Here is a 72,089-nt window from a genome sequence, read left to right on the forward strand (position 1 = left end):
CACAGCAGCAGCACCATGTTCAGTGTAGGGGTCCAGTGTGCTACTGCAAATACTGAACAGCATGTAGGAGGAGGAAAACATGAGTGGTACGAAGCCAGGCCAGAATTTTAGGATTGTTAATTAGGGCTTTGGAATAAGCAGTCTGGGTCAACCCAATCTAGGCACCTACTCTGACAGATGTGGGTTTGTCCCACACTGATACTAAATATAGAATTCAAAAGCTCAAAAATGAAATTTTGACCACAAGGTAAAATTTAATTTGAGTTATTAGCTTTGGATGGAAATTATTGCAGGTCCAGACAATTCATTCCCTATGTCCACAAGTGCTTGAATGGAGCACAAAGAATTAAAATAGGTAGAAATTAGGCCCTGTGCTTCCCACCAGGCTGGAAACCTCACTGAGGCAAAGTGGAGGGTCTGGTGCAGCTGCAGGGAGCTGCAGGCTCTTATTTGTGTTTTTCTGAACACCTGAAGTGGGATAGACAGGCATGTAAGGTTGCTTCTTAAGACAAATCAGACTTTGCCAGTTCAAAAAAAAAAAAAAAAAAAAAAGAAAAAAAAAAAGCAGCATCACAGCCCTTTTCCCACTGCTCCCACTGAGTCTGTATGATATAATTTGGCACAATGTTGTTATGTTTATGGTGCAACCATCAGCAGAGCCATCCTACAACACCAACAAGCCATGGAGTACTGGAGCACATAGTTGTGAATGTTATTATAGGTTATCACAGGTTACCCTGCAGAGTGCCCAGAGTGCACTTGTATGCAACCAGCTGCTCCCACACACCTCTGAGGATGCCCCATGACTAGAGGGGGGACACGGCCACGTTTTTAGGGATTTCAGCATTCTCATGCCCACACAAACGTGCACATCCTGCTACCACTGCCCCATGGTTTTACCCCTCCCTACTTCTTGCACCTACAGTCACTTCTGGTGACCTCCAACACAGAATGTCTCATGCTGTCAGATGCAACTGATCCCTCCTTATTAGCTTAAAATTGTAAGAAAGAGAAGATTTGCTTTTCAGGATTTTTGCTTCTGAACTGTGAATTTCAATGTACACGAATGTAAACAAATACTGCAATCTACTCGTCTCCTTTCTGGCGTGCTTTGGGACCGGCTACAACTCAGTAATAATTGTTTCTGAAGCAAAGCGTAGCCGGCAATAGAAACACCATTCCTTGCTTCAGACTGAAGCAAACCCGGCCGAAAACCCCAAACTTTGTCTCTGAGCGTAGGACACTTCGGCCCGCCACGGCGGCCGGCACCGCCCCGACGGGAAGGGACGGGACGGGACCCGCCCGTGCGGAACCTGCGCCCCGCGGAGCGCGGCCCGCGGGGAAAGGGAAGGGAAGGGAAGGGAAGGGAAGGGAAGGGAAGGGAAGGGAAGGGAAGGGAAGGGAAGGGAAGGGAAGGGAAGGGAAGGGAAGGGAAGGAGGGAGCCGCGCCCGCGAGCGGCAGGCCGGGGCGGGGGCAGAGCAGGGCCGGGCGCGGCTCCGCACGGCTCTGCGCGCAGCCGGCGCCGCGGCGGGCGGGGTGCCGAGGGGAGGGACGGCCGCGCCTCGCCGCGGAGGTGGGCGGCGAGCGGGCGGGGTGTTCAGCGCCGTGCCCGGGACGGGCATTACCCAAAAGGCGGAAAAAAAAAAAAAAGGCGCTAATTAAAGTCGCCGCTGCCGCGCGCGGTCCCACCCTCCCCACCGGCCGGCTCCCGTGGCAGACGGGAGGGGACAGCAGAGCCGCGCTCCGCGGAGTCACGCCGCCGCCTCCGCCGCCGCTCCGCACTCGCTCCCTCGCCCGCCGCGGCAGCACCGACGGCGGCGGCTCCCCCCTCCCGCCCGGCCCCGCGCACCATGGCCCCCACAGCCCCCCGCCTCGTCCTCGGCCTCCTGGTGAGTGAGCGAGGGAGGGAGGGAGGGAGCGGGATCGCTGGCATCGCTGGGGTGAGTGGGTGGGCGCCGGGGGCAGCGCAGGGAGCGCGGCCGCGCACCTGGCCGCCCCTTTCCTCCGCGCTGTTGGTGCTCAGGGAGAGCCGAGCTGTGATCGCTGCCTGCTCTCACTCCAGGCCGCGTTTGTGCTCGGCGGGGCCCTTGCGGGGGGCGCGGAGCAGCGCGGGGGTTCGGAGCGGGCAGGAATCCGGGGGATGCGCCTTGGGACGGGCGGTCGGGTGGCTCATGGAGCCTGCCCTGAGGTTGCACGACGGGCGCACCTCGGGTCGCTGATGCTGCTGCTGGTTATTCATAGAAAAAAAGTTAAAAATACCGCAGTTCATTTGATTTAAATCTCCCCTCTGCCTCTCCGCGCCTGGTTCTCCCTTTTCCGTGGGAAGGATTGTGCCACAGTGTGGAGCGTGTTGAGCTCCTCTGAAGGAGCTAGTTGTGCATGGAACACTTGTCAGCGATTACCTTTACCTTCAGTTTATTGTATTTGTACATAATTATCAGCTCCGGAAAGGTCTCTAGCGGGGAGAGTGGCGGAGTTCTCTCTCACTTTTAATTTTTTTAAATTTATAGTGAATGAGTAAACGTGATTTGTTTCCTAGCCCCTTTCCTCCCTATTAACGTTGCATTCACAAAAAGAGGGCAGATGATCATATGAGCCTGTGAAAGAAAAATAGTTGGTAGTGCTGAAGCACTGAATTTATTATTTTAATATTAATTATATATGCACATTTTAATGAAAATGTTACTATTTCAGACACTATATGCCTGCCTTTGCAAGGATATTAAAGTAAAACCCGAAGAAATGCAAGCAACTTTATTCATACATCTAATTAAAAAAAAAAAAAAAAAAAAAAAAAGGAAAAAAATTCTTCTGTCAAGCATAAAAACAAAACGCCACTCAAAGGAAAAAAAAATCCTGAGGTGTCTTGTTTGTGTAAAGTGAAAGGATATCACAACTTATTTTTTACCTGGTGTTTTCCTTATGTCTTCATATCCATGAATAACTACCACTTACTTTTGTTTAACTCCTCAATAGTTCTTTGTGCTGACATCAGACTGGGCTTGGCATTACTATTTAAAAATTAGATGTCATTAATTCTTAAAATATTTCAGAACAGTGTAAAAAGATGCTGTGATTTCAATAACTTAAAAATTAGTGTGGTGTCTTTCAGGAGAGAGTGTTTTATTAAGTGTCTGTTAATAAGGAAAGCCTACTAATACATAAGCAGGGATGTTTAAATTATTTGTGTATATGCAATTTTTATACCTGTATATATATATATTTAAGGAACTATATATATAAGGAGCTTATATGGTGTAGACTCAGCATTTTTTTTTTTCTAGGGTCCTACTGTCTTTCAGAATTTAAAGTATTTTCATTTAAATATTTTCTTAATAAGCATCACAAGTAGTTTTCAGGATTTCCATTACCTATTTACTTCTTTATACCTTTAATCCTAAAGGTATAAAGGCAAAATAAAAATGCTTTTCCTTTTTTGCTAGACTTTCATCCTGAAAGAGTAAATGCACATAAAAGGGTGGATAGATTTATTTACATTTTTTCTATGTCTTTGTTTAATTATCTGTGTGATTTTTGGATTACAGTTTTAAACATAGAGATAGAAACTAGGCAAAAACACACACATGTAATCTGAGATCAGGATTCACTTGCTCTTTTCCGAGGAAAATCTTTGTACCTCTGTGTGGTTCTTTTTAGTAAAAGGTCTGATATCTGCTACTCATTTGAATTTTTAGGAGGACCCTATTTTGTAACTGGTTATATGGGAGTGGACTGCTGTAATACACAACATTTTATTTATGTCATGTCTAATTGCTGAAGCTACGTTTAATTAGTTCGTTGAGAATGCACTTTAAAGATGCAAAGTGATCTATAAGTGCAAGTGTCGTCATGTGGTTTTAATGAGACACTTGTCCCTTTAATGTTCAGCATCACCACAATTCTACCAAACTGAGTGTTGATGAATTAAACCTTGATGCTTAGAGACCTTGGATCTAAATTGGCCAGGAATGCTGTTGGAGGGAGTGCACGGCAAAGCTGTGTTTTCTTTTCTCTACTGAAATAATAGTTTAGGCAAAATCTTCTAGTCAGTGGGAGCTCTGGCTGTTAATGTCAGTGGTGCAGTGATTTAAAAAAAAAAAACAAAAAACCGAAACACCAGCCGTGGAGAAATCCAGGAGCAGTAGTAGGAACTTGTTTCCAGTTTGAAACTTTGTATGCTGTGCTGCACAGTACCTGAATTTTTAGGGAGGAGTTCTTTCTGTGCTGTTTCACTTGCTTGTCGTAACAAATAAACCAACCAACCAAAGTCAGCATCAGTGTCTAGTTCAAAATACCATGTAATTATGTGGGGTTTTTTTTCCCTGATTTCTTCATTTGTTTTCTAGGTGCTGAGTTTGTGCTGTGAAGCTTGCAAGAAAGTAATTTTTCATGTTCCTTCAGAACTAGAGGCTGACACGTTAGTTGGCAGAGGTGAGAGAAACTATGAAATTCCCAGTTTAACACAGCATTGCACTTTTGCTGGAGATGCTGTTAACAGTGGAGGAGACTATTTTTAATGGAATGAATGGATGACTGGAGAGCCAGCTAAACAGCTGGATCAGCCTTTTTATGAAGGATACGCCCTGTGTTTGTTATGGATTTGAACATCAGCTCCATGCATCCATTTGACTTTTGCATAAAGAGTTATTGTCAGGTTACAGGATTTAATTTAAAACTAAAATGGCAGAATTTAATATTTTCAAAATTTGGAGTCTAAGGCTTATGATTTAAATAAATGCTTAATATTACAAACTGCACCCATAACTCCTGGTCATATGAAGAAGAGAATAAGTCATTTGGACAAAGGAAATGGTAAAAAAAGAAGACAAAACCCGCTCAACCAGGCACCAAGAGGCTGCTGCTGTGTGAAACATGGATGTGACTGCTCAGCAGTGCTGGGCATTCAGAGCACACCAGGGGATGTGTTGCAGAGGTTTCCTGCGTGCACATTCTGTTGGGAGAGTGCTCCTGTCTGACTGGACAGTCTGCCTCAGTTTAGGGCAGCTTGCAGGTGGCTGAGAGGAATAGAGCAGAGCACAAAACATCCCACTCCTATTTTTTTCCAGACCAGTCTTTCAAGGGCAGCTTTGAAAGGTGTGGCATAGGAGGTGCTGAAGGATTCTGTGCTGCCTGAGACTGAATTTGAGGATTCAGAAGTGCCCTTTGTGAGTCCTCTGACAACAGAGAAGTATGCTCCAAGTCTGCAGTCCTAATCCATATTTCTGTAGAAGGGAAAAAATAAAGTGAATTGGTAGTTCATCACAATTGCTCAGAAAATCTAGTTTTATAGTGAAAATTCCTTGATCTTTTAAATTTTAAAATGAAGAGGGCTGCTATGAAAATTCTCTGAGTTTTCATAGGCTAACATTTCTCTCTGAAAATAATTTATATTAAAATAAAACTTCATATTATTGCAGTGTTTGAAAGAAATTGCATAAAACGGAAATTAAATTTTTTCCCTAAAACTTTTAACAAAACCGTTAAAACTCAAATGACATTACTTAAGCATTTATGGAGGAATATTTTGCATTGATACAAGGACCATACCTTGACAGTGAAATTAATCAGGATTTTCCTGCTTATCATAAGCGTTTTTTGTATTGTACTAGAAGTTTTAAAGAAAAAAAGCCCCACAAAACTATAGTTAACAGACCATAGGGTTGACTCATATAACCATCAGAAACAATATATCCTGTCTGGTATTTTTGGAGATGCAATGCTGCAATAGGCAGCAGGATGAGGTACATTTAAGTGAGGCAGTGATATTCTTTCTAATATTCCATTTGCACTGTATAGATAAAAAAAGGAAAGGAGTCACTGCTGCAGTACCATAGAAAGTCTAGGAAATCTTAATTTGCCCATTTAAAGGACAGACTTAAGAGAAAGAAGAAATCACTATTTTTAAAGTTTTTAATGCAAAATGAAATTTAGTGTGTTGAAAATATCATTACTTATGCAGGATGAAATTCTGAATCTTTGTGAATTTTGCAGTCAGCTTTCATGCAGCAGTGTCCCACCCACTGTGATACCATTGAATGAATATTAAAAAGTCTTGATTTTGAAACCATGACACACTTCTAGTATTATGCAATGATCATTTGTTTGCAGTTTGAGTCTGACTTCCATCCTTTTCAGGGTGCCAAATGAGTCTTTCTTAGGGCTGTGGTCATATCCTGATTTTGTTTTTTTTTCCAGCTGTAATGCTAAACTACTTGCTGGTGAACTGAGTTTATTGAAGTTCCAGAAATCTCTTTTAGACACAAGTGATAGCAAATACAATGAAAAATACTGGGAAGTATGCTAAAATTACCTGTATGGGATTCTATCACATACATATTTAAAAATTGCTAATTGTTTGTTCCAGAGTTAATCTTTATCTCTCCCATCTGTCTGCCTCATAATTTAAAGGCCTTTGTCCTCCCAAGAGTATTAAATCACATAGTACCAGTCAGTGCTTTCCTCCTGAGGGCAGAACTTCCAGATGTAAAATCTCCATTGGGCATTTGCATTAATTAATCGTCCTCACCGATATTGTGGGGCATGAAGCACGAGGCAAATGTAATAGCTACTGGTCCAATAATGGGCATGTCTGCAATGGTTTTTTTGCATTTAAATGTGCATAATTTCATCTCTGGTGCTTCAATAATTTTAGCAGTGTAATAATGTTTTGTTGAGTGATATCTATAAAGCATCCACGTCGTTTTGGAAACACTAATAAACACAAGAGTGGAAATTAATGAAACCTTCATCAAATCTGAGTGCATAAGTGGGTTTTAAAATCAGTATTTGTGATGTTTAAATACTGAATGATAAGCTTTTGAAGACTCTACCTGTCAATTAATACAATTTTTAGTTGGGGCTTGGGTTTTTTTGTTTTATGAGGGATATTGGTTTTTGCTGTTTGAGTTAATATCTGAATATTTTTTTACAGTTGATTTGAATGAATGCCTTCAGTCTGCAGAGTTTATCAGTTCCAGTGATGAGAACTTCAAGGTTCTAGAGGATGGTTCTGTGTATACAACATCTGCTCTTTCTTTGTCTACTGGGAAAAAGACTTTTACCATATTACTTAAGGACATTCAAGAACAAGTTCAAAAGAAAATACACGTTAGCGTGGTGGAAGAAGCAAAAAAGGTTAGGTTCTAACTTCAAGATACCTTACTTATTTGAAATACTTTTTCAGAGTACAGCTTCATACTAAGTATCTGTAATTGAATTTTAGAATTCAAACAATCAGGCAAAATACTGGTGTAGAGTGTATTTTTACTTAGCAATTGTTGATTACTATGTTGCTTTAGTCAGCAAATTTCCTTTCACAAATGGGAGATGCTAGAAAGTAGCATAATCAGGAATGTCAAGAATCTTAAAAGCTATGTTTGAGAAATTAAAGCAGATCTTATTCATGCAAAGTATTACAAGAAATGAAAAAGCTTGGAATATTATCACAGATATAATCAGGAATGAAGACCTTGGAAAAACAAATTGTCAGTAGGAAGACTGGAATGGGGGGGAAAAGATGAAAATACAGGATGGCAGTTAAGCAAGAAATATATGCAGTTAAAAATATGTAGATGTATTCTCATCTGTCTTTCTATCTTCTCAACCCAGACACCGAAGACCAGGCATGCTAGAGATACAATTCTCAAGAGAACCAAAAGAAGATGGGGCCCTATTCCATCAGTCATGATAGAGAACTCACTGGGACCTTTCCCACTGCAAATACAGCAGGTACATTTTTTGTATGAGCCTTGATTGTATGACCCATTCTAGTTTTGTATGTGACTTTTATGATGAAGAAAATGAGCCGTCTTGTATTCTCTACCAATGACATTCCTACTCTTATTCTTCTGTCGTGTTCCATCCTGTTCATTGTGTATCTCATGATCTTGTACCTGAAATAACTTGTGATCTTAGTTGTTAGAATGAAATGGAATTGTGAAAAAAGTTGAAAAAAGGGAGACATACTATCAAAGAGAGCTCTTTGGTCTGGAAATCAGTGTGTGTAATTAAAAGAAAAGCAACAGCAAACAATCCTCCACTAAACATTGCATAGAAAAGGATTTTGTAAACACAGACTGGGGTAAATTTTGCCTGCTTGTCTACATCCTTTCTGGAGCTCGAGGTGTGTACCTTCAGCCTTGAAGACTGAGTATGGCCCATGTTCTTCAGAAAAGTACTTACTGGGAGAAAAACAAGTAGGCGTGAAAGAGAAATGCAAGAACTGAAGTTATCATAGATCCATCTAGCCTTCACTAGATTACAGAGTGGCTGGTAGCAGATGTGTGGAGACAAGTGTAATAACAGAGTCTGTGCAGAGCAATCATTCTTCTACTAATCTTACCCTCCTAACTTCTGGCATCCAGTAAATAAGGGAAGTATTTTGGGAGAAGAGTGTTTATAAATAGATAAGTCTAATGTTGCCTCCTTGGTGCTGGTAATGAGATGCAGATGCTATCTAAATTGTTATATCTCTGAACTGTACTCTATGCAGTCTTTCTTCTTTCCTTCCTTCACTTTTTCTTCTTTAGGTGCAAACCACATTCTTAGTGAATGCACTAAAACTAAAGTCTCTTGAACAGGTTCAGAAATAAGCTGTCTGTATCTGAGTATGCCTCATGTGTGAAGTGTTCTAGAGAGATTGGATTTCAAATTTTTTTTTCCTTATACTGTCATTTCTTTAACTTGATAGTTCTAAATATTTATGAGTTTGAGTTAACTCCCCTTTTCATGTACACACATTATAAAGGAAGGCAGTCACATGTCAGGCTGTTCTCCTATTCTGTGAACAGTAAATCAAGTTTGTTTTTTTGTTTTAGGAGTTTTTGTTTGTGCTAAATATGATCATGAAAAAGAGGAAATGTATTGAGATGCTGTTGCTGTTTTTCCTTGGGCTTAACAATATCTTCTTGTAGGTCCAGTCAGACACAGCTCAGAACTACACAATTTATTATTCTGCAAGTGGACCAGGAATTGATCAAGATCCAAAGGGATTGTTTTACATAGAAAGAGAAACTGGAAATATCTTTGCTACTCGTGCAGTAGACCGTGAACAGTATCCAAGTTTTCAGGTACAGGCCTATGTTGTGTAAATATAATTAAATATATATATTCATATATTTTAAATCTCTCATGCATATATTTGACAGTTGGATTGCAGGGGAAATGGCAGTGAACAAGATCTGGAATCACCTGTCTATTCTGAGTAATATCCTTGGTGTTGAAGAGATAAAATCAGGAGCAAATAAATAAATAGCTGGTCGTCTATATCTTGAGAGTAGTTTTGCTTTTCACTGCTTAATCTCTAATTGCAGCATAAATATAGTGAGCTACTGGATTTGCATCATTCCTAGGAATAATTTTTCAGGGAAGGTTGGAAAGGTCTTCAGAAAACCAAAATAATGGTAAACTCTAGACAACTGTGGTTTTCTGAGTCTCTCAAGCTGTTCAGTTCTGTTAACAAGGTACACTGCTCTCTCTACTGGCTGAGAAGTGTAAGAAGGCAATCAGTAGAAACAGCTGCTAAAATGTAATTTTCTTGCTGCATTTTATTAGGTTATGTTATAATGGACAAATAGTTTTGCCTCTCATTCTTGTTTTGTTCTAAATAACAACATATGCATCTAAATTTTGGTGGGTGTGCCTTGTAGACACGTGAAAAAATGTGTCAGGGAGCTTGGAAAAAGTGATAGAGTTGGAGGAGGAGTCTGGGAGAAAAGATTAAAGTACTTGTTGTGTGTGAGGAATGGAAGGGGGAAAGACTGGAAAACATTCAAAGGTTTTCTTCTGCTTTCACTCTAAGATACCAGTGATGTCCCCTTCCATGTGTCTGAAGACCCTGGTTTGAGAAGGATATGCTTTGCACACTGTATTTAATTTCATTTTATTGACTTCTCAATTGGACTAAAAGTGTAGTAATACTGCATGTTGCTTAAGCACTGAATTTTTCTTACAGATCATTTGCTTTGCAACCACTCCAGATGGTTATTCACCAGAAGTACCACTTGTGCATACAATCAGGATAGAGGATGACAATGATAATGCTCCATATTTTACACAGGACCTTTTTGAATTTTGTGTTCCTGAAAATTCCAGACCTGGTAAGAATTGTTTTAAATCACTGAACACACTTACCACTACTCAGCTCTGTTACATACCAGTATGGCTAGGTGTGATCCTGCCTTTTAAGACATTTCAGTGGGATTTCCTGTATTATGTTGCAGCAAAGGCTGAATTTGCAAAGAGCAGCAATAAATGATCAAGTAGCTCTTTAGCTCTTTTCACTTGTTTAAAACAGAAACACCTTTTCAAATAATATTTTACTATTTGCAGATATTTCTGGAACTAAAAATTGCTGTATTGTGTTCACAGGTGTTGTTGTTGGAAAAGTGATTGCAGAGGACAGAGATGAGCCTTATACTCTGCATACCACGTTGAAATACCGGATTGTGTCCCAGACCCCGCCGATCACCCCGGCGTTCTCTCTGCACGGTGACACCGGTGTCATCTCTGTGTTACTGCCACAGCTGGACAGAGAGGTGATCTTTCCTGAAGGATCCTCAGCTGTTTTTTAGTGCACACAAATAGCTTAACACTGCTCTGCTCTGCCCTTGTGAGACCTCACCTGCAGGGCTGTGTCCAGCTCTGGGCTCCTCACCCCAGGAGGGACGTGGACCTGCTAGAGCAGGTCCAGAGGAGGGATGTGAAGAAGTCCAAATCCAAAAGTTGGAACACTTCTTCTGTGAAGCCAGGCTGTGAGAGTTGGAGTTGTTCAGCCTAGGGAGTAGAATACTCATTACAGCCTTTTAATTCTTAAAGGGGGCTTATAAAAAAGGAGAGTGACTTTTATTTTCATGGGCAGATAGTGATAGGACAATGGGAAGTGATTTTAAACAAAAAGACGAGATACTTAGATTGAATGTTGGAAAGAAATTCTTTACTTACAGGGTGGTGAGGCACTGGAGCAAGAGAGGTTGTGGATGCCCCATCCCTGAAAATGTTCAGAGCCAGGTTGTACAATGCCCTGAGAAAATTATTTAGAGGGTGGAAGCTCATGGGGGTGAAATCCCATGGCATGAGTGGGTTGGAACTAGATGATCTTTAGAGTCCCTTCCAACCCAAGCCTTTCTATGAGCCTATGAAATGCTGGCATGGGAATCAACAGACAGCTTCTTTTTCATTTTTTGTTAATGTCTCTAAGTACCTTCTGAAGCCTTTCAGAGACCTGTAATTAGTCCAGAGAGTTTCTGCATAGATTATCATATTCTAGCCAACCTTGGCAGAGAGCTTTCTACTGCTTAGCTGTTCAACCTATGGATTTTTCACTTTTTTACTTCTTTACTGAACACTATCTGTGTTCAAGAATCCCATGAGCCACTGTTTCCTCCTAATTAAGCTTGATTTATGGTGCTTCTTGCTTCTTCATAGAGAAGATGAACCGGTTCCTCTGGAAGTATTCAGTCATCCTGTATTAACCAGAAATATCTCCTACAGTTGAAACCTAAACAGTAATATACTATTTCTTAAAATTAATGTGCCACCCATTTATTTTCATCAGCTAGCTTTCAAGCAAATAAGATACAGGATTTCTCTTTTTTTGGCAGAAAACAATCTCACATCTCGTGTGAGAGATGATTTACACTAGGAAAAAAATGACAGGTGTATGTAATTAAAAATAATAATTATAGCATGAGACAGTGACTCTAGGAAACATTGCAACAGGCATATCATTTCTGAAGATAAAAGGAGTTATGGCAGACTTGAGTTGTTTCATAGCTGAAAATCCATGTAAAACAGCACGTTGCAAAATTTTGCACTTGCAGATACAGTGCTCAGCTTTTTTAGCAAGAGAAAATTGCAGTGATTGTGAGCATCACTGTGACTACTAAGGAAGCTGTCACTGTGACTGCTTGAAGGAAGGAGGGGTTGAAGAACTAGAACACTGCCTGTCTTTTAAAGACAAACTTATAAAGTGGAACAGGAGATTTCATTCCTGCACTAGAGAAACTGAATGCTACTTCCAGGCATTCAGACCTAGAGTTATTGTCTTGATTTACAAACTTTCTTTTTTTGTGTTTAATCCATCTGTACTGTCTTGTGCTCCCCCCACCTCTGCCCATGCTTCTTTTTTCCCCATCCTCCCTCCCTTGGTTGTTCACATTAAAAAAAGCTTTCTACTGTTCTGGCTCAGGTTAGAGATTTAAGTGGGCTGCTTCCTATGAGGAGCCCATTGCAATTAAAAAAGTGAGTATGACAAATTTCTGTATGATTTTATTCTTCTTTTTAGCTTGTACCCAGCTACACTTTGTTAGTTGAAGTGAGAGATATGGCAGGTCAGCCTTTTGGCTTGTGCACAACAGGAACAGTTGTCATCAAAATCGAGGATACGAATGACAATGCACCATCCTTTAAACAGCTACAGGTAAGTACAAAAGTAAAATGTCTGTATAAAGGTTAAAAAAAAAAAACATTTTCCTTCCCTTTCTAATTTCCTGATGGACAATCTCTCAAATAGGAAGTCTAATGCCCTGAGACAGTTAATGCAAATATAAATGTCTTTGCTTATTCCAGCCATGTGTATGATGCAGGGCAAAGAATATGTCTCAATAACTGTGTATGCATCTCAAATGCCACAGAAGATTTTGTAATATGAAATGTATGAAAAAATAATTTATTTTTATTAAGGAATACATGTAATTTACCCTTCCTGTTCACTGCTGTAGAATATCATCAGTAATATTAATTGAAAATCACTCTTTTAAAAGAGAATCTGCTCTTCATCTTGTACAGGATAACACAGTTCTTGAAAAAGATAAAAAAATGCAAAAATTTCTTTTATGTTTTGCCATCTGTGTGGTGAGGTGTTTAATCCTTCTTGGCTTTTCTTCAAGTTCTTGGTTTGTTTACTTATATATTTTTTAATTTACCAGTGCCTTTTCTAATTCTCAGTCTGATCATGTTGTTTGCAAATTACAATCTATAGGTGATGTAACTGAGGGAAACTGTGCTAAATTGCCTTTCTTGGAAGGAGTATTCCAGAATTATGTCAGTGATAATTTGAGTGTATGAAGAAGCTGAAATTTCAGTAATGCTGTCAGGAAAGGTTTACTGTTTGATGCAGGGTAAAAGGGAAGAGTGGGGAAAATATGCTAATGCATGAAAATAAAATAAATCATTACAGCAGCATGGTAAATTGACCCCTTAGGTTGAAGTTGTCTTATTTAAATATGATGTTTTTCAGTCCTGCCTTGTGGAACAGTATTCTCTGATTTAATTTAATTTTTTTTTCCCCCTGGGTACTCTAAGTATGAAACACGAGTGGAGGAAAACAGAGTGAGTGTAGAAATACTGAGAGTCTCTGTTGTTGATCTTGATGAACCTGGTTCACCTGGCTCTGGAGCAGTATATGAAATTATAAGAGGAAATGATGATCAGGCCTTTGAAATTACGACAGACAAAAACACAAACGAAGGAATACTGTGTGTTGTTAAGGTAAGTAAATATTGAAGGAAATATAGAGGAAAATTTGTAGATTTTAAAATTTTGGTTTTAAAACAAACAATATAGGAAAAAAAGTTATTCAAAGAATATCTGTAACTGTCAGACTCATCGAACTAGTATTAGTAATTTTTAAAATTATTATTAATTAATATTAATTATGAATATTAAAATTAATGTTATTGATTGTGGGTTTTTTGTTCCTAGTAATCATTAGAGCTTTTTCTAAAGCTCTGTCCCTGGTATATGAACACAGTTTAAATTTCTTACATTTATGGTAGTAGACTAGAGAATATTATGACTTTAGGGTAAAATTAACTCTATTAAAGGCATAAGATGACTTTGGAGAACGTGTCTGAAGAGTATATGATAGCTTCTTACTCTCAACTCCATAAATACTCACATGGATTTGTAGCTACTAGAATTGTGTTTGTGATTGACTAGTGGTGAAAAGGAAATATATGTAAGTTAAAATAATGACTAACTAAATATGGAAGAAGAAAGTCCCCTACTAAATTTAATTGCTTTCTATCCTACTGACTAATTTTCAGAATATTTATCCAAAATTTTGCAGTGGTACTGCTGGCTTGATATTTTTCAGGCTCTTTTCTTTGACTAACTTAAAGCTTTACTTTAAAAAAAAAATCATGTCCTTTTACTCTCTCTTGATGGCCTGTTTGAGGACAGCTGGTTTATTGTGTAAATAAATGTGGTAATTTCAGCTGTAATTACATGGTGAAAACAATGTTAGGTTTTGTATTGGTTTGAAGTTAAAAAACCCAGTGCCTTACCTCTGTTACAGGGGCTGGACTATGAAGCTGCCAAGCAAAGGATCCTGGTGATTGGAGTCAACAATGAGGCACCCTACCTGCTGGCTCCCCATTCCCAACAGCTTTCCCAGAGCACCTGCTCTGTCACCGTGCACGTCCTGGATGTGGATGAGGGACCGGTGTTCAAACCCTGCCTGTTGCGCTTAGACGTTAAAGAATGCGAAGATGTTGGGACAGCTATTGGGAGATTTGTAGCACAAGATCCAGAAACTGGAAATAGTGAGGGCATAAGGTATGGAACAACCTTATTTACTAGGTTTTTTTGGGGTACAGCATGGGTGGGGTATGGGAAGGGGGGAATTGTCGAGGCTGTGTGCACCTGCACACCTGTCAGTGTATATGAGTGCATGGATGTAAATATGTTTGGGTACATACACATGTGCTGTGTTTGGCATCTCTAACAGGACAAATCATTCTCCACAGATACCGGATACCACCTGGCCAGTGCAATTGGGTCAACATAGATGACAAATCAGGTGAAATCAGAACTGTTAGGGTCTTGGACCGAGATATAGGAGAAATGAGACGAGGTCAATGCAATGTCACGGTCCTCGCAATAGACAGAAGTGAGTACTAAATGTTGCTGGAGATGTCTGTGGTGTGGAGCAGATGTTTGTGTACAAATGGAGTGTCAGGACAACTGTAGTGGTTCAGACCAGTGGCCCACCTAGTCCATTGTCTTGTCTTTGTGATAGCTCTGTCAAATGCTTAGGGAATATTATTTAGCAGGGAAAGCCTTTAGAAATTAGGCATGATCTCAGTGTTTTGAGACGTTATCTGCCCCATTTAAAATCCTGTAGTAATTTTAAACCAAGAGATTTTCTTCTGGATTATATTTCTTCTATTTCTTGACTATTCTTTTTTAAGTGGTAGCTCCTGGCAACTGTGAGGTAGATAACAGAAAAGGTAAAGAGGACTTTTTGAAAAGAAATCATTGACCTTGCAGCAAAAAATTCTAACTCTGTCCAAGTTTGCATTTTAAAGTTAAATGTAAATAATACAAATTTAAATTGTTTAGAACTTCTGTTCTATTCATATAGTAAACATGATATAGGCATCTGCAATCAACTGTTTCTAGAGAAAAGATTAAAAAGTAGATTTGATGTAATTTCACTGGAATGTGTATGACAAGCATTGGACATTTGTGTATTGGAAAAACTGTAATTAGGAGGAAGAGTTCATTCGTTTCTTGCATGTTGACTTTGGTGACATAGTATGTGCCACTGATGAATGCATGATGACTTAGAGGGTTGAGGACAGAAAGAAGTCTCCTATTTCCTTAGTGTTTTTGTTCCCAGGAGAGATGAAGGTAGGGAAAGTGTGATTAATTTTCTCCTTCCAGAAGTTAGAAGATTGGAGATCTTCACTTTCTGCTTTTGTCTCTGCTTGTCTTAATTTCCTTTACTCCTGGTTTATGAGCTCTTGCTCCTCTTATCCTTCTGTTAGAGTAGTGTGTGTTCCCACAAAGACACACATGCTCAACAAAATACAGTCTGCACATGCAGAATATGGAGATGTGGGAGCTGCTGATGCATCTGTAACCAGCCAAGCAGAGAGAAGCAGCCAAGAAAGCTGTGAGAACTCCTCATCTGTCTCTGGCTAAATCAGCAGTTGCTTTCCACCTTACTTCTAAACACAGATTTACAGTTGATGATACTTAATTGTGAAAGTTTGGACCAGAAATTAACGTGCGAATGTTAAAAGTAATGCTAAACCTAGTTGTTTTTGTCTCATAGATGGTAAAACAGGCACTGGAACAATTCAGGTTTGCATTGTGCCTGGCAACAAGAATTTCCCACGGATCATGCAAACAGACTACATCATGTGCAGAGACAGAAAACCAATCTGCCTCAGGGCAGAGGACAGCGACGAGGCTCCGTACAGCGCGCCCTTCGTGTACCGCATAACCGACCAAAGGCTGGCCTCCATGTGGAAGTTAACTCCACACGACGGTGTGTGAGCACTTCCTCCCCTCACACAGCTGCAGCCTGCCTGGGCAGGCTTTGCTGTCTCTCACTTGGGTGGTCTGCAAGAGTAGATTGGGTGAATCTCCGTTAGGAATTGGTGTAGTCACTGGTGCTTCTTCGGGGCTCACTGGTCTCTAGTGGTCCCTCTAGTTCCCCTCCAGTGGGAAGGGACCCATAGAGAGAAGATGATACTGTAGGTATCCCAAAGGCTAGGAGAAAGATCTGTCTCTTAAAGCATAAATAAGAATCTGTCTGCAGCATCCTTGGGTCAGCAATCAGCTGCTGTGTGAAATTATGACATGAGAAAATCAGGAGAAAGAACAAAACCAGATGTAATGCATTGCATCAACACCTGGAAAAGGAACTATAGATTCATAATTCATCAGGAATTTAAGAATCAAATGGCTAGTATTCCAAAGACAAATAGAACTTTTCTTAGTCTTTTACTATGGGGGAGAACTGGGAAACAGAAACTTTACCTAAAATTGATTATGGGCTGACAAAAAAAAAAGTTCTGGAAGTTTTTTGTTACTACCCAGCACACTTTTTGTAAAGCTAAGCTGCATGAAAGAAAGCCTGATTATATTTTTTATTTTATAATTTTTATAGAAGTAGATAAAAAAATATTAGGAAAGGAATCACAATTTCCTAAAATTTATTGATATAAAAACTTATAGCTGATGATGGTTTCCTGGTGGCTGCCAGATGTTGGCAACAAGAGCAGCACATACATTTGCTACTATGGTGACATGAATTAGTTGCAAATGATCTGATTCTGTAGCATTCCATCAAATAGTCAATAAGAAAGACAAAAGACAGAAAAATCTAAAAGCAATGACATCTAAGAATTTCAAGTTTTATATCAGGTGAATTGAAAACCATGTTTTGGATGATACACATTGTTTCATACAGCTCACCATAAAGCAGCCATTATGTACATCAGTGTCTGTCTTGGAAATTTTTTTACAAATTATTTATTTTGCCCCTTAATGATATGGTCATTAATCATCGCCTCTAAACAGGACAGCAGATTAAATGAATTTTTTTCCCCCATTGGAAATAGTAATTCTCACTGAATACAGCAATATAACTAAAGAGTAGAAGAGGTATAAAGTAAGTTTATAATTAATTATTCCAATTCCAAAAGTAGCATGAATTTTTAAATAAATGTCAGTTTAGTTGATGATCTTTACTAGTAAGCCCAACTAGTGTCATTTCCTATAATGAACTAAATCAGCTTCAGAGTTTTGTATGTTTTCAGAGGGTTGTATAAGGTATGCTTTGTCAGTTCTAACGTTTAAAAGGTGCTGAAATTATAAATCCTTTCGAGATGTAGTTTTGTATCAACACATCCAATCTAACTTGAAACTAATTAATGTGGATCTGGTAGTAGTATAGCTGTAACAGAAGGAAAAATTGTGATTATGGTCACATATGTGACAACTGAGTTCCACGTATCATTGTCCTTAGATCTGGTTTTGTCTTTTTTTTGCAGATAATTCCTGGTATCTTTCACCAAAGAGTGATATTCCATATGGAATTTATGAAATTCCTGTGAGTGTGACTGATAATGGAGGAAAGATAGGAGAGAACACCATAAGAGTTAATCTGTGTGACTGTGTTACCCCAACGGAATGCGACGGCAGAACTCGCCAGCTTTCTGGTGGGAATGTTACCCTTGGTCTCTGGGCCATCCTTGCCATGATCTTAGGATCGTTGTTATTGCTGTGTAAGTACTTTTGTTTTTTAAACACAAGCTATAATTCAGTGAGTTATAAAATTAGCTGAGAGAACCTGATTCAAACTTGATTTAAACATTTTTTTATTTTGCCGGTTGTAGCTGTCATCACTGACTTAATATAGCTGATCTATTAGTATCACAGGCTTCCTGCTCTCATCTTGTGCTGTGGTTACTGTGTGTGGATTTTTGTTTATTTGCTTAAGTATATTTTGTGTGAGATGTTCTGTATGTTCATGCAAGTGAAACCAAAAACCTTACATTTAGCATCTGAACCAAAAGACTTCAAAGATGTTCTAGAAACATTTCTGTTTCTAGGAATGCTGAAATCAATTTTCCAGAGCATTTAGTGATTTCTCTTGTGTTGTGGATTAAGACATGGAGTATCTGAGACACTGTATTACACAAGGGATTTTACAAGACCCCATATAATCATGGAACCATTGAATATACTGAGTTGGAAGGGACCCATCAGGATCATTGTGTCCAAATCCTGGTCTTGCACGGGACACCAAGAATCAAGCTGTGTGCCTGAGAGCATTGTGCAAACACTTCCTGAACTCTGTCAGGCTTGGTGCTGTAACCACTTCCCTGGGGAGATTGTTCCAGTGCCCAGCCACCCTCTGGGTGAAAAACCTTTTCCTGATATCCAACTTAAACCTCCCCAGACTGAGCTTAATGCCATTTCCTTGAGTCTTTTTAATAGTCATGTGAAGAGATCAGTGTATTTCCCCTGGGGAAATTGTAGATTGCAATGAGATCTCCCCTCAACAAAATTACCTCAGCAGCTCCTCAGATAGCTTCCTCTCAAGGCTCTTCACCATCTTCATGGCCCTCCTTTGCACACTCCCTCATAGCTTAAAATCTTCCTTATATTGTGGCACCCAAAACTGCACACAGGTGAGGCTGTCCCAGATCAGAGCAGAGCAGGACAATCCCCTCCCTTGCCTGGCTGGTGATGCTGTGCCTGATACCCCCAGGACAGGGTTGACCCTCCTGGCTGCCAGGGCACTGCTGGCTCATGTTCAAATTGCCATGGACCAGGATCCCCAGGTCCCTTTCTGCTGCCCTGCCTTCCAGCATCTCATTCCCCAGTCTACACACACATTGAGGGTTGCCCCATCCAAAGTGCCAGAAACATTAGACAGGTTGAAAAGTTCACAACAGACCAAAACCTTGAATATATGTTGTGCTACTGGAGCTGGCCAAAACCTAACATTCTGAGAAGAGTAATATATTGCTGTTAACCAGTGAGGTGATGACAGTGATACGTAAAAGCAAAAGCAAGTAACTTTTTTTTAACCAAAATCAAACATAGTCAGACTAATAGCATCCTTAAAAACCACAGAGAACATGCTACGGTAGTTAGTATTTCAGAATTTGGTTTGTTTTTTTTTTTTTCCTTCTTTCTCTCTCTCTTATCTTTCTTTTCTCTCTCTCTTAGCCATTTTTTCTGGTTGTAGTAAAACTGTCTTGCTCCTGTTGAATCTCAGCTAGCTGTTCTAGTAGAACACTGGGACCTGGGCATGTTTTGAAGGCTTGCTAGATCAATGTTTGGATTTGGGCAGGTACCCAAATTTAGGACATATCCTGAAAGTGGAATTTTCAGATGTGGGAACATGCAGTAAAGAAACTATGTGAAACATCACCTACCTCTTTTTCATTGCCTCTTGACTGCATCACTTACAAATAGATCCTTTATTTTACTGTGGGTAGGTTTTACCCTGTGTATCCTCTGCTCAGTGCTGTCATGGATGTCTTCTTCCCATCTGTCAGCATCAGGAGGCAACCTGCTGGAATCCCTGGTGCAGATCTTTCTGACATCTGATGCTACAGAAGCTAAATTAGCTTGAAAGTCACTCTTAGCCAATTTTCACAGAAGTTTATGTGTTCAGAGGTCAAGCTGCTCAGTGGGCAGTTAGGCAAAACTGTTATCTTCCTTGTGGGCTGCTTTATTTTTAAGCTAACAATTTGAAAAATGAAGAATACAGAATGATTCTCTGAATGAAAGGTTTAGTCATTTGTTTAGGAGAGATGTTCGTTGATCATAATTCTGTTATTTAAAGTCCTTTCTGAGGTGAGTTTCTGACAACAAAAAGTAGTATTAATAAGAGAAATAAAATGAATACAAGGGATTAAATATGATTATCCTATAGAATAATGCTGGAAGTCCTCCAGGGTTCTGCTGACCTTTCCTGTGAAGCAAAAGTTTCTGGATATTGGGACATTTACCTTCCTTATTAGTTCCTTATGATGTAATTTGATATTTACATATTCGGACATGAAAAATATCTCATGTACAACCAAATTATAGGCTTAAGACATGATTTTTCACCTGGATTTGGACTAAATTTTTCATTATTGTGAAATTGTGTACGTCACAGTGCTTTCATAAAGAATACTTGCAGTTCTTTTGGAAAAAACAGATGTGTTTTAAAAGAATGGAATAATTCAACAATGCAGTGATTACTCCCTATATGGTTTGAAAAAAAAAAAAAGTGAATATATAAAGCTTTAAGTATGAGCATTTTTGGAAATGATTTTTTATAACAATTATTCTTGATATTTAGGCCCTTAAAATTCATTATCCAACATAAGTAGATACCTTTGTGAGGTAAAATTTACAGTATTATTTTCTTTTCTGTAGTAATCCTGATCACAATTTGTGGCTGCTGTGGTGCTGGGGTAATGCACAGGCAGGTGACTGATGATTGTGCCAATCACAATTTAATAATTTCAAACACAGAAGCTCCAGGAGAGGAAGTGATGGTAAGTTGTCTGTTTGTTTCAACATAGAAACTTGCAATTAAGATGTCCATAGCATTGCAGTTTGAGAACAGGACCACCTGCAAGTAAGTGATTTTATTAAGGAAATAAGCAATCAATGCAGGGATTGTTGTAGATGTACTTTAACAAGAATTTGAAAATCCTTACTTTAAACAGAGATGATAGTACTATATACATTTAAACATACCTTGTAGTTGTTAGGCTGGCTACTTGTAATTTTTCCAGGTTTTAAGGATTTGGTTGGAAGATTCAGGTGAACATTTTAATAACATTTCCAGTCATTTTTAATAGTGAGATTAGATGGAAATTAATTATTTTGTCTATGTGGAATATGTGTTAAGGACAAAGCATTATTTTTCCTTAGAGAAGGATTTTGATATCTAGCAGATAGCTGTGTAAATTGCAGGTACATTTCTGCCCTTCCCCTGAAAAATGACCTCAAGTGCAGTTGATTTCATGAACAATTTTCATGAAATCTTTCTTACTTTTGGCATCTAAACTTCTCTCAGTCTACCATGAACATAGTTCAGTCCAGGACTGTGTTCATGCAGAAGAACTTAGCACTTCAGACTTCACGTCTTTTCTGTCATCCTCCACCCCCTGACATTGTCTTCCCCAAGAAAAGGAGATAAGTTTAAAAATAATATTTCATGTTGAAAAACCAAGAAATCAAGAGTCAAATTTCTTGTTATCTATGAAGCATAATGTAGTGCCATTGTAAACTAGACTGTGGATTATACATATTTCACTGGGGTAAAACTTCTGGGTTTTGATACCATGTTATATATCATATCATTTATCACAGATATCCTCTCTTCTCTCTTGTCATACAATCCTTTCCCAAGATTATTTACTGATCTTTAAACACTAAGGATATCTTTTTGTTCAAAATATCACAGTGCCAAGATAGAGACTTCTCAAATTTCAGTTGTGACAGTTTCTGATAGCCATTTCTTCTTTTGAATTGAAAAAGAAAGAAATGAGGAGAAAAAAAGATGTCCTCACTACTGCTTTTTGTTTGTGTTTTGTTTTGTTTAGGATCACAATATAATTCCTCTACAAAATACATGTGGTCAAGGAGGGTATGGAGTAAAAACAGGAGAGCAGCAAACATTTGAAATGGCAAAAGGAAGAGGGCATACCTTGGAATCAGCCAAGGGAGTTGGACATCAGACTCTTGGATCAGTTCAAGAAGGAGGAGGACAGCCTATGATGGATACTTGTAGATACTCCTACTCAGAGTGGCATAACTTCACACATCCTCGTTTAGGTGAAGTAAGTATTCTGAAGCTGATTTTCTTTGAAATGTGGGTTATGGTCAATATTACAGGCTTTTCAAAGAGACATGTAAATGTGCTAGAAAGGTGGCCTTCTGGTTTTGGTTTCATTTCATTTTTCTTCTCCTTTGCTCCTCTGCATCCTCTTTGGAATATTGCTCTTCCAAGGAGTAATCCTTGACATATTTCAGACATAAGTTTAAATTACTTTCTTCTCTTGGCTTAAACTATAGGCAGTGTGCTATTTTTAATTTTGAATAATTTAGAATAACTACTGAAGCTTTTGTGAGTTTTTCTGAGAATGTCTTTTTGCTTTTATTCTAACTGCTTGCTTCGTTCAAATTTAAACCTAATACTTTACTTAGCAATGGAGCAGGAATGAGTGTACAGCATTAAAAATGTATTTAATTTCTTGGAGATCAAAAAACTCTCACTACTTGTCTAACTAGTTATGTATAAATCAGTCTTTAATTTTCAGTGAATTTTAGTTGCTTGACAGGTTATTTAAACAGGTTCTTCCTCTTTTACTGTTACATATGTAATTAGTAGAAATTATTTCTTTATTAAATACTTATATTTTGTAGTCATAATGATATAGACCAATCATGTGCATTTTTTGTATGTAGGAATCCATTAGAGGACACACTGTGATTAAAAATAATTGAATGAAAGGTAAATCAAAAAGAAATTATTTTTTTGCAATATGTTTAGGATAACAATTTAAGAAAATAACAAGATATGTTCTTTTCCTATCCAGAAGGTGCACCTATGCAGACAGGATGAAGAACAGAAACATTCTGAAGATTATCTTCTTTCATATAACTATGAAGGAAAAGGATCCTTGGCTGGCTCTGTAGGCTGCTGCAGTGATCAGCATGAAGAAGAGGCACTTGACTTCTTAGATCAGTTGGAACCCAAGTTTAGGACATTAGCAGAAACATGCATCAAAAGATAAAGGTGCCTTTCACAGTGCCGAAAAAAAACCCTGTAAATAAGTAGCTGTCATACTTTGTGATATTAGGTACTTTGGAATTGAGGGGGTAGAAGTTTATCAAAAGTAAGATAGACTGGTGAGAGTGTAAATAACTCTTGCTTTAAATTTACATTTTCTTACACTGGACACATTCTATCAGAAAAAAGGGATTCAAAATACTTTTTCTTTAGGTTAATATAGTAATGCTAGTTTCTACTTAGTTTAGATTTTGCATTCTTTGTGATTGCTCACAGTGCAAAACTTGGTGTTCTTTTAATTAATTATCCAGCTTAAAAATTTTATTTTATTTGGCTTTGGAGAAGGAAAGCTTTATAATAACTCACTGTTTCTTTGTTTTCTTTTAATTTTGTAGAAATGAAGCAAATCATATTGTTGGTGGATATCAAATACTTTGTTAAATTATATGAACTGAGATATGTAATATTTTTTCATTTTGGTCATAAAATTACTCAAGAATATATTATAAAACTTTACATTTTGATTGAAAATTAAATATATATATATATTGTATATATGTAAAATAATATTCAAAACTATATTTTTCTCCTCATGGGTTACCACCCATCAAACTTGCTATCCTAAGGGATTTATGGTATCACCACATAGGATATCAGCATTGTATGCAAAGATGTATTTTTCTTTTAAGGAAATAAGAGATCGAAAACAAAAAAAAAATAAAAATCATGCAATAGAGAAAACTATCATACTTCAAATGAATACAATATAAATCTCATGTTTACTGCACACAAGTTTGTACCTCAGTTTCTTGTGAGTTTTGACATAGTGTCATTGCAGAAATGATGAGCATTGCTGAGAGTTTGTCCAGTGTAGCTACCACTACCTTTTCTACTTGCCCTGCTGTGGACCTCATTAAACTGTTTCTTTTTGGAAGTAGAGCTTGACAGAAGATACAGCTCAAATGGATTGAGCACACTGCATTACTGATGTGTTTTAGAGCTACCTTTTTATTGAGATACAAAATTACACTGGGAGAAACCATCTGTTTTGAGCTTAATTTGGGGTAGATGTAGAGGTCAGTGCTTACACACATCTCTGGCAGAACCCATCTGAATCCCATTTGTTACTGTACTAGATTAAGCATACATATACTCTATATATATATATATATACACAAACACACAAAAGTCTGAAATACCCTTGGCAGATGACAGCAGTGGGACTTGAATGCTGCCATAAGGAGCAGGTGGAATTCCACCTCTGCTTCCCAGGTTTTAAGTGTTTTTTTCATATTTGCACTCCTGGTTAAGTAATCTATTTTCTGCACTCTGGGAATTCTCTTGTGCCTTAAAAGGACTTCTCAGTACCTATGAGAAACTTGTGCAATTACTTATTTCTGTAGCTATAAGTCTGCTTTTAGGATTTGCTCTGTAAACATACGCCTTAGACATATTTTTAAAAATTTACTATAGCTAATGATCTGTAAAAGAAATAATTGCTAACAACCAAGAGTCATGCTGCTCTGAATTTTAGTTACTGCTGACTTCCAGTGGTTGCAGTTCATTCCATATGAATTATGGTCAGTGAAAATCTGTAACAGTATAAAGACTGACCAACATTATAAAATAGTACTTTTAAGATGTTATGTTTCACACTGTAAATGGGCTTCAGAATATTTCTGGTAAGAACTAGCTGTGATTAAAAACTTCATAGACCAATATTAAATATATTTTACTGTATCATTTGAAAGTGGTAATGGATTCATCCTGAAATAAATACACTTCTAGTGACAAGAATGACAGCAGCAGCAAAATACTAGATGAGAAGCAAGGTGTTACTAACTTTCTTGATTTAAAAAATGTGTGCTAACACTTTTCTTCTGAACACTGCTCATCTTTATCACTTACATAAACAAAATTTTCTGCACATGGACAGTCAGATCTGTGACAGATACAAGTCAGAATTTCTCTGCTGATGCCGGTGGAGCTATGCTGACTTTATGCCAGGTCTGTCCCCTAGTGATTTTCTTGCTGCTTTGTGTCCTGCATCTTTATGTTTAGTTATTGGCTATACACTTTTTAAGGTAACAGTAATGTCTCCCCCTCCCTCTCTTAATGTTTGGTGGTGTTTTTGTTTGTATTTTAAATTATATAAAAATCCTGTGGCTCAGAAGGACCTAGGATAAATAGTGACTGCACTCTTGAAAATTACTTGGAAGGTGGTGTAGAGAAACCCCTGTGAGTATGGTTTCTTTCCTCATGAAATACAGTAGTAGTACTCTAAAAGAATAGACCAAATTTCTGTGATTGAATTAAATTGAATCAGTATTGGCTGTTTAAAGCAGATGGTTGCCAACTTAGCATTCTAGAATTAAAATAATACATTATTTAAATCAAATTCATGAATTCCTAGTCTAATTTACCTTAAAAATGTTTTCTTTGGTTTTGTTTTTTTTTTTTTTGTTTTTGTTTTTTTTTGTTTGGTTTGGTTTTTGTTGGGTTATTTTTTTAGTTGTTTTTTTTTTTTTTTTTTTTTTTTTTTACATTTCAGCAAACATAAATAATTACTTCCCCCCCTTCACCCCTTTTAAACAAAGTAGAAATCTGGAATCACTTCTACTCCTTTGTCTCATAAAAACTAAAATTCTGAGTTGAACCAGCTATTTCTGTAAAACCAAGACTAGAAGTGAGATGCTGTAAAAAAGAACTGCAAAACATTATTTTCATTGTATCTTCTAATTACGTGAATGGAAACTTTGTATAAAGCATTAAAGTTTACAGATACCAAGTACCAGGTAACATTTGTGTAAATCTTAAAAATGGAATATTTTAAAATGTATAATTCACTTGTTGTTACTGTCTTGAATTGCCTTAAAATTGTGAAGATTTCTTCCCTTCAGCTAGGTAATCTGCAATCTACCTAGCTGTGCCAAAAATACCTTAACATCATATTTTTAGGTATATTTTTTACAACAATGAGGAATAAATTTTTTGCAAAATAAAAGGATCTTCTATAAAAAGTCTTCATTTCTTGTGTATGAACCAGTTTATGAAGATAGGTATGCCTATTTCTGCAGGGGATTGGATTTTTAAATTTTGATGAAAGTGGTTTTGTGCCACTATAGTTCTGTAATGCAAGTAGTACCTGTCCTTGCAGCATGAGCTGTGGAGGGGTCTAGCTGGAGTTTGTACTTGGCAAATTCAGGATATTAAAAGTTCAAAGCATTACTCTGTCATCTTGCTGATAATTTGTAAAAAAGTACACAGTGCCTGCTTTGAAAACCTCATAAAAAGCTTTTGGAAACCAGTAAGAGCAGATAATCCAAATTTTAACATTTGGCATGTAAAGCTGCAGAGTATCAGAGTGGGGGGGTTGTGATATTATGATCAGGAGACAAGTGGAATGTAAGTTTGGTTATCCAGCTTCAAGGAAAGAAATTCACAGAATGGCTGAGATTGCAGGGGACCTCTGGAGGTCCTCTGGTCCAACCTCTTTGCTCAAGCTGTAGCTGGTTGTTCTGGACCACGTGGATTTTGAGTATCTCCAAGGATGGAGACTACAGCCTGTCTGGAAAACCTGTTCCAGTGCCCATTCACCTTCAAAGTAAAGATCCTGATCTTCAGATGGTGCTGCCTGTGTTCTGGGCACCACTGAAAAGAGCCTGGCTCTGCCACCTGTGCACATTCACTTCAGGTGCAGGTATGGATTAATAAGATCACCTCTGAATATTCTCCAGGCTGAACATTCACATTCCACACTTGTCCTCATTGGAAAGAGGCTCCAGTTCCTTCATTTTTTTTTTGTGCCTTTTTTGGACTGTCTCCAGTATGTCCATGTCTTGCTTGTACTGAGGAGCCCAGAACTAGACACAGCAGTCCAGGTGTGGCTTCACCAGTGCTGATTAGAAGGGAATGATCACTTGCTTTGACCAGGTGGCAACACTCCACGTGCAGCCCAAAATGTCACTGGGCTCCTTTGTGGCCAAAGCACTTTGACTGATGGTATCCACCAGGAGCCCCAGGTCCTATTCTGCCAAGCTGCTGGTTAAGCCATTCCAGCAGGTATCAGGGTGGTTAAAATGCCCATGAGGACCAGAGTCTGTAGGTGGGAGGCTGCTTCTGGCTGCCCATGGAAAGGCTCATGCACTTTTTCCTGGTCAGGGGATGCATAGCAAACACCCACATTGTCTACTCTTTAGTCTTGTAAGTTCTCTGTGGGTAAATAGCCAAACTGTCCAGAGAGCAGGTCACACTGACACCTGGGTCTGTCTGTCCCTCGAGGCAGAGTCACCCACTGCTGTCACCCACTCGCTGCTTCCTCCTGGTGCTTCTGCACAGCTCAGGGTCAGCAGGCACAGTGCTTGAGGGCGCACCTCCTTAACTTTGGGGGCAGTGAACACACCTTAATATCCACTCCTTGTCAATATTTATGCCACTGGTGTTTTTCAGCCCATACAAAGGGTGCCCCTCTTTCCAGCCCTGTGTTTTTTGGTGCTGTAAGAGGAGGAGGAAGAGAAGGAGTGAGGGTCTGTGACACTCCATACTGCCTCATGGAGCAGGCAGCACCAAGGAGCTGAGCTCAGCATTTGTGTGCTCTCCATACTCATGAGATCCAGGGTGGTTACATCCACTGTGCTGGGGCAACTGAGCTGTGGAGAAACTGGTGGGAGGGGAAAGAAAAAAAGACCTGAAACTGAGTCACCTCAACCTCAGTCAACCTCAAGTTGGGGCTATACTAGCTTAACAATGAAAATGGGATTCAAAGTTTCCCACTGATCTTGCATTTTTCCTGGTTTTATGTATTTTCCTAGGGGGAGAGTAAGGGGGCAAAGCATTCTTTAATCAGGAGACTGTTACACAACATGCTGTTCTTGCTCTTTTAATCCCATTCAGAGCCTTCTGAATGAATATAAGACAAGGGTTTTAGGTTAAAAGAACTCTCTTATTAGAACAAAAATGTGAAATGAGAAGGGCACCAGCTTGTCTAACAGAGTTCCTACTGAAAATAGACTACCATAAAATCTGTCATTGTTTGCTATGGCTTTTGTTTTGGCCTTACAACTTTTGTGATTAATCTTTATTTTAAACAGGACAGTGTGTGTTTTGCCGTGAATTATTGTTGATTTCCACTGAAAATTTATTGATTATTACCCTTCAGTATATACTCAGGTGGAACAAGGTGACCATTCAGTCTTTTGTAATATCTTCAGATAAATCTGTGACATAAAAAAAACCCAGTTATGTGTAAAAATCAGATTTGCTGGATTTAAAGTTGCCCATGTAACAATGACGACCAGCAAAGTTAAACAAGATCTACAGAAGCAATAGATTGTTTTGAAACACCTAGAGTCTTATTTTGGCTGAGGCACATTGAAAACTCAGTATGTAATGGTTTCCATCAGCAAACACTTTGAAGAAATCTGCAACTCCAAACTACTAGCTTTATATGTTATGGAGAAATTACATTATTTATTTTCAAGCAATTCCCCAAGCAATTTGTTCTGTTCTCTGATCTCAGCCTACTCTTACTATTTTGGGACTTTTCCTCTTTAGCTCTAGCCTCCAGATCCCTTTCTTATCCTAGCTTTCTCTTACCCTTTGCTTTTGTTCTCAGCCTTGGCCTCAGGACATGTCTCTGTGTGAATGCTGGTATATTTCTTACCTCTCAAAAGATAAATTCTGTCTTTTTTTTTTTTTTTTTTTTTTTTTTTTTTAAATATATCAAACACCTCTTTGCAATTTGCACTCTCTTCTTGCAGTCCAGCTTCTGTGTAATCTGAATCTGAGTGAGCTGTCTGCAAGCCAGTAGAGGGTCTGTGAGGAAAGGGCAAATAACTTAGCATAACTTACATTTTAAAAATGTAGACATCTACAAATGAGGTAATCATCCTGCCGTGAATTTCTAGTTAGCAGAGAATTAGAAAATGGAGTTTTGGATCAGGATTCATTCAATTTGAATATAAAGGTTTCTATTTGGTCAAATGAATCCCACCTCTGTACCTAATTCCAGTTAGAAGGCCTATGGTTACAGTGGCAACCAAAAGGAAGGCCTTGGTCAACTTCAAAGATCCTTAGGCAAAGCACTTTTCAGAAAGGTGATTCTCTGCATATGAGCCAACAGACACTCATAGGCTGTCTGCAAATTGCAAATCAGACTCACAATTTGATCAAATGGGACAGGTATGATACCAACAGACATATACCTGACAGTAGAATAACCCCATGGAAACAGCCAAAATTCTATTGGAAAAATTAAAGACACTGAAACCTTTGAACAGGAAGGGTTGTGTCTGTACATATATGTGATTTTTTTTTTTTTTTTTTTTTACTTTCTAAGAAAGTAGTAGATTTTTGAGCTAAACTTAAATATGCTCTTGGGAAAAAAGTCAGCCTCCACCTAATGCCAAGCAACTTAGATTTTCAATGCAAATGATCTTTATCACTTGAAATTATTAGACTGAAAGTAGTCTTGGGCCAACAAGGAAGCATTACCCAACTCTTTAAATACAGGTAACTTTGCTGGATCAACCTATAATTAAGCCAGCCCATAACTACAACCAAACCACGACAAATTTATCACATAAATACTAAAAATCAAATAGGCTCATAAAGCATCCCAACTCTTTCCTCCCACTCTAATGAGGCTGTAATTTGACCAGATCAAAGAGTGTATGATGAGGTTTTATGATCCACCTGTGCTCTAGAACACAAAAGCGATTGGCACCTTCTCCTTGCCTTCCTAACACATGGTTTTAAGATCATCTTATATCTTGGGTTTTGTTTTGTACACAGCTCAATCAGTAACTGCAGCAGTAACAAAACTAAAGGGAAGAAGTTAAGTATATAACATTAATATAAAGCAAATACAGGAAGCCTTTAGGTGGTAATCAAAGGATATATAATTTTATTATGATACTGATAAATTCTGTAGTAACATAAAAAAACCTTTGCTGATAACCAGTGGATTTCTGTTACTGAAGCTAAGGTTTTAGTTATTTCCTCTCAAATTAACCTGATATCTAGAACTCCAGACTGACAGTGCTGTGAACAGCCAGTAAAAACTTACACAACAGACAATATTTTGCAATTACTAATTATGAAGGAAATAACAATATCAAAATGAAAATTATGTGGGGTAGCATTACAAACAACCATAACTTTTTCAGTGTTAGCTTCATTCGTTTTTATCTTACAGATATTGTAAGGGGTGAAAATTGTTTCATAAAATATTAAACTTATTTTGTCCTAGCTTTAGGACAAAAAAATCTTCCCCCCCCCACATCCTAACTAGTGATGTTTTATATAATTTGTTTCCTAGAATAGCTATCTCCTTTGTCTGTATACTGGTGACAGCATAGCATGGATCACACTGCTCTGTAACCTGAATATCAGGAAAAAATGGAAAAAGAGCATGGTTTAGGCTTACCAGAGAAATGATGACAGGAAGATGTTAGAAATAGCTATGGCCTCTTTATTCACTGTAAAACTCACTTATCTTCGGATGAAATAATGTGTAAATACTAAATAGATGAAACCTTATTTCCCTCATCATTATTATTAAAAATATGTATATATTTTTCCAAAAGCTGCTCTAGTTTCTGTTAGGTGTTTGCATTGGCACCTTATCTCAATACTCATGTATCAGACTAAGATATAATACTCCATATGAAGATGTCTGAGTCATCACTTTTTGGAGGAGTATGCATTTCTTTCCAAGTACCCCACAGAGTGTTTAAAAACCCACATCATCTGCTCTCAGCACTTTTGCAGTATTCACTCACCCCTTCAATTAGGAACATGTGAGAGGACAGGTCAGCTGAAATGCTTACTAAAGGATAACTTGTTGGCAGGAATGGGAGTTCCTGGCAGCAATATCTGCCTCCATTTTTCCATCCTTCCCTGTAGGGAGGGAGCACATCTCTACACTGCTGCCAGCCTGTATCCCAGCTAAACAGCCCTTGCTGCTGATCCATGGGCAGGCACCAAAGGAGGTGCCAAGCCTGGGAGAACAGGACAGCTCTGTATAATGTTCCTGAAAATGGGTTTGCAGGGAAGAGCACAGTGCAGCCAGCAATGTGATACATGCCTGCCAAGAATGCAGAACCACATATTTTCTGAAACTCGATACAGTTTTCTGAAACTCCTAACAGTTTGGAACTTATAGAAATTATATAGCATTAAATGCTTTGTATATTTTTCCAGGGACATATACATGCACACAATAATATATCCAAAAAGAAAAAAAAAAAAAAAAGATAATATGTAGGTGGGATGAAGAATGTCTTTGATGTAATTTTAACAGGGAGGATGGATCCTGAAAGCTGTTGGGCAATTAAGCACTTGCAAGGCATTTACTTCTGCTCAAAAGATAAGAAGTGGTTTAATTGGCAACAAAAATAAAAAAAGATGGGTGGTGTTGTAACAAAATAAACTTCTGATTTGTTTTTATTGCAGCTGAAACACAGAGTTTGATTTAAGCAGGAGATAACCTGTGCAACCAGCTGGTCCTGGAAACTGCAGGTATGTTTTCAACTGTGGACTTTTAACCAGGTGTGGGATGGTGGCTATCAGTTCCACATAAATTTATGTACATAAAAATCTGTGAGTACAGAGTCTCACACACCTGACTGACAGAAAACTCCCTTCCTGACATCTGTGCATGAAGCTCTTCATGTTGGGCTGTTACTGCTTGCAAGGACCACAGCTATGACTGAAAGTTGTTTCTATCAAGGATGGGAACAAGAGTATGGTAGAAATAGGAACTGCAAAAGACAGGAAACAGAATATTATTCAGCTATTGTTATGATAGAGTATAAATATATTATGGTGTGTGTGAATTCAGATAAAAAATGCAAATAATTAATTGACTTTTTGAACATTAGGATAACAGACCCATACTCATTACATCCATCACAGGATATGCAGAGCACAGATTTCCTCCCTATGGACCATTGCAACAAAATATAGGCAAAAAAATCAACATTTATGCCTTAATAAGCATTTACATACAATGTGTCTTTGACTCAGAGAGAACATTGATCTCTAAGCATCATGAAAACAGACCTAAATTTGAAACCATGCTCAACCCTTTTACTGAAAATAAACTGAAGCATTTTTGCACAAGTTAATTATTGTAAGACAGGACTGAAATGGAGTAAAAAGAAAATTTGGAAATTATTTGTCTTCTGCTTGGTTAAAAGGCAGCAACCATGTCCTTTCAAAATATTGTTTAAATTCCAACAGCTGGCATGAGGTGAGTTTTCCAGAACCACCCTGCACACTCCATGAACGAGTGACCAGAGCCTCAGAGGCTAATCCTGCAGGGGCTGCAGGAATTCCAGATTAATTTTTCATTAACAAACAATCTGTCACACCAACACTGGATCAGTAGGTTAAAGTGCTTAGTGCCAAGACCTCTACTTACACATCGAGGATGATTAGGGCAATTTCAGGTGACCTCAGCCAAGATTTAAGCTGGTTCTCTGACTGGAACATCCTCTTCCTGTGATTAAAGGCCCTTTGAGGGCTGTTCACTGGTTGAAGCTTTATATCATCATTAGGAATGATGACTGTATTTAATGTATACACAGAGCAGAGATTTTGGTTGAGTTTCCTCCTAAACAAATTCAGTTTGCTGAATTTGCTACCAGAACTGGTCCAAGAACTGCACCAGCATGGAGTAAGTGGGGGTGACTTGGATGTCTATGTCAAAGCACTCTAGAAAGAAATGTCAGAGTAGAAACTGCTCTGATGACTGGGGCACTCTTGCCCAATGCAAGATATGGACGAGCCAGCAGTTTGTCAAGAGCATAAGAGACCTGGCATCTGCCATAAACCTCTCTTCTGTCTGACACTGTAAGAACTCATCCCTAAATTCCTGTTGCATGAGGTTCATCAAGGACTTCTTATTGTATTTCACTAAATTTAGAGATACACAAAGATGTAATATTTTTCTCATTGCCTTCAGCAGCAGCTGCCACATTTATCTGGGTCACTCCACATGGAAAGACAGGTTCGTTGCAATAAAAAACAGAAAGAAGACAGGTTTAAAATTTTAAAATCATCAAGTGACAAATTTGTTGATATAATTTAAATTAAGGTCATACTCACCCCAGGCTGTGAAACTCAAAGGCACAAAGAAAAGGGGATCTGTTTGTCTGGATCAACTTGTAAGTCTGTAGCTGTGCAGAAACTGGTGAATACCTTGCTAGTGAAGCACAGAAAACTTTTGATGACATAGTAGGTGCAGAATCTAGGACAACTGATAGCATCATATTAAGAATGAAGAGAATATTAAAAGCAGTTAAGATCAAGGCAAAAGGCACATATCAAAACTAGTTAGCTTAAGTGCAGATAATGGCTGTGGGAATATGAGTTGTTCAAAACAATTTTCAAGCCAAGTTAAAAAAAAAGTTGAAGTATTGCATCAGCTATATCTTTGAACTAATATAAAAAAATTCATTACCATTTTAATGCACTGAGAAAGAAATTATTCATATTTACAGGAATAATACTGTCTCCTTCTCCTCATATTCTGAAATTAAAATTTTCTCTTTCTCAAAATGGTATTTCCTATGTATTTGTCTTTGTGATTGATATAAAATTCTTCTTTACTTCCAGATAAGCACAGGAAAGAAATGTTATAAGATGAAATGTGCAGAGAAAACATTTCAGCAACCCTTTCAAAATGCTAGAATTATTAGTTGCTCAATGAATAAAATCAAAGAAAAGAAAAGGAAAGAGGAAAGAAGGGAGAAATGAGATGAGTATTGAGAAAGAAAAGAGAAATACATTTAAAAGCATTTCATCCATTGGCAGATGTACAAATATCTAGTTTACATTGACTTGCTTCCTAGCCTCTCTTTGGGTCATGGAACCTGCTTTAAAAAGCAAGCTGAAATTCATATATTTGTTCATGAGGTTTGTTACTTGATGTGATTTGACACTCTTACTGAATACTGTTCTGCTGCTACAAGGCAGTTTCCTTTTACTGTCCAAACATGTCTTACCAACATGATTTAATTGGCTCTCAACAAAATTGCTATGATGATAAAAATTCTCAAAGAACAACGATTGCAAAATTTCCCTCAACAGTGACTCAGTTGTGAACAAGATTAAACATAAATGCAATAGAAGAAGAGAAATGTTGAGCAACTAAACCTGACTCTTGCCACATGAGACACCTAGTAAAGCTAATTTTGCCAAAAGACATGAGTCTTGAATTTACTCTTCTGGAAAGGAACATTAAAATACAATGTCCTGTGAGGCAACTGGGCCAACACAATCATCAGAAAATCATATATGAAAGGAAGATTAAACTCTAAGGAAGATTAAGCTCTTCAAAGTGAACAACCTGTTGCAGAACACCGAACTACAAAAGTGATTGGTGAATGCCTGGAAGCAAGAGTTCAGAAGCTGAAGGGTGGATCTTTAGTTTGGCTTGCTCAGGTACACATCATCAACATAATCTCTGTTTCTAGCTTGTCAAAGTTCTTTGTTTCTCCACTGTGCTTTCTTTTTCATTATCCTGGTTTTTGGCCCTCACCTTGAGCAGTGAAACACACAGGAACACACAGTGGGATGAGAATAGCCATAGCTGAGCACGAATTCCCCTGACACACCTCTAGTGTGGGAACCCCCCCTCAAAACCAGGCAATTTGCTTTACAGATCTCTTCCTATTCATCTGCACTGTGCTGTGTAGACAGAACTCCTGTATCACTTTTTTCCAGTGTTGTTCCCAATAAGTGCAATCCCAAATTCTTTATAATGTTCATATATCAAATAATAATATTGTGGTATAGTAGCTATCAGAGGAAATGAAGACTAGAAACAAAAGAAAAATTATGGTAAAAATCCCTCTTAGTGCTAAGAAGTAACTCTTGAGCTTCACAGGAAAAACCAGAATGGAGTGCATGAACTTCATTGCTATCTAAGATGCAAATGCAGAGAAGAGCAAGCTGGCAGTTCTCTAAGTTTTGTGCTCTTTCAGATTTGCAGTATTCATCTCTTGAGTCAATTCCCAGTGAACATGAACCAGTTACAACAGCAGTGGCTTAGACCAACTCCTTCACCAAGATATTAGCATAAACTATTCCAGTTGCTTGAGAAGCTCTAGGAAGTGAACTTACACCACTGAAACAAAGGCTAAGATGGTGTGACATGCTGGGGAAAGAGTATTTATGCTTTTTTGTATCGCAGCAGATAATTTTCTTTGCCTCAATCCTTCATTCCTGTGAGAGGGCTGGTAGCAGCTTTGTAGCCAAAGACTGCAGTGTCTGAATTACTCCAGCTAATAGTAAGACTCATAGGTCAGAGGCTGACTGTACTTACCCTGTACAAGCAGGTAACAAACAAAAAGAGGCTAAACTTCAGAGTGTGCACTCTAAATAAGTTGGATTGGTTTTGGCTAGAATATAGTATGGTGCTATGGTAAGGGTTTGGGATAAAATTAGCATTGATAAGTTTCTGTTGTTGTTGTTCTTTTTAAGATGATTTTGTTATTATTATGCGGGACTTGTACAAAATCAAGGTATTTTCTGCTCCTCATCCCACCTAATCAGTGAAGAGGTTAGGAGTGCACAAGGATTTGGGAGAGGGCACAGTTAGGAGAGCAGATCCCAGCTGACCAGAACTGGGGGAAGAAGGTGGAAGGAGGAACTTTTAGAGTTATGGAATCTGTCTTCCCAAGTAACTCTGATGTACGATAGAGCCCAGTTTTCCCAAAGATGGCAGAGCACCTCCCTGCCAATGGGAAGTGGTGAATTAATTCCTTATTTTGCTTTGCTTTGCTGTGTTCACAGCCTTTGCTTTCCCTTTTAAACTGTCCTTATCTCAACCCAAATGTTTTCACACTTTTGCCCTTCTTATTTTCTCCCCTGGCCCTCTGCAGGGGTGTGAGCAAGCAGCTGTGTTAGCTGCCTATCAAGGTTAGCCACAACAGAAGTGAAGCAAAAGAACATTGGATTGAAAGGTGAAGGACAGCATTATCAGATGTACAACACTGCCTAACACAGCTGGATGCTTTTCCAGTCAACAGATGTAGCAGCACCTCTGTATTCCACCTGGATTTTATCATATGGTGCTACTTTTTACACTGTTCCTCTCGTGTACTAGTAGGAGTGTAAATATTTTCATTCATCTTAAAATGGGAAACATGACTTTTTTTTCTTCAGAATGATAATTATAGTTCATGTAAAATGTTTATTCATATACTTCATGTTTCTTTATTTCATGTTGCTACTAAGGGAAAGATTTGTTCTCTATTTTAGTTGAGGTAATATAGGCTTCTCCTCTTATCCTAATATTCATATATGACAAATGAATGTCTCTACTGCATTGATTTTCATAATTTTTAAAGTTTCAACAAGCCATTAATATTTTAATTATAATATTTACACTAATGTGGTACAAGCTGATTTTCTCCAAGCTCATTTCTCAATTTATTACCTAAGAAATCTTCTATAAGCAAGAATTAAATCATATCACAAGTTTTTTTTAAAGAAAAACAAGTAAACAAACAATGAAAATTAATGCAAATCTAGCCATATGTGCTTACAGAGATAAAAAATACTTGTCCAAGTTCATGCTTAAGGGGATGTAATAGTTCCAGAACTGACTTCCACTAGATCTAGCCCTTCAAGTTTTCCCAAAGAAACTGGTGCAGAAATGAACATTAGAATTCCATATTTAATGTATTTTTTGTGGAAGTTTTAAAAAGAGCATTTAGCTACAAGCTGTATGCATCCTTGGTTTAACTTCAGATCACAGGATAAAGATCCTGAATCAGTTTTACAGCTCAATGTACTCCAAAACAGTAAGTACAGAGAGCTTGAAAGTTCTCTTTCTTCTGTCCTACAACTTTCTACTGCTACATTTTCATCTCTTCTGCTGTCAGATCTCAGGAAAGAAGTTTAGCTGAGCTTTTTTTTTCAGAGTTTTTTGAGGATCCTGGTGGCAGATATTGATTGAAAGAGAACCTGGGAAACTTGGATCCTCCTATAGAAAGTGCATGTTCTAAAGCTCCACCCTGTGCTTCTTGTCAGTAAAGCTCCATCCTGAACAAATCCACTGATCCTAAATAGGAAAATATTTAAAATTAAATATTGAAGTGAGCCACTTGGAGATGAGCTCTTTCTTAGGCAATTAGTTCATTTAATGTTTTACACAAAGAAGAAAACACTGCAGCTACAATGAAAAGGATGTCAGAGACAACAGTTAAAGGAATTGTGTTTCATATTAGAAGACCAACACTAGTTTAAAACAAGCAATTTTATTACTAATAATTAACTAGTTTTATGGTTCATCATTTAAAATTTCTGCAATTGATTTTAAAACACAATACAGGACTACATTAACACTAATCCAGACTATAAACAGGACTCTGTTTACATTTTGACACTCATTCTTCCTATTGGGGCCAAAGCAGATTATTTCCCTGACACAGAGGGATTCAGAGTTGAACAGAGGAGCAAATGTCACCTTGAACTCAATCTCTTTACCCATTCTGTCATTGTGAGCTGTAATAGAAACTTTTTAATGAAACTTCCCAGTCTGACCATTCGCAAGCCTCTCTGGCATTTGCATTCCCAATGCCAAGATTCTCACTGCTGAGACTGAAGCCCCTTTACAGCAGGAGTCTCCAGTGACACAAGGGGTCTCCATTTGGCTTTCCACACACCCCACTCACACAGTCAGACCAGGTTTCTTCAGCAGTTCGACCCCAGGTTTCCCGTGGCAAAGTCCCAGATGTCTCATTCCATAAAGTCATTTATTCACAGTGCAATAACACAGAAACAGCTCAAGCTGGTGCCTTGAGGAGGATCCCCCACCATGGAACCCCATGGCTTTTATACCCTCACAGTCTCCCCATGTGCCAGTCTTGCAACTGTCTCACTCTAGCTCCAGAGTCTTTGACTCCTGTCTCCTTTTCCATGCCCATCTACATAGCTGGCATCGTGCCCTTTTGTTATCCTAACAGTCACAATTCCCAGTTCCTGCTGTGTCTCTCAGTGTCCATTCACCTGGCTGGCATCACTCAGCTCCATGTGTGTTATCCAACTTCATTTCAAGGCTTTTTCCTATCACCAAAACATACACTAGAAACAGTGTGCAGCTATGAAGGTGATGTACTCATCCTATCAAATTCTAGAACAGCATTTGGGACCTGAAGATAATCAGTGTTGAGTTATATAACACTTACAGACAGATAATCTATCCAGAAAATGCAAAGAATGATTGTGCCTGGCATAATTATATTCATCAAGAGAAGAACTACACCAGTTGTAAAAACAATAATTGCATGGTCTCAGCCTAAAAAATTCGAACTAAAAGTACACATTAAATTTGAGTGCTTGCTAAAAGAGAAATTTGGTTTAACTCATTGGAATTAAGATAAAAAATTGTCTTGGGCCGCCTCTGAAACTGCGATGAATCTCACCAGACCCAGGCTTTGGTGTGGGGTGGTCCCTCGGCAGGCAGGATGTGCAGTGCCCTCATCCCGGCACAGCGCTCGCATCCCGGCACATCCCGGCACAGCCCGCACATCCCGGTGCATCCCGCGCATCCCGCACATCCCGGCACAGCCCGTTCATCCCGGCACAGCCCGTTCATCCCGGCACATCCCGCGCATCCCGGCACAGCCCGTTCATCCCGGCACAGAGCGCATCCCGGCACATCCCGCGCATCCCGGTGCATCCCGCGCATCCCGCACATCCCGGTACAGCCCGTTCATCCCGGCACAGCCCGCGCATCCCGGCACATCCCCCGCATCCCGGCACAGCCCGTTCATCCCGGCACAGTGCGGTCATCCCGGCACAGTGCGGTCATCCCGGCACAGCCCGCACATCCCAGCACATCCCGCGCATCCCGGCACAGCCCGTTCATCCCGGCACAGTGCGGTCATCCCGGCACAGCTCGCACATCCCGGCGCATCCCGGCACATCCCGGCACAGCCCGCGCATCCTGGCACAGCCCGCGCATCCCGGCACAGCGCGCACATCCCGGCACAGCGCGCACATCCCGCGCATCCCGCGCATCCCGGCACATCCCGGCACATCCCGGCACAGCCCGCGCATCCCGGCACAGCCCGCACATCCCGGCACAGCGCGCACATCCCGGCACATCCCGGCACATCCCGGCACATCCCGGCACAGCCCGTTCATCCCGGCACATCCCGGCACATCCCGGCACATCCCGGCACAGCCCGTTCATCCCGGCACATCCCGGCACATCCCGGCACAGCCCGTTCATCCCGGCACATCCCGGCACATCCCGGCACATCCCGGCACAGCCCGCTCATCCCGGCACATCCCGGCACATCCCGGCACAGCCCGCGCATCCCGGCACAGCCCGCACATCCCGGCACAGCGCGCACATCCCGGCACATCCCGGCACATCCCGGCACATCCCGGCACAGCCCGTTCATCCCGGCACATCCCGGCACATCCCGGCACAGCCCGGCACAGCCCGCTCATCCCGGCACATCCCGGCACATCCCGGCACAGCGCGCACATCCCGCGCATCCCGCGCATCCCGGCACATCCCGGCACATCCCGGCACAGCCCGCGCATCCCGGCACAGCCCGCACATCCCGGCACAGCGCGCACATCCCGGCACATCCCGGCACAGCCCGCGCATCCCGGCACAGCGCGCAGCATGCGCGGCTCGGGGCGCTGCGGGGACCGGCCTCAGGATGGCAGCAGCAGATGGAGAAAAGCTCCCGACAGCCAGCTCCTACCCAAACTGCATCCTGGGCTGCTGCAAACAAGCGAAACGCAGGCTTAACGCTGCAGCAACAAACCACAAAATCAGTTTAGGATGAAATAGAATTAAAAGTTGTCATAATCCCACATCCAGACAAAGTGATGTATCCAGTTTTGTTTCTAGATGGTTATTTCATTTTCTAAGTGTTGTGGCTTTTGTATTTTCATTTGGTGTGTGTTTGTCTGCTAGATACCGCTTAATCACTGGCAGATTAAAAAGGAGCACCAAGTCCAGGATTTCTGGGACAGAAAAGAAATAAAAAATCAAAGGAGAAGTTAAAAAGGCAGCAGAGAAGGGCACCTTGTTCAGTCAGCTTCCAAAGCCCTTCTTCATCGCAGCTCCCAAGCCTTCCTTCAATCAGTTTTCAAAATTACAGCTTATTTTCCTTCCTGAGGTTCATTTTGTTTTTCCTTTTGAAACCTGAAATCTTTGAAATGGTGCCAGAGACAGCTGTATGTGGAAAGCCAAGATTTCTGCTAGAACCTCTCTCTGCCCTGTCCTGCTAAGCTGTAGCCTTCACCCTGTGCAGATGGAGCAGGTCACAGAGTGCAGCAGTGCAGCTTGAGATGAAATATTCTGTTTAAAGAAAGCGCAGAAAATTTGGGGCAGTGGGAAAGTAAAAGGTCACTAGAGACAATAAACTCCTTATCACTCTGAGAAGAAATACCTACATCACCTCAAAAAGATGGTCTTTACTAGAAAAGTGATCTGTGCAGACATGACTTGTGTACAGGAAAACCTCACTTTGCAGCTGGTTCTGTTCAGTGATACCCTACCCCTCAGCACTTGCAAGACAGGAGCTTCAATGTTAAATCTTTTGTTTGTGCCCTTTATTGGGTGCAGCAACTCTGCATTTTGCAGCCTGTGCTGCCATCGTGTGGCATGTTACGTGTTCATGCATTGACAATAGAAAAAACAAAGGCATGATTTCCATTTCATTTGCTGCTGGCCTGGCACTGGCTGTCAGGAGAGAGATGGAAGACTGGAATCCCCTGTAGCACTCGAGAGTCTTCTTCTTCTGATTCTTTCCTGTTTTTGTCCTTTGTTCTCAAAAACCGTAGAAAATTCAGCCTCTCATGACAGTAAAATCTTGCCAAACAGTAAAAGGCACAGAAGCTACTGAGCCTTTGATAATGTGAGTAATTTCCAGCTTCAGTGGAAAGCCTTGCCCACTAGCAATCAGAAGCTGGTGAACAGAGGGTTTAAGATTTCTACTGAACCTTCTTTTTTATTATTTTTTTTTTCCTATGGTGAAGGAAAATCATGCCTTTATTTGGTAATGCATTTAATTTTCTACCTCAATTTACATAAATAGTGTTACCTTTCTCTGTTATCATAAAAGTAACTGGAAAAAGGTTGTGTCTTGACCCTCTCTCCCCTCACCCAAACCACAGGAGTATTGCTTGCAAGTTTTGTTTCATTTCTCAGTAGTACTAATGAAAGGACTTTTAATATTTGCTGAAAAAATGCTAACCAAAAAAAAAAAAATCTAGAGGATTTTAGCAATTTATTCCATCTCTGACCACCTAAACTAACACATCTCCACCATCTGTTTGTACCCTACCATATTTCATACATATTGCTAAGTAGAAAATTTAATGCAAATCCTACTAAATGCAGGGAGAAGGTCACATAAATTACAGTGAGTCTTGGATGATTTCTCTGGTGGTCAGGCAGTTTCCAGTTTCTTTGCTGGTTAGACAGCAAAAGTTGCTAAAATTAATTCCTAAAGAGGAAAAAAAGAAAACCCCAATCATACATGGTCTGTGATCAAAATGCCAAAAGCCATATAAACAAACAGCTTTTGTTTTTCTGCTGAAGGAATGATTAAACAGCCAAAATTAAAGAGCCAAACCCTGTTTATTAAATTTCACACCAAATTTCTAAGCAGCAACAAGAAACCAGATACAGAACAAAACTCTGCTTTCTTTTATACAGTTTTCTAAATGTGATGACATATGGTTCCACTTTACATCTAGAGCCTGCAGAGCCTTCCAAGTGCTCAGTGAACTGGCTCTTCTGGGATTCTGGTTAGAAGCATGCAATATTTTCATTCACATATTTCCCTTTCACCTAACACTGATGAAAGAACATATCTTTTCCATGGAAGGAAAAAAAGCAAAACAAACAAATCCTACTGCCCCTGGGGAAACATTTAAAGGAGCTGTTGATACGTCACAATTTTTTTCTGCTCAGATATCCATTATCATGGAAGTGACACTTGGCTCTGGTGAACTATATCTCTCTAGGTAAACTTTGTTTTTTCTGTTAAAAAGACTACTGCATGATACCACCCGTTACTTCATCTAAAACCACTTTCATGTCATATTGTAATTTAAATTAATTTTATCAACTGAGGATTACTTCAGTAAAGACCTAAGACTCCTTTGAAAGCAGAAATTACAATGAACTTCCATCTGCCTTATTTACAGAATAACTACTTGGCCAAAAGAATACAAAAGATGAAAAAAAGAAATTGTTTGTAGGTAATGGTTCCATTGTTTTAGGGATTTATGGGAAATTCTAATATATTTCTTAATGGATGTCAGCAAGAAGAAAATATGGCCCCAGAAGTTATTTTTTGCTTGTTAGAAAGTTTCAGCTGAACAGAAATGACTATTCATGTTGTACACTGGAACAGGTGAATTGGCTCTATCAAAGGTCTTTCTTGACTTAGCATATTATCTCTCTCAAATTATATTATATCTCTCAGAGTTTCTCATCATTCCAGTCGGTGCTGGAAGTAGTGAACATCATGTTAACAGCTTGAATGTTAAACTGTGGTGACCCTATCAATTACAAATATTTAGTTAGGAGCATCATTACAAAGTGTGTTTCATTTCCTCCAGCAGGAAAACTAAACTATCTGCATAACAGAATTGATGTGAAATGAAAGGAGTAAACAACAGCTTGCAAAATAAATATCATGAAGTATTCCCCACCAAAGCTTCAGTAATTACTCCATGGAATAGACTGCCCTTAATACAACAATTAATTAATTTTTCCAAATGAATTATGCAAGCCAATATTTTTTCTTCATTAATGTTTTGTTGGAGTCATTAAGTTCCATTAATGAATAACAAAGAAGCAATTGGAATTTTATTCTAGCTGATGTGTGCTAATGTGCTTAACTTGAACTAAATGTGTTTCCAGTATGTAATCAAATTTGAATCAATCAAATCAATTTACCACTTGAAGTCCTTTTGGAGTTGCAGCTGTTTTATATGGATGTCTCTTCCCAGAGAAGAATACAGACAAAACCCAAAAGACTACATGACTCTGGAACATATAACATTGTAATTAGGAACCAATCTGTCTGAGTTTTGTTAGGAGGGTACTGTTTTCCCTTCTCCAAGCTCCATTATAACTCAAAGTGGCTAAATTATTTCCTAGGAATAAATTATCTAATGAATTTAGATTTCACAAAGCTTTGGAAGCTTTATGAATTCTAGCTGATCTCTTACTTTTTTAAAATTGAATTTTTACAAAAAAGAGTGAATAAATAAGCTAATAAAATAATTGGAACTTATGCAGCCTATTCGTTTTTGCCTACGCATAATTGTTTTCAGGGATAGCCAATTAAGAAAATTGATGAACAATGAACAGTGCATATAATTGTTACTGACAATTTTTATGAAAGCCTTTCTTCATGTAGCTCTCAGGAAAGATTTTATAATTACATATATAATTACATATATAATTACAATCAGAGCATACAGACAAGAGGTTTCCAGACTTTTATTGGAGGTGCACAGTGATAAAACAAGATGTAATGGGAACAAACTAGAAAACAGGAAATTCTGATTATTTTATTATTATGATTGCTCTTTTAAACTTACCAAAAAACCAACAACCAACAAAACAGCTCTTGAGTGTGGTTGAACATGAGGATTTCCAGTGAGGCTGGGTATCTTAGAGATGCTTAAGATGCAATTGGAAATCACTCTAAGCAACCTGACCTGATTTGACCAGCTCCAAACAGGGTTTGGAACAGATTGCTTTCAGAGATCCCATCCTACTTAGTTATTCAGTGATTATGAAATTTGTTTAAACAAACATGTATTCACCAGCAATCTAATGCAAACAAGGTGGAACTGATAATATTGACACTGCAGATTTGTCTTTGTTAATAATAAGCTAATTTGACAATCCTGCAGACTACAAGTTTCAAAAGTATAGAAATATCTGAACTTTAAAACCTCTTCTGAGATACCTTATATTTACTATACATAGCAAAAATATGACATTTTTTTTTAAACATCTCTGAAGAAAAGGTGAAAAATCTTCTCAAAAGCTGTCATAGTATATTTTTGACTTATGGACATCCTTATAAGTACCATTATAAGGAAAAAAGTGTCTCCATCTTTCTCTACATTTTCATGTGACCAAGCTTCATAACAGGAGTCCATCTGAGGTCTTCAGTTATACATCTAAAACTTAAAATAAACTTACTATTAAAAACTTACATTGCTATCAAACATTACTTGCACAAGCCTGTCACAGTCATACAGGTTCTGTAAAAAGATTTCAACAGACCTTGTTAAAGGGTACACTGTACTGTAAGTGCAGGACAAGAAGACACAGCACCAGGGTCTGCCAGGGGAAGCTCAGGCTGAACATCACAAAGAATTTATTTATTGGAGGGGGGGTCAGGCATTTTAACAGATTGTCCAGGGAGGTATTGGAATCACCCTCCCTGAAGGTGTTCAGGAAATTACTGGATATGGCACTCAGTGCCATGATCTAGTTGACAAAGTGGAGTTGAAAGGTTGGACTTGGTGATCTTGGAGGTCTTTTCCAGCCTTAATGATTCTGTGATTCTGTAAGTATTTCTACTTACAAAACTTAAAAATCACCCAAACACACTTGATAAATAATTGATTAGAGAACAGCCTGTGTGCTTTTGCATTTCAAAAGAGGCCTTATCTAAATAAACCTGCTTTTGAGATCTTCCCATTCTGTTTGGTAAGAAATATTATAGTAAACCTCAAAAAACACCCCCAAAATATTAATCTCCTGTGTTGTCATATACTATGTGAGTGTAAAATATTATACTGTTAATGATGTACAGCATTCCTTCACTGGCTGTGTTGGACTGCCATGGAAATCTGAGACAAAGGTCTTTGCAGGTATTTCCTAGAACAGTTTGTGAAGAGACCTTGCACAATCCTTTGGAATATGTATGAAGATGGAAAAAGAAAACCCTGTTTCAGAATTGCTGTAGTGCTTCAGAGCACTGTTAGCGTTTGCAGGCTTTCAGAGAGACATATGAAGAGGACCAAACATACTCAGATGTACATAACAATTCCAGGCATAATCAGGTTAAAAGGAAAGACTAGGGAACACAGTAAAAATGAAAGTGCTTTCTCATTTTTTTTTCTGTGCCTGAAAGTATTGGTGTTCTCTTTTCCACAGTCTCATGCAATTTATTTATGGCACTCAGAAGGATAAAGTATCAATTTCTTTCCCCTGGAGTTGTAAGAAGATCCTAAACAATTGATTGTATCTATGTCTTGAAAGGGAGAAACAATTATATAGAGCAGAGCTTTACAGATTAATGGCAGACTGGCAAATGAGAAAAGAAAAAAATAACCAAGAGCAGAAATATCTGCACTGAAGAACACTATAAATAACATGCCTTTTTTCTAAATTTGCCTTATGAGCAGAAACAAGGTTTTAGCATTCTATGCTATTAAAAGATTTAATATTAAGAAGAAAGGTTTATATTTTCAGATCCCTTAGGTGATTTTACCTTAAACCAAACTGTGTGTTAATTAGCTTTTTTCACTTACTTCACATAGTTTGGACTAATCAAGCAGTATTATTGCATTTATTGTAGCATAATTGTGACTATAAATGCCAGATATACTTCTATAATATCTCTTGCTAATAGTTATATGCCAGACTTTGAACATAGTTCTAATTCTAAAGCAGTGATAGGGAAAATTAGATTTTCTATAAATTATTCCTTGGCATATGCTTGGGAATGATTACTAGGCAGTGATCATAGCAAACTGAATCAGTGCTATAATCTGAAACTTGAATTACTCTTTGAGTTAGAATTTGACCAACCAAGGTCCATCAACATAAGTGGACTTACAAGGTAGTCTAGACTGACAAGGGTCTGGCGAACCTGCTAGTGCAAAACTAGAGAAAAATCTCCATTCTTCCTGCTGAAATATGTTCAAGCATTAACAAAAGCTTTGGGTAGCCTTGGATGAATTACAGTGCATGGAGAGTGTAAAGTACAATCCCACCTCATGCAAAATTAATTGATGTTCTAGGAAAAAACTTCAGCCTCAACTCAGTCCTATGTGCTAGGGTATAACACTCGAGTGTAGTTTTCATAAATAAGAAGAGTCTCCTGCCATTAAGTAGGAAAGCATCCCCCAGAGATATAAAATGGTTTGAATTCCCTTCCTCTGTCAGCAGGAACCCCATTATTGAACCTGTAGGCAAGAGTCCCCTTCAATTTCTAGTTTACCCAGGAAGCTCTAGAGCAAGCTGGATATATTTTCTTTCCTTTTTTGCCTGTCTCAAGTACCTTTTGGGGACATTTCTCTCACCCAAATCCATTAGATACAAGTCAAAACATGCCATATTCAAGCTCCTTTGTGAAATTGCATGACTTTAATACTAATCCTAGTGGAAGAGTAATCAGTACTATGCAAAATAAAGGTGCTGTGCTGGAAACTGGACAGAAACCTTATTAGTGCACTGGAAAGATAGAAAGTAGTTACTCTTTGAAGTGCTACTCTAAGGTTGCTTCAAGAGTGTGGAGAGTAGATCAAATGTGTAAAACAGTGAGCATATTTCCCAGCTTTATCCACTTCCTATCTCTACATGAGGCAAATGATCATAAATTCTGACAAATGATCATTTTGCTATTCAGATTGAAAGAAGAACTTTATTCAAAATTCTTTACAGATTTACAGCTCGAAAGTCTCCCTCTGTGTGAAGGTAATATTGTAGTGAAAAAAAAAGGAATTTAAACTTATACACAGATTTGCATTGCAAATATGATTGTGGCAAACAAGACTGTTTGTATGCCTGTGAAGGTAGAAAACTAAAAAACTCTTCTTACATGCTTCCCAAACCAACAGTCCACGAAGCAACTTGAGTAGGAAAGAATTCATCTGAATCTCAGTGAGTCAGTGCAGGTTCCAGGAAAAGTCATCATGGAAATGTCTGAGAGCAGTGATAAAAATATAATTTGAAGTCAAAGTGATTACTGGTTTTTCATTATATGGGGGAAAGCACCCAAGGCAAATGAAGTATAGGTAGGCTTGAGGGAGTATAAGTAAACAAAGTTTCCTTGCATTGTTCCATCAAATACCAATTACTTTGGGAACCTCCTTTCAGAGAGGATGCAAAACACCAGAGAAAGTCCCATAATTTCTCAGGCTTTCCAAAGCAATATTTGCTGTTGCCCATAGATGTGAGGCTCTCAGGATGCAGCCAGTTGGGACATCACTTCCTACATGAGGGACAAGCTCATACAAGAACCAAGTCATATTAGGAACTGCAGTACCTTTTTCAAAGCTGACTAAGAGAATTCCTTCCTAAAGCAAGAAAAATACAAATATGAAAGATTTGTTGATTGAATATTTCCACTTATCACTTACTTGGGTGCTAAAAAATGAATAAAGCAGGGAAGCATTTTAACAATTAGACACATAAAAAAAGGATGATTTACAAAAGAAAAATAAGACTCAAGCAAACAGACACTGACAATATGCAAAAAGTTGGCTGTGAATATATGATCTTCTGGATGGTAAGGCCACTTGGGCCTTTGGGATTCTGATTTGACACCAGCTTGTACCCTGGGAGGCATTCACACTTTTGTAAGTGGCCTAGATTTGGAAATTAGTCTTCTACTCAAGAGACAGAGAGTTCCAGAGGACAGCTCAGAGCTGGATTTCACCTCAGGTTCTCTGAAAAATCCTCTCTTCACAGAGAACAGAAGAGCTTGGGTCAGCTTCAGATACCTGTAGTTTCCCTTGTGAGTACTGCTACCTCTCCTTGTGACCTACCCTGTACTGTGCAGAGCACATCAAAGAAAGGACACCCAGGGAAGAGTGGGAGCAGAAACACAGCATGTAACAGTTTGGAGCCATGTCCTGTATTTTACTCCTATATTTTAAAGAAGCAATTGATCAAAACCCTCAAGAAGCTTGTGAATAAAATGGACTGAACAAAAAAAATATCCATATGTAACTCTTCTCTGTCTTGACAAGACTTACATTGAATTATGTTTGGAATGAGCAGCCTGATGTAAGTTAAAGGTTCCCCTGCTTTGACTGAAGGTCCCTTCCAAACTAACTTTTCTGTGATTTCAAGAAAAAGTGTTACTTTCTCAGTTCAGGATACTTCTTCCTTTTTATCACATGCTATTAATGCTGAATCCTGTGGTATACTCACTTGCACAGTTTCCACTCCTATTGAACAAATGGCTGCCCAGACTTCCCTCCATCTGTTCCATTTGAAAATATACCATTACTAACATTACATTTGAGAAGATTGGCTTAATTAGAGAACAAGGTGCTGGGTAGAAACAAGCTTTAATCTTCAGGAAGTCTGAAGTCTCCTGCACTTTTTTTGCTGACTGGTGTCAGCATATGGACTCAAGCTGTGGTGAATCATTGAAGCTGTTTTGGTGGTGACAAGTGTTTCAGCTGCTGCAAACCCACTGTGGTGCTCCCATTTACTACCAGGACTTTACTTGACCTCGTTGCTGTTCATATAGCAAAGTAAATCACAGTGAAGGATAATCCTATTTTTCAGCTTTTAGCTCACTGGGAATATAAAAATCTGATCAGTCACTCAAAACTTCTGTGTTCTGCTGTATGACTGAAGAGATACATCACACATCCATCCATCAGTTATCCACCTGATACAGAATGCATAGAATTCTCTATACTTCTCTGTCTTGCAGCTCCTCTCCCACTGTTGCTGGTGAAGTTAAACAACAGCCATAACAGACCAAGAAAATTATAAAGTCTTGTCTCAAAAAGAATTTGAAATATGTGACTTTTTTTATGGCTAGCCTCTTCCTTCCACCTTCTCAAACACAGGAGGAGAAAACCTTTGTCCATGTCCTACTTTTCAACAGAATTTTAAAGCTGTCTGACAGCTTCTTATCTGAATTGCACTTGTGAGTTACTTGAAGAAAAGCTTCCTAGAAAAGTAGAATTTCTGGAGTACTTCTTTAATGACTTTCATTATAAGAGCATTTATAGATTTTAAGAAGCAAACCCAGAAAATATTCATTATATTGACAGACTTAGGGAAGTTATTGTATTCCTATGTAGTGTCACAGTACAAAAAAGTATTTAACTTTGGCTCTGTACCTCAAGGGTTGCCAAATGCTTTTAGGAAAAAAACATCTGGAAAATTAGATTGTTTTATACTCAGGAGTCAAGGAATTGCACTTTGTGGCATTTAGAGAGTTTGCAGGGCCCACCCTCTGGATATATATAACTTCTGAAAAATCTCCTCAGGGTTGAAGACAATTCCAGGAGGGAAAACTGGATGTATAAATTGTTTTAAAGGCACTCCTCAGGTTCACTTCAAAATTGAAAACTACATGTCACTAAAACATTTGCAAGCATACCCTAAAAAGATTCAGATCCCCTTGTGCCAGAGAATTTTCTTATGGACACCATCACAGAGAATTTTTGGATGAAGGAAAGAGGGAAGAATCAAAAAGAGATGCTCCTCACATCCTCTGGAGCACAGATAACTTTTTCAATGGATATGTTTTAAAATTCAAGGGGTATGATGTTTTTGGCATCATGTATCATGAAATACTGGAAAGGCTGATAAATGTTGTGGTTTAGGAATGGTATTCCCCAATTTATTGCTCCCACTGAAATTGTGCCAGCATTTACTTCCCTTCCCCCCTCCATCTGTGAGCACAAAAGGCAAAGATCACTGTCTGAGATAAGAACAACTTACTGAAAACAGCAATGAAATGAGAAAATAATCTGTAATAACTTTTCATGTACAAAAAGAGGGCATTTTGCACAGTGCTCAGTAAGCCTGGGGCAATGGAAGACAATGTCAGACAGAACCTCCAGCCACCACACTTTTCCAAGTTCCAGAAAAGAGCACCCTTCTTCCCAGAAAAGAGAAAAATTTGCCCTCCCACCCCTAATAATGATGTAAGGTGTTATTGAATAACACCAGGGTCTTGGTCACTCCCACATGGCTCCAGCTACAGCCCCTCATGGCTACTGCAAAAATTTAACTCTTTCCTAGGCCAAAATGTGAACAATAAGAGCAGCAAAAGGATATCACAGTTATTAGACTGTTGATCCAGATCCAGCTAGAATATTGTTTATTGAATAACTTGAAGTATCACCATTCCTTGGAAGGCACACACTAATCCTCAGGGTTCTGTTCAGGGTATGAATTATTCTCTCCTCTGCCCTGTGGGTGAGTTGAATGCTCTGTCCTGACTTTACTACACACAGACTAGCCCTAGCTTAAAAAGCTTGGTTGGGAGTCATGGGCTGCAGATGCTCCATGGAGGACAATTTTTGAATAACTGTCTCCTCTCTTTTTCTATTTTTCAGTGTGGTAACTGTTGTATAACAGTATGACAGATTTCAAGCTCTCCATACATGCAGGTTACATCCTTAAGAAAAAATACCATAACATCTCAGCCAGTCATGATCTTATGTGGAATTGCTTTGGGTTTGGTTTGGATCTTAGATTTTTATTTTTTCAATATATTAAACATCTCCTGCTGCACCAGCCTAGCTGACTATTTTTCCATCAGGTTATTCCCAAGAAGTAGCCCTGTGGTGTTACAGGGAGACCAAGAGCATCACTAAACTCTGTTCTGCTTTGCAGGAAGCCCATCTTAGAGGTTATTAGATACAAAATAAGGAGAAACCTCCTCTTGATAGAGCAGAGTCAGCCTCTCTTCAGCTTCAGGGATTGCTCAGACTATGTTCACAGATTTTATTTTGCAAGTTTTATACAGTGATCTAACATGCTTAATGTATGTTACCTTTGAAGGCCTTTGAACTGCAGGGCGCTTCTCCTTGTAGCTTTAGTTAATTTACTGGAGATGATAACTTCTTGTTAAAAGTTCTAATTTCACTCATGTAAAATAATTAGGAAAAGAAAACAAAAATAAACAAATATTACTACCATCACAGTACTCAATACAGAAGAACCTTGAAATTCTTTCAGTTCATTGTCCTGAAACACAGATAACTCTTAAACCCATTCTCTTGACAATTCTTACACATCTTCCTTGAGATTTGTGAACATAGAACAGAAAGTTAGGTAGTAAAATGATATATGACATGGAACTCCTATTTATTCATTTTAGTAAAATTCTAGTAAACTGTTGATCACATCACTATTGATGACTGATTCACAGAATAATAGATGAGCAGTACAAGCATAGTAAATAATTTATATTCATGTTTTTCCATTTTTCCATTGCTCTCATTTCTCTTGCTTTCCATTGGAAAGTATAGAGTACACATTTTTTAAAAACATTAACACCCTCCACACACTCCCTGAACTTGCCTAATCACTTCTAAAAAAATAAGAATGCAATTTAAAATGCAGCCTTCTTTAGAAGTTTAGTAATTTATGGGCAGCTCAATATTAATTCTCTATATAATTTAACAGCATTCATTCATATTAGGACTCTATTACAAGTCAGCTGAAAACTAGAAGTTTTCAATTGTGTATAAGAAGTATAACTGTGTTGATTTGTCATGACCCCAGAAAACAAGGCTTAAAGCTCTGTAGGAAGAATATTCAACGATGTCTGTGTTTTACAGGTATCAGCAACAAAAAATTAAGAAGCATTGCATACCATGCAATTTAGAATGACTGAAATGCCTCCTCAGGAAAAGCACAGACATCACATTCTCTCCAGGAACAATGAGACTCATGGTAGAAATGTTTAAAGAAACTCATAGAAAAAAATATCTGCATGATACCTAACCAATGATTAAAAGTGAAAGCTGAAGCTCACATGAGTGAATGCAATTCATTGTGCTACATCATTAATCTTTATGAGCAAAATGATTGCAAAATTCTGTGGGGAGTGGAAAACAATTACTTAATGATGTGCAAAAATATTCCAATAGATGTTTCAGAAAGCACTGCACATAAAACTGTCTGCAGAAAGCCCTTGGATGGTACAAATAGCCCAGCCCACGGCATACTTGTAAAGTCTACGAGTTATTTTTTAATTTTTAACTCTGTCCCAGACACTGTTTAACATTCCATGTTCACGCACTATCTACATTGTTAAATTACCCACAACTTCAGAGCAGTCAGGCAGCACTCAAATTAAGCCAAAGTAATTAGTTTTCAATCACTGAATATTCACAGCTCAATTAAATTATTTACAGAAGTTTAGACAATTCTGCAGCAAAGACAAGCATTTCTATTGACACTCCCCCAAACTGCAAAATAATTATAGCCTGTCGTGAAGATAAAACAGAACTTAGATGTCTCTTCTATACAGAAGCTTTCCCTGCCTTTGCTATTCTACTTTAGAGGTCAATTGTCTTAAGTTTGGTTATGCCTACTCATACCTTTATCATAAAAGGGGTGTTTTTAGGGTGAAAAAGGAACCACCAAAAAACCCCAAATCATCAATGCCTTCAAAGAGGAATTTTTTTTTCCAATCTGACATTTTGTTCTTCATTAAACAACTTTTGGTAACAAAAATAAAACACACACCTCACATGTATAACTGGAATAACTGATTATTGTCACTAAATTCAATTTGCTGAACAAGACAAAAAATAGAGAAATATTGCTCAATTGGTCTAAATTCTTTTATTTGATTGCATTATCCAAACTCAAAGGAAACTAAGAAAAAAAATTAAACAAAAGAGCAATACTAAAGTCAATGCACACATGTTGTTCTTCACTTTGTGGTTGCTGAGAAGCACAAGGACACATGTAAGTGAGGTGTTCAGAACTATTTAAAGCAGTACTGATTGTGGTTTGACAGAGCATAGTTTTACTTGAATTTTTTTCTGAGGCCAGCAAAAATATTTGTTTCACACAAGTAAGAAGGCGAAGGCAACAGAGGAATCATCCTTATTCCAGTTCAAGTTCACCAGCAGTAATGAAGGTGGATGCAAATAAAGTAGGAAGCCCATCATGTGTTTGTTTTTGTTTTCTTGCTTTATGGACTTACATAATGTTGCCAGAGATCTCTTCTTGTTAGAGAAAGGCAGTTACAGCTCAGTTCTTCAGAGCTGTCTGGCAGCTATTGGCTGTATCAGTACATGGGATACTCTACAGAGATATCCAAATTAGCAGAGTCTACAAGGCAGCGTGTGTCTATGAAGAGCAGTGGCACTGCAGCTGACTTGTCCAGATAATTAAGTCAGGATTTGTGTCCCAGTGTCCACTGACTGCCTGGCATCATGCAGCAGCCCAAGGGAGACATTCCTTGTGGTACAGGTGATGAATACAGGAATAGTTTTAAAACCACATGCCAAGCAACTACTGACACCGAGCAGTTATGAAAAAAGGAGAAAAAAATCACACAAAATGAAGCAACATGCAGGAGGCTTTCTAGAGCTCTAGACTATTAGTGGACTCCCTGGGGGAAGCAAGGAACATGGTCACATAGCAAAGTTTGCCTTTGATGCCACAAATAAAGAAGTACAATGGTGTAATCAGGCTGGGTGGAGACTTACAGACTGAAATGAGGGTATTTCCCTTATACATAAGCCTAATCACAATAGCTGTGCCCATAGAAATTTGTGCTTAATCTATGTCAGTCTGATCATCAGATCCTTTAGACTCCACCTTACTCAGGCACACCATTAGAAGACACATCAGTCAGACCAACTCAAAACATGCCTTTGGTATTCATTGTGCTTAAATCAAGTGATAGCATAGGACCCCAATGTACATTGTGACAGGTAATGCTCCAAAAGCAACCATGCTGAAGGCTATCATGTGTTAGCAGAATTATTAACAGCCAAAAAGGTAACTAAGATAGTTCACAGATTGTGAACTGGAATTAAAACTATCTGGTTTTCTCCCCCTTTTCCTTTATGACAATAATCTCATCTCTGAAAGATGGTATGTTATCCTTTTGCTGCTGTTCCTTTCTGCTGACACAGGGAGTCTGTGACACAGGAGAGACTTCCTCACTGCCCCACATCATCAAATTAGACCAGGTTTTTTCTATTGACTTCTTCTCTTTACAGCCATTTAGGTGGAAAATACATAGAGAAAATAATGGCAAATCATCACTTTCTGAAAATATCCAAGCTGTCCTGAGAATATTTCGGACTGCTCTATTTCATCATCAGCTGAGGAGTAAGTCCTTAACATTTCTGCAAGTAAGAACTAGATGAATGGTAGGAAGCCCTCTCCACTCTTTGATCACGTGTTAAACAAAAACCTCCACTATTTTAGAAGACAGATTCTCAATATTTGGGAGGCTGAAATTCAATTCTACTTCTTGTTAAGAAACAAAATACCTCAGAAAACAGTCTTATTTTGGACACCTAAATATATCAGGTCAGTAAGAATAGTTCCCTGGAGTTAAAACCACAGCCACAAAACACTGGCAAACAAAAGCTCAGTTCTACAGTCATCAATCATGGCTGAACATAAGATATGTTGCTCTACACAGTTTAACATTCAGTCTCAAAATGACAGTTACTGCTGAGGTAGAGGATGTGAAGAAAATTAATGGGATTTTGGAGTTGATGAGTAAGGCATTGTTATTATCTGAGAACTTGGTATGAAAAAAAAAAAAAAAAGTAACCAGAAGTACAGAAAACAAATGCCCAGATAATAGCAGGCATATATGCCTGTGTACATAATAAAGAAAAAAGTAAGACATTAGTGAATTTAACAGGTTATTATAGACTAAAGTTTACTTTGAACTATTTTTCTTTCAAATATTCAATGAACTTAGAGTCAGTGAACAAATATGACCATTACTGAACACAAATAGGAAGTAGTCCTGAAGTGAGCATCTCTTTTATAGAGAGGAAGTATGGATGGAAACTTATGGAAACTTGTGGCAATGATATTAGGTTTGTTTCTTGCAGAAAATATCCAAATTTTGGTGAAAGTGGAGAGAGAGAGCAAAAAGCAGACTCTGTGCACTGCATTGAAGAAATTGCTCCTTTTCAGCACTAGTTCTACTACAGGATATGAACTAGATCCAAAATCTCTGTGGGGAACTTCAATGCATGTTCTTTCATCCCTCAGGCATTTAGCACTACATCCTACCTACAGTACTCTACTGTAGCTAGAATCTCTTGCTGTCACAGTTTACTGACTCTGCCAAGACTGTTTGTAATCTGCTAGTCAAAGCACAGCAGCTCTTGTACCAGCAACAAAACTGTTGCTTTTACTGACATGTGTGTCAACAGCAGAAACAACATCTCTTTAAGACTAAAAGCCATGTTCTCCTCCTTTCTCCCTTAAATTAAACTAAGAAAATAACATTTTTGTTTTCTTGTAGCAAGACCAAGAATTTATTTACAAGGGAGATAAAATGAAGTGGATGACACAAACAGAAGTTATAGATTTGAGGAATTACAACATAATTGATCTTTCAGGCTGAACCAGGAAAATAACTTTTTATAGTATTAAGCATCTGGTCTTTCACAGAATTGATAAGAGAGGGTTCAAGTAATCTCTTTTTCAGCTGCAGTCAAAATACTGTATCCCAACATTATATTGTTGACTTGCATATTCACCAAGTCACACAGTTTGAAGACCCAAAATGCTCTTGAAGGTCAATTTGAAATTCCATTTGTTTGGGTTTTTTTCTGTTTCACAAGCTCTGGTTAAAATTCAAGGCTAAGAAACACTAGCTATTTCAGTAATTTAATGGATGAAGACAGAATCACTTACTCTGGGACTCTGTGGGTACATTAATGTGTGTAAGGCATATTTTACTGTTAATTAACCACAAGGAGAGATGAGAGAAAATGACCCAGCAGCACAAATTTGACTTTTACTTATTTTTGTCTTGGTACATTCCCTCACTTCTGTTTTCTCTGCCTTGCTCACCACCATATGCTACCATTTTTCACTACCATTTCATTGTAAACAGCTAACCAAAGGAAATGAAGAAAACAGCATGGAAATGTAGTAGTTAGAACCTCTCAGGGAATAATTATAGATCTGTTATTTCTGCTCTTATTCTGATTTAAAAAAAAAAACCTAAACAAACAACACCCTACTTTTGTTTCAGGGTGAAATGTGCTGCTCCTACATCTGTGCTCTTGCTCCTACAGTGGTGGTTTTTTGTGACTGGCAATGTTAATGTGTTAATTATCACTCATACAGGCAGTTAAAGGTCAACATGCTGGAACACTCACTGGCTCAGGCTTAATTGAAAAGAAATAATTTAAACAGAAGATCTAAAAAAAAGAGGTTAGGTGTTTTCATAAATAAACATTGAACTGTTCATAAGTAATTAAATGTGAGCACACAGATGATGATGACAACACAACTATAGGAGCTGATAAGCAAGAGCTAGCATAAAAGGCATGTTCCAAAAGGTGAACTTCTGCTTTTATCCTTCAAAGGGATGGATGATTTCTGTTCTTTTTTTACTCTCATCTGTCCCTTATTAAGTATGCACCTCAGGGCAAATAATGTATTCCCAGGCAAAGAAAATTATCATACAGAAAACATTACTTGAGGGGAAAAAAAAAGTGAGCTAAGGCCAGTGCATAGAACCTTTTAATTTACAAAAAAGTAAGTGCACATCACTTATTTTCAAAGACCAGTGAAGGAGAACAATTATCAAGTTTTTTTTTATATTGAATGTCTTCTGTTCTGCTTATTAACATTCCTACCAGCTTCTAAACTCCTATATTTGTGAAAAAGAAAGAAAGGAAGGAAGGAAGGAAGGAAGGAAGGAAGGAAGGAAGGAAGGAAGGAAGGAAGGAAGGAAGGAAGGAAGGAAAGGGAGAGAGAAAGAGAGAAAGAGAGAAAGAAAGAAAGATAAAGAAAGAAAGAAAGAAAGAAAGAAAGAAAGAAAGAAAGAAAGAAAGAAAGAAAGAAAGAAAGAAAGAAATGCAGGTACCAGCTAAGGCATTTGTTAACTACTCTCTGTCAAGTCCTAGGATCTGTAATATGAACAAGAGGAAGTATTTAGTGCCTGTTTTGAGGGGTTTCTGGAAGGAGGACCTCAGCTGAGTTACCACCATTGCTCTCTAACTTGCTGCAGCCTCCAGTCATTAGTGAACCAGTCACAGCTTTTTATCTCCCACACCATTGTGTACAATGATATGAAGATGCAGTAAAGATGCAGATGAAGTAAAAATCATGGATTCATCCAGGTTGGAAAAAACCTTTAGGATCAACAAATCCAACCAAAAACCCAGCACTGTCAATTTTACTGCTAAACCATGTCCCCAGCTGCCACAGCCACTTGTCTTTTAAACAGCCCCTCCAGGACTGGTGTCCCTACCACTTCCCTGGGCAGCCAGTTCCAATGCTCAACAACCCTTTGGGTGAGGAAATGTTTTCTAATATTTAATCTGAGCCTCCTGTGACACAACTTGAAGCTATTTCCTCTTTGTCCTGCGACTTGTTAGCATGTAGAAGCCTCTGAACAAAGACACTTAACAAACTGAGCAATAAATAAATAAATAAATAAATAAATAATGAATGAATGAATGAATGAATGAATGAATGAATGGATGGATGGATGGATGAATGAGTGCAATAAAAACACCCCTAATGGAGGCACTCAGGAAGAGCCTTGTCAGACTGATTCTGCGTATCTGTCCTACAGACAAGTATGTGCTGGTTGATAAAAGGCTAAAAAGACTATTAGCAAGTAGAGCTGGATACATTTTTTTCATAAATAGAATGACCTTTGTTAAAAAATAAAAACAACAAGCAAAACTCCATCCAGGCCTAGTTCATAGATTTTTTAAAAATACATTTTCAAAAGGATTTATTGCTTAAGAGAAATAGAACAGACAAGAGCCCAGTTGGGAAGCTGACACAGAATATTTCTCTTTGGAAATCAACTTCAATAGCTTTCACTTTGACAGAAGCCTTCATTTCCCACTGTCTCTGACCACTGACCCTCCCTTCACAACTAGAAGCAGCAGCAAAAATCACTATATTTCCTTTAATGTATCTTGCTAATTAAGAGTTCCAAACACCTAAAGAAAGTCCTTCTTTGGCTTGCTCTCCAGTAAACATGCCTTTTAGCTAAGGGCTTCAAATCTTGCTTTTTCCTACAGCTGTGCTTTCCACATGGAACAAGAGACAGAATATTTTCTTGAGGTTTCCCTGCTCTGTTTCATTAAAGCTTCCCCTTCCAGGATCCAGCTCTAACTAGCAACAAACCTTTTATGTTCCAGATGCTCACTATCTGCTGCAGAGTCTTCTAGGCAACAACTAATGAGGGTCCACCACAGACTTATGAAAGAGAGATTTTATAGACCTTGACTCCTCTTAAAGAAACCTGTTTCCCCCTGAAAACCTGTAAAAGAAGTCAGGTAACCTTTTACTCTTCATGAATGCTTTCCTATAGGAACAGAATGACAGCAGGTGCTGTAGGAGACCCTGCCAGTGTTCAGCAGGATTTAATTATTATGGCAGATGTTACCAGGTGATGCTATCAAACATATGTCTGCTCAGCCACTCACAGGCAGGCTCGTGCCCTGAGTCCACCAGAAGCCATAGAGCCATGTACATATGGCACACAGCCACTAGAGAGGACTTTTATCCCAGATTATTGGCCAGTTCAGGGCTGTGTTATCCATAGTCACAGGGCTGCTAGCTACTGAGACAGTAAACAGGAAAAGTATTTTTTCTGTTTGTATCCTTTCCTCTTCAAAACAGCAAAAAACCAAAGAGCACTAACAAAAAGAAAACCCCGTTCCCCATTGTCTTTCATAATTACTTTTGTTGTGAGTGAGACTTAAGGATGTTGACAGATAATTTCAATTATGCAGGGTTTGGGGTAGGGAATGTTTTACAAGCAGAATAAGAGTTTAATCTCTGTAATTGGAAGGGTTTTTTGCTTTGCTTTGTTTTAGCTAAATAATAAGACTCTTGAAAGAGAAGATTGTTGCTGTATATTTAACTGCCTTTGTGGCAGTTCTGGTGGCTGGGAAATGAAAACAGGCAGTACACACTGTGTTGAAAATATGCAGATGTCACATTACTTAACTCTCCCACAGAAGCCTATGCTTCCAGGTTGTGTGTGTTTTTTGGGCCTGAAGAAAGGATAATCATCTTAATATTTTTCATGTGCATTGTCACTGGGGGCATGTGCCTGTGCCAGGCTGGGATGCACATCATAATGGACTGCTCTCAGGTTTGCATGGTTTACATGTGCTGATTTTGCATTTTCAAAAATGGAGAGAGCATTTATTAGGGAAGAGAGTTATGCAACTGTGAATCACTTAGCCTATAAACCTGCATACATATTTTCTGTTGAAATGGACTACTACAAACAAGGTTTTGGGTATTGTTTTGAAAATGTGAAAGCTTTTGCATTGTGGCATTGATATCCCTGTTTAAAATAGCTTCTACTTCTTACTCTTGATTAAGATAAGCTTGTTAAAAAGGTTAAAAAGGCATATAGGTGATGTGCAGTGCTATTGTTTGTTTAAATATTCCTACTGTATATTGGAGGTTGGGTGTATACCTAAATCTATTTTTCATGTTTTAAGAAAAATTCTTACCCCAAAAAACTGTTCCTTTCATTAATGTTTATATCAGACACGATCTGTCTAATCTAAATTTAGCCTAGTGCTATAGCAATAAAGAAATAAGCAGCTGAACACTTAATTTTTTTTTAGTTGAAATACAATATATTTCATCAATTAACCACACCTAATATATTCCTTCATCAACAAGTGCAAAAAGCACTATCATGTACTCTTGAAATCTAGCCAATTTATACACTTTAAAAAAATACTTTTTTCATAATGGTTGACGTAGGATATGCTGTAAAAAGGAGCAATTGGTCAGAATGATCCTGTCACTTCTGTACTCAATGCTCTTGAGCTGATCTACTCACACCTGTCCCCAGATCTCATAGGGTTAGCAGTTGCAGGTGTTTCTCTTTAGTGTGTCACTGCCTGGGTCTTAAAGCCAAAGTCCAAGGAATGGAAATGAACTCTAGAGACACCACCAGCAGTTCCCTGATAGCTGGTTTAATGAGATATTTGCAGAAAATACTCATGATCTAAATTTCCTCAAGTAAGGATCAGGGGCAGCTTAATGAAGCTGTAGTAGTTGAGAGGTGGTAGGAGTGGGAAAACTAAACTCAGGGGTAGCTTTACCTTCATTGCAGGGATTTATTTTGTGGAATAAAAGTTAATTTGGAGTCTTGGTTCATCCTTTAAATCTTAGACTTGTCCTTTAACACTCATATGTACTGAATCTTTTAATATAATGAAGCTAGTCCTAGGATCTTAGCCCTAGACTGTTTAGGTCTTGAGCAAAAAAAAAAAAAAAAAAAAAATTGTCTCCATGCTCATGTAATAGAACACATCTGCTCACCATAGGAAATAATGATAATATGACTAATTCAGTAATGATAGTGTGTCATCTAAGTAATGGAACATGCTGCAGGCTCTCAGCATTCCACTTCCTCACATGCCCTTTAGGCACAGATAACCTCTCTGTTCCTAGGGCTTTAGTGGAGATGTTTTCCTTTTTTACTTCCCTTTCTTATAATGCTCCACCAATTTCTGAACTGATACAATTAACAGTAATTATAGGTGGGCTGGAAGAATGAAGAGAGGTTTCAGATGATTGTCTTAAAATTTGCTCTTCTAAATGATAACAGATCAACAGACTTGCCTCATATAAAGAAGGATGCAGAACAACACTCACTCCTCTCTAGAAACAATCCATTAATCATTCTAGGAAGCTGATAGAAGTAAAGAGAATAAAAGAAACAAACCAATGAAAAATTGTATTTCTTCTAGCCATATTTTCTAATAGAGAATAGAAAATAGCTATTATGACAATTATTTTTAACATTATCACCATGCATGGTGAGTAAATATAAATATCATTAAGGTAAATATTAAAGTTTTTCATCTAGTCAGCTGAAAAGGACTGCTTGTGCAATTTTAAAATTTATGTTCATAGTCTAGAAGTTTAAAAATGTATTTTCAAGCCTCAGAGGTAGGCTGATGCTTGAGCATTGAATGACAATTGCTGACTGTTGTCTGCTTTTTTCTCTCCAAGAGAGGCATAATACTCTCCTCACATGAAAACAGCAAAAGAGAGATTTCTAGCTACATATTCACCCAAGTTCAGTATGCAATATTTTGATATTTTCAGTGAAATTTTATGTATTAATATTAAATATATCTATATGTATACCTAAATGTTTTTTCCCCAAACAGGAGGTGACATGCAGCATCCTGACACCCTGTCTTCAGCCAGAATCAGTAGTGCAGACAGAATGCCACACACATTATTCATGTAAGGTGTGATTCTCCCAAATCACTCTATCTTTGGTGGAGCCAAGGAGTGGCACTACTTGATTGCATTCAAAAGGCATTTGCAGGATGGGCTGCTGCTGCCATATGCCCCAGACACCAGGTGTCCCTGGCAGTCCACCACAACCATGGCATCAGTCATGACCCTGTGTCTGCTATCAGCAATCAGGTAGGCAGCTACATGCTCATCATTCCTACTGCCCCAATAAAGCCTTGTTTTATAATTTGTGTTATCAGATTCTATTACTGTTCAGCCACAGAAGGCCATGTATTTCAGTATTTTTTGCACTATGTAAGAAATTCATAGATGTGTGGGTAGAAGATGGTTAGAAAACTCATTCTTATTTCAAAGTCAAGTACTGTTCTCTTTCTGACATCTCTCTTCCATGTATTCTGAATTCCTAGTACAGGGCCTGAGGCAGTTGAAAGCTCTGTAGTCATGTTCATTACTTCATACAACTGTTAGAACACATGAAGGTGAGTGGTTCAGTCTGTGGTTTTTTATCCTGCTGGGCACATATCATCCTGTTGTAAGCCCTCTCTTGTATTTAAAAATGAAAAAGAGCAGGAACATGTTCATGTGACAAAACAGTGCTCTGTGCTTTTCATGGACGTTTGTTACTGGATGCAGTTTTCATTAGGGAATGTCTCTTCAGCTACCAAACCCTTAAAAGCAACAACTCAGCTTATACTCTCAAAATGCTCATTTAAACAGTAATGATCTTGAATACAGTCTCTGTAAACTTTTCACTGAATGACATTAACAGAGACCAGGTTAATCCTAAGTGATTTGGTAAAAAACCCAAACTTTTCTCAACACCTTTCTTGTGATAAGAGTTATCACAGGTTGGTTAGGTATGCAAATAAATACTTTATTCAATTGCAGAAGAAGGACATAGCTACCAAGTACTGGGGACAGGGGTTTTATTTATAAATAGGGCAAAGTGGAAGGGGCCTTGAGAGCCTCTACAAATACTAATGTTCTCCATGTTCCAGAGTCATGATCCAGCATTTGGCATGTTACATATATATGGCACTGAAAGACCTCATGGACAAAAATTCAGCTGAAGTAGAATTTTGTGTAATTCAATTGACATTGAGCTGAATTGCTCAGATGCCTAGAGTTTGCTAGAAAAGGAAAAGGGACCATTCTGTGCTATGCATCCCCTTTTTGGGAGGAAAATGTTCTAGCCAGCATAGTCTACAGACTACTGGTTTGGTTTGGGTTTTGTGCTGGAAGAAGGGGTATGGCTTCAATACTAACCATCAGACATCAGAGATCAGAGAGACAGATGAAAAAATCTGGAAAGTACTACACTGAGCAATGACCATGTAATTGTCAATAAAATACCTCAGATCAAAGCTGCTTCCTAGCCAGGAGCCTGATGTTGCACAAGTGGCTGCTTTTTGGTATTAGGCACATAAAGCTTTAAAGTTTCAAGATACACCCTGTCCTGTGCTGCCTAGCAGTGAGCTGATGTTTTACCTCTTTCAAGCATGTTGCCATACAGGGTGACAGGAGATAGGTCTCCTAGATCTGAAAATCTCTTAGATGTGAAATATGTCCCTGGCTCACACAACAAACATAAGTGTTTCAAGGCTTTTCAGGTCAGATTAACCTACCTAACTATTTTCTTGAACAGTATAGTCCTTTAGAAGTAGTTTTAAATCAACTATGTGACAAATAAATAGACCTTACATACTTAGGAAACCCCAAGACAGACTTTTTCACTTACTAATAGGTATTTGACATATAGTAACTGCACCCTCTAATCTAATTAAAGGATTATCTGACATACTAATTGCCTTGGTACCTAGCTCAAGAATTCCTGACACAGCTCTCTAGAAGTAAACATGGTCAATATTTTATAGAGTTGTTGGTTTTCAGCTACTTCACAGTGAATTAAAATATTTGAAATACATGAAAATGTCTCTGATAAGGTTCCCTAGACTCCATAAAATCAGCAGTTATGATGACTTCTAAGGCTCTCAAGAAACTGCTAAAAGGAATTGAATGAAGCAATCTAGTATTCAGAAAACTCACTTACTAACAAATATGGTTCAATGACATGATGAGGTTATTTGAGATCAACTATATTCTGGACCAGACTTAGGATTTTTAAAAATTATTTTTTATTTTTTTAATTTAGTGGTGCCAGTTCATGACACAAAGATGCAGTGATAGCTACTGAGTTACTGTGGACTGGATTGTCTCTCAGAGTTCTTTCAGCTCTTAGTCAGTTTCTTTTCTCATGGCTTTTGGTCCCAAGGCCATGAAGTACCAGCTGGTACCCAGTCACAGATTTCAAGGAGTAATTCCTTCTGAAATAAGTCAGTCTTGAGGAATGCTATCTGGAGCACATTGCAGTGGGGTCAAGGAGCAGAGGTGTGAGTGAAGTGGATAATAAGAGGTTCAGGTTCAGGCTTAGTTCCTAGATCCATTCTTTTTCACTGTTTACCTAAGCTCTTAGGCATTCACTGCTAGCCACAATACTTGTTTATTGGGTCCTTGGCTGCCTGGTATTCTGAAATCACTCTCTGAGGTCTTTGTTTCCCAGAGTTCTGTCTAGACCCTTCTCAGCCCAGGCTTCTTGGGTGACAGGGAAATGAGGAAAGTGAAGTACAAGGACAGCCATAGAATTTCAAGGAAGTAGTTCTACAGATTTCTGAAAATTATGTTTAGTTTTGGACTGTTTAACTTAATTTGATCTCATAGCTACTGTGAATCCAAAGTCAGCCACAATTTCTGTCAAGGCACTCCTATTTTCCCTCTAGTTCTGTGTACATAGGACACTTAAAGGTAATAAAAGATTGCTGCCATCTTTTTCTTCACAGTGCTTTCTCCAGTCAATCCTTTTTTTTGTTTTTTTTTTTTTTTTTTTTGGAATACATATTGTACCTTGGGAATGCAGACTGGTAAGGTAGAACAGATAACCTCAGAATGTAGCCCTAAGGGCTTTACAGTGTGTCTTGTTTGAACTGGAATAGAGTTCCTCTTCTTAGTAGCTGGTAAAGTGCTCTGTTTTAGATGGAGTATGAAAATAATGTTAATAAAACATTGACGGTTTTGGTTGTAGTTTAAGTAGAGTTTACCCTAAGTAAAGGACTTTCCAGTTTTCCTTGCTCTGCCTGCACAGAAGTGCTCAACAGACTGTGGAGGAGCACAGCTAGGACAGCTGAACTGAGCTGGCCAAAGGAATATTCCATACCATAGAGCACCAGAGTAAACTGGTAGGAGTTGGCTGAGGGATGTGTTGTAATTTGGTACACTGGTGGTGAGCAGTTTTACTGTGCATCACTTGTTTCTCTTGAGTATTGTGATGATGATGATGATGATGATGATGATGATTATTAATAATAATAACTGTGATGATCTCTGCCTGCAAGTTTTACTTTTTTTCACTCCTCCCACCTGCAGGGTTAGGAGGCTGTGTGGTACTTAGTTGCTGGCTGGAGTTCAACCACAATAGTCCTTTTTCCAGAGTTCTCTCCAGAGTTCCAGAGTTCCAGTCCCCGAACTCTAACCTGGCCAAAGCCAGGACTCTGTGATTATAATTTAATGATATATTAAGCCTTGGACCTCAAGAAAGCAGGCACTTGAACACCTTAGAGAAATAATACATGAATCCAAAATATAAAACATGATGACATTGTGGGACATAAAAGGAAACTTGCAGTCTGATAAAGACATATTTTGTCCTGTCAAATTTCAGTACACAAAACAAAGGATCATGTTAGGCTAGCCATCACCAAATGTGGTCATTAACTTAATCTGATCAATATCTTGACACAGAGGGGACTGCAAATGTCTTCTTGCCCAGTCTAATATACTGATGCTATTGACATAATCCAAAATTATGTCATGCTTCAGTGAAATTACTCCAGTAATTTTAGAGCAGATGCATTTTATCTCGATGCAAATCTACCTCAGGTTTTCCTTCGCTGTTGATGGCTTGCAAACACTTCCATATGGTATGAGATTAAAATGGGCTGCTCAAGGGAATGAAAATAAGAGATATGGCAATTATGTCCAATAATGAATGTTTAAAGAAGATAAATCAAGACATCCTCTGTAGTCATTTACCATTGAACAAAGCAAGGTCAAGTATGTTATGCACAGTTTTTAGTTACAGCAGACATAGTGGAAATCCAGAGACATCCTAAAATTCACAGAGAGATTTTCTCTATATATGGTGCTCGAGAAAAGAAAAAAAAATTGCACTGTACAGAGGACTACAAAGCTTAGCAGAAAAATCAAAGTAGAGGTGACGTTTATTGCCTGACTGTTCTTTCAAAATAATTTGAGAGACAAACAATATCAGCCACAAGCAATGTACAGAAAATCTCACATTTCCATTTAAAAACACCTCTGATGTTGGGTTGATGAAGCAAAAATTAAAATAGCAGTTATATCTATTTCCTCTGTCATGAGCCTGATAATTTCTAAAAAAAAAACTGATTTAAGCCACTGGGGTGATGACTTCCAACAGAGCTCATCTGATACTGCTTCAAGAATAGTTTGGAGACTTCTGTCTTTGGATTTATGTCACTAAACCTCATCTTGAAGTTTGTTATCTAAGTTGAGCTGACTCATTGCTCATGAAACCAAACATCAAATAAGAACTGAGAACAAACTGCACATTTGATTGATTAGTCCACTGGTTTATTTTTTAGTATATAAATTATTCAGATTCACTTCCATTCTCTGACCCTTTTGATCTGAATTTCTCCTCGTAGAAGAAAGATCCTGGTGACAAGGTAATTGAGTATTCTAGGATGGGTCTCTCAGAGTCCCTTTTGTGAAAAATATTGTGGTTTGCGTAAATGAATGAGAGCTTTATCCTCTAGCATAGCTTTTCAAGTGTTATGATATGGTTGGTTGTCCTCATTACCTCCACAGACACGCCCTGCCTAACTTTGGGTTTCACTGCACTGCCTGCAAACACAGGTTTAGCCTTCAACACATGAGTCAGGTCCTTTGAGTGGAACTAATCCACTGGACACCTGATGTCAAATCCAGCATCACCTATCATTTCAGCACCTAGATTAGCTGACTGGGCTGCCAGAACTGGTTGCTCATGGCAATCACCTGGCACAGAAAAAAATCAGCTTTCAGTGTTCAATCCCTTGGGGCATGATCCCACTGAAAAGCATTACGTTTTATAAAGAAAGACACTTTTATATTTCACCCCTTTACAAATGATAGGTGATTCCCCCTCTAAGCCAACAGTCCTTCTAGAAGAGAAATGAAATTTAAAGGGTTGTGACAACATGTGAAGGTTGAAAATTAATGAAGGATTTAAGGAATTCTTCAGCTGTATGTGGCAAATAAAGTAGCTGAGAGAACGTTGAAGAAAAAGCATTTGTGCCTCGAGCACTCAAAGACATTTAAAAGTTTAGCTGGACTATTAATCTAGGCCATCATCTGTGACAGGCTCAAATTGCTATTAATTCCATTGAATTTTGCCTTCAAAATGATTAAATTTTAGGCAGTCCAGAGAGGAAAGAAACCAAGGTTTTTATATGTAGCATTAGGTCTGTGAAAGGAGTGATGGTGTGGATAAGGTAAAACACTGATCCAAGTTTTACCATTTGGAACAGAAGTGGGCTTCATTTACCAGAAACAGGCAGAGCATGGGTTTAATGTTGCATATAAACAATGCATCAATCATTATCAGTACCAAAAGCCAGTAAACCTTATGGGAAAATGAAGTGACATTTGAAATGAAGTGACATGCACTGAAAGTGATATTTAATCTGCAGAGAGAGATGTTAATGTTTGATCAGTCATAACGTTATAAACTGTGGTTCATTTTTATTAAGAGATCCTCTGTGAAATAGAGCACTTCAGTAAAATGCAATTTGTTGTTTCATTAGTGTTGATATGGCTGTCCTTTCTTCAGTATCCAATACACTGAGAAGAGGCAAAAGAATTGCTGCTGGTAGAAAGGAAGAGGGCAGTGGAAAGAAGTAAAGTTCAAAATATCCATGTTAACTTTCTTACAGAAAAATCTTGAGCCTCTGGGTCTAGATCAGGCATGACTGATACTCTGCTGGTTGCCACAGAGTAAGAGCAAAGCTGGAAAGGAGAGGGGAAAGCAAATATCAAGCACATATCATCCTGAGTATAAGTTGTAAGTTATGTCAGACTTTTTAAGACATTAACATCTATCTAAAGATCATTTTCTTAGAAGGCAAGCTTCCTCTTTAGGTGTCAACTATATAAAGCAAAAAAAAACCCCAAAATGATAACCTCCTGAGCTTTCTATTTTAAGTCTTCCCTGTTCTATGTTTGATATTTCAGATGGTTGTTGGTACTTTTCTTTCTTAATATGGGAAGAGCCACAGATTTGTAAATGTTACATGAGATAAGGAGAAAATCAATAGTTTGCTGGGCTTTATTATTCAAGAAAAGATATCTCAGAAGTTGCTTATTATCTGTATCATTCCAAGAAGGGTAACCCTGGATTTTGAGCCAAGTAGAAATGAATGTGAATCACTGCACATGAGAAATACCTGATGTTTCCAATCTCCAGAAACTGCAGGTGGCTCAATGGCCACTAACATAAAAGCAGGATGTGAACAAAATTTTTCCTGCTAGTCCTACATGAAATGCATGCAAAATCCATTATGTATTTATTTCAAATAAGTGAATTAGAGTAACTGGAAAAGGATATGGGTAGCTGCTATTTCCAAGATGATAAATAAAATTGGAGGGGGCCAGTAGCTGACTGAGCCTGCAGCATGGCTCTCAGGGCCAAGCTTTTCAGGGTACTTGGGCACCTAAAGATGCAAAGAGTTGCCTAATGGTTAAAACTTTGCCAGCTTCTTATCTGCATCTTTAGGTGCCTAAACACCTTTAAAAATGCATCTGTAGATCCTAGGATAAAGCCATGCCAGGATTTTGAGCCACTTGGTAATGAATCACCATTAGGAGCCAGTTGGAAGCACTTCCATTCTTGCTTGGTTTATTTTAAATGCTGGGTCTGCAGTTCCAGCCAAATCAATGATTAGTCTTGAAATAAATAACACTGAAGTCTTAAAAAGGTATTTTTCAGAGATTTTGTGTGTGTTATTATGATTCAAGAAGATGTCCCAAAGAATTAACATGCTTGCATTCTGAAATTATGTTCCATTTCCCAAGGGATAGCCTTATCACTTTATCAGGTATTATGGAAACAGATTATTCCAGCCTCTTTCAAACCTGTTTCCACTTTGTATAAATAATTAATTGTTCCCTGAAGCAGGACCTTGAACTAACTGTCCAACTTCCTAGGTGTATTCCCAGCAGTTGAATTTGCTTTACCTTATATAAATAATGAATACATCAACCATTACTGCATATTTTGGTATATATTTAGTGTATTTTAGGGAAGTCTCTTAGCAGAGGATATGCTTTCACAGATTTTTTTTTTATATTTTTGGTCAAAAGCCATGGTTTTGCAAATTTTCTGGCTGTACTTGAACTGCAGCTAGAAGACCTACTGTTTTTCACATGGAACCAAAGCAATAGGGACTTATCTGAAGATTCAAAAATTAATCTGTTTAAATTTGAAGTAGTTTTAGGTTCATAATTCTGCTTTTAAACTATAAATATTGGAGGCTTATTTTTTATTTTTAGTAACAATGTTCCTTGCTACTACCAGCCTCTGTTTTTTCTAGTTAATTCATAATTATTTATTGTATGTTTTTTAGTTGCACATCTTGCTTCTGCCAAAGCTGAAAGTTAAATTTAAAAATGACCATAAACCTCTGATTATTTTTTGCATTAGGAATCCTAACAGTGAGTCAGTTTTTCAGAGACATGTTACTCATATCATTAGAGAAAAAAAGATGTTCTGTCCTTATTGAAAAGAAAATGGAAATGTTTATGAATAATAGACATTAGTCCTATAAGGAAGCAAGGAGTCTGTAGGCTCTGTCTCTCATTAGCTCCAAATGAGATAATCTACTAAAATTTATGTCTGAAGTTGTTACAGGAAACCATGTCTGGTCCAAAGGCTGTATGTTAGTCTAAAAGCACATAATATAGATGAGAGAAGTCATTGTCACTGAAATAATGTGGTTGTAAGATCTGATTTTTCATGATCCATCAGCAATAACATCACTCTTCCCCCAACCTCTAACACTGGATAGCTTTTCAATATTTCAAAGTTACTGTGTTTTGTAACACTGCTGTTATAATATGCTGGTGAGAATAGCATGCTTTGGATGGCCATGGAGTTAGTAAATGATTTATGGGTTTCAGTACATTGTTTGTATGCAGTTTGTGGCTGAGCAGAAGCCACCACAGCCCAATCAGATAATCTGTAAGGTTATGATTGCACAGCTAAAAAGATGGTGCAGGTTCATTCCCGAGCTTTGAGGTGAAGTCTTACAAACTAGTTTGCACTTACACAGTCTTTAGAGGCAGTACCTCCAAGAGAGGTTTGTTATTGAGAGGGAAAGAACAGAACAGTTCAAAATAGAGAGAAGTAATAAACAAGAGATGCTGATATTTCTTAGCTGTTCATCATTCCCTGGAGTTAGGTTGCTAAGTCAGATATGCCTTTCCAGCAGAAAACACTGAGGAGGATCACTTACACCTGGTTATACCCACTAGTCAGTGTGGAAGGACTTAGGAGATGGAAAAATATTTTCTCATATCCAGTCTGTGTGATCTAAACCACAAGCCTGGGGGATATGCTAGGGTTGCTAAAGTGCCTTTCTAAATGATCCCAACTCTAAAGTCTTTGAGATGAAGAATAAGTGTAGAGTCAAGAAACCAGCTCTGATGGTTTCTGTCTGATGGGTACTTACAGGATCCTGGATAGCTGAATGGGATCTGATGCAGTTGGCTCTGATGTGTTGGTGTTGCAAGTGATGCATGGTATCCTGTGGTGAGAGGCCATTTACTCCTGAGGGTGCCTTCATCATGGCACAGCTGGATATGATGGACACAGTGAGATGTACACCTGCCCATGTCAGAAAGTTTTGTTCCCATTTTGGGTCTAGAGTTTGAGCACAGAATTGTGCTCTGCACACCAGATAGGCTTAGGCAGCAGCCAAGAGGATGGTGGAGGCACCAACACTTGAAAGACTTTCTACCAGAAAGATAACACACATAGTCAAATATCAGCTGAATGTCAATGAAGCAAAAATCTTGGACTTCAGTTTCCAACATTGCAGTTACATTCCTAAATATGTTTAAGATTATGTATCAGTCAGACATTCCCAAAATATGAGAAATGTCTTAAAAAAAAAAATCCTCTATGTACACTGGGATTCATTGCTTTCCTAGTCTAAATAATCCTTATGTACAGATCCACAGCAGGTATAAATGCCTCTTTTCTAAATAACTCAGTTCCTCTCTCCTTTGTGCTTGGGAATCTTCTTTAACTGACCATCTCACCTCCTCCTGCTGGATAATCTTTTAATAGCCTCAGTCATTTTCTGGGTTTTTTTCCTTATCAAAACATATGCAATAAGTGAACTTGTATGATGTTCCTGACTGGCTAAGTGCTCTCAACCACCATCCATTTAAAGGCAGGTTTTCATTCTGCCAAGCATTTTGCTGATATCTGTAGTCATCAAGATTTTGCTTTCCCTATATTTAGCAGGAAACATTTTCTCTGCTTTTCTCACTTCTAAGCAGTTTGGGCCACATGTGCAGCTTAGAAGTTTGCAAATCTTTAGTTTCTCAGACTGGGGAAGTTAAGATATTTCCTGCTGGAACAGGATCAATAGAGGTTTTAGGCACTTGCCAATGGCCTTTTAAGGAAATTATCTTAAACAGCCTTCTGGACAATGATCCTTTCAGAATGCAGTGGAGTTCAGGCACATTTAGAGGTCACCCATTCCCCCATTAATTCTACCTTGCTGAGAAAAATGCTGAGGGAGGTACAATATAGCAAATACCTTTTACTCCATCAATAATTTCCCTTTTTGCTACCAGCAAATATTGCTGCAATTAAGCCACAGTTGGATGCAAGAGTAAAATTATGCACCCTGCATTACTGTAGAAAAGAAATAATTACTTCAAAATAAATGTAATTGAAATACCCTAGCAACCTGAGTGGTTTTAAATGCACACACTCTGAGACAATTTCAGATGAGTATTCTGCTGTCTGAACTCACCTTAGAAGATATTGCAATGCAATGTTAAGTTGCATGTTGGGTCTTTCAAAGATTAAGAACTGACTTGGAATGATAAGCTTAAAAAAGTACATTTGTGAAAGGATATTATTTTTTTTTCCTGCTACCTTTTTATCAATAGGATCTTCAGACAAACAATTGACCTACAGCCCTGTTCTTTTAGAAATTTACAACTGGGCTACTTACAGTTTCAAGTCCTCAAGAAAAGTTCTATAGATGAGGAAAAAATAGTCCTATTTTCCTCCCAAGACTCTGGAGCAAATCTTTCAATTTTTCAGGACCTCAATTTAAGGCAAGATTTCTAACACATAAATGAGATGAAGTATTTTTTTTAACTTTTCTTACTTTCCCTTGTTCTACAGTAAAAAGGTGTGTGCTACAGGTTCTAAAGTAAATATTTCAGCTCAGAAATGCATTGACTGAGGGTGGAGATTTTTTTTGTATGTCTCAGACCTCCAGTATGAAGCAGTTGAATGTGAAGAACTGCATAACCTCTTCAATTTAGAACAGCTTTTTACCTCCCAAACACAGCTAGAAAGGCCTAATTATGTGCAGAAATTTTCCTGTGTTTTGTTGTTGCTGTGCTGGAGGCAGCTGAGTGGGGTCCCTGCTGATATACAACATTCCTTGGATGGTGGAATACAGAACAACTAGTAGGCTGTTTTTAAATTTTCATGGGAA

General features: G+C 38.4%; 2 protein-coding genes across 3 annotated transcripts; both read left to right on the forward strand.

Annotated features, from left to right (window-relative positions):
* The first annotated feature begins 1,576 nt into the window (after positions 1-1,576).
* Positions 1,577-26,068, forward strand: LOC130250109 (desmocollin-1-like). 2 transcript variants are annotated; one of them, XM_056485474.1, is made up of 16 exons: positions 1,577-1,890; positions 4,348-4,432; positions 6,933-7,135; positions 7,610-7,729; positions 8,914-9,069; positions 9,954-10,098; positions 10,370-10,536; positions 12,285-12,419; positions 13,304-13,489; positions 14,298-14,557; positions 14,749-14,891; positions 16,062-16,277; positions 17,788-18,021; positions 20,678-20,799; positions 21,856-22,092; positions 22,721-22,766. In XM_056485474.1, exons 1-16 carry the CDS (start codon positions 1,852-1,854, stop codon positions 22,757-22,759), a joined length of 2,487 nt encoding a protein of 828 aa, XP_056341449.1. In that variant the 5' UTR covers positions 1,577-1,851; the 3' UTR covers positions 22,760-22,766. The 2 variants fall into 2 exon arrangements, with proteins under 2 accessions (XP_056341449.1, XP_056341448.1); XM_056485473.1 differs by lacking the exon at positions 22,721-22,766 and adding an exon at positions 22,852-26,068 and having other exon boundaries at positions 1,579-1,890.
* A 12,403-nt stretch (positions 26,069-38,471) lies between these two features.
* Positions 38,472-39,860, forward strand: LOC130248779 (calcium-binding protein P-like). Its single transcript, XM_056482788.1, has one exon. It carries the CDS (start codon positions 38,472-38,474, stop codon positions 39,858-39,860), a length of 1,389 nt encoding a protein of 462 aa, XP_056338763.1.
* The last annotated feature ends 32,229 nt before the right edge of the window (positions 39,861-72,089 follow it).

The sequence above is a fragment of the Oenanthe melanoleuca genome, chromosome 2, assembly GCF_029582105.1.
Source record: "Oenanthe melanoleuca isolate GR-GAL-2019-014 chromosome 2, OMel1.0, whole genome shotgun sequence".
Taxonomy (NCBI): Eukaryota; Metazoa; Chordata; class Aves; order Passeriformes; family Muscicapidae; genus Oenanthe; species Oenanthe melanoleuca.

What these genes read in the sequence shown, in the direction of transcription:
- LOC130250109 (XM_056485473.1), top strand. Translation starts at nt 1,852, where the DNA reads ATGGCCCCCACAGCCCCCCGCCTCGTCCTCGGCCTCCTG. An exon ending in GGAAATAGTGAGGGCATAAG is followed by an intron (nt 14,558 to 14,748) that starts GTATGGAACAAC and finishes CATTCTCCACAG; the next exon opens with ATACCGGATACCACCTGGCC. An exon ending in GAAGTTAACTCCACACGACG is followed by an intron (nt 16,278 to 17,787) that starts GTGTGTGAGCAC and finishes TTTTTTTTGCAG; the next exon opens with ATAATTCCTGGTATCTTTCA.
- LOC130248779 (XM_056482788.1), top strand. Translation starts at nt 38,472, where the DNA reads ATGAATCTCACCAGACCCAGGCTTTGGTGTGGGGTGGTCCCTCGGCAG.